This window comes from Zingiber officinale, chromosome 9B, assembly GCF_018446385.1.
Source record: "Zingiber officinale cultivar Zhangliang chromosome 9B, Zo_v1.1, whole genome shotgun sequence".
NCBI lineage: Eukaryota > Viridiplantae > Streptophyta > Magnoliopsida > Zingiberales > Zingiberaceae > Zingiber > Zingiber officinale.
The window spans coordinates 47,125,106-47,197,194 of record NC_056003.1 but is presented as its reverse complement, the minus strand read 5'-3'; the positions used below and the strand labels follow the sequence as shown (position 1 = coordinate 47,197,194).

Here is a 72,089-nt window from a genome sequence, read left to right as displayed (position 1 = left end):
TTTGACGTCATGGTTATCTACAACAGAAAAATGCAGAAAAATAAATAAATATCATATTCTATTAATCATTTAATTAGGTCTTTTAATTAAATGATGCTCCCACTGAATTCTATAATTCATGTGGGACAAGATCCACATCATACTACGCCTTGAGTTAGTTTTGGCTAAATCGCCCAAGACTTAGCTGTTGGTTGCCACTCGGAAAACCTAATGGTTCCACTGTACAAAAATTTTGTACAAAGGTCTGAACCTTTTCCTAGCTACCATGTGTTCTTTTAAATTAAACTTGGATCGCCTGCGGAATTTAACACGTTTGATCCAAAGTTTAATCTATTTTTTCTTTTAGGTTTTGACTTGGATCTCCTGCGGAACTTAACACGTTCGATCCAAATCACCTAAGTTATTAATTTCATTAAATATTAATTTCCATAATTGGTTCCCAGTACTGACGTGGCGAGGCACATGGCCTTCTTGGATATGGGAGCAACCACCACCGACTAGACAAAACCTTTTAAGGAAAGCTAATATTTAATTTCCTAAAATAACTTTAGGTCAACCGAAAAGAACAATCAAATCACAAGGAAAAGAACAAACAAAAGAACACTACATCGAAAGCAAATTCGAAACACTAAAATCGTATGCCTCTTGTATTTGATATTATTTCCTAAAATAACTAGTATGATGCGGAAAAGAAAAATACTAGTTATACCTTTTAGAAAAACCTCTTGATCTTCTACCGTATTCCTCTTCTAACCTCGGACGTTTTGTGGGCAACGATCTTCCGAGATGAGAAACCACCAAAGCACCTTCTTCTCCTCCTTGTAAGATTCGGCCAACTCAAGTGCACCTCCAAGGATGAAGAGAAAACACCACCAATGCTCCAAGGGATATAAGCTTTCTCTCCTTCTTCTCCAAGCTTGTATCCGGCCACAACTTGATCTCAAAAAGGAAGAAGAGGTTCGGCCACAACAAGGAGAAGAGAAAGCTTGAAGGGGTCGGCCACACCAAGGAAGAAAAGAGAGAGAAGAATAATAGAAGTTGTGTCTTGTGAAGGCACCCCAACCCCCTCTTTTATATTCCTTAGCTTTGGCAAATAAGGAAATTTAATTATAATAAAATTTCCTTAACTTTCCTTGACATGAATTAATTGGGAAGAATTAAATAAAACTTCCTCTTTATCCATACAATGGTCGGCCACAATCAAAAGGACAAATTAGGAGAGTTTCAATCAACAAAATAAAACTTCCTAATTTGTTTCCGGAAATTTTAAAAAATAAAATTTCTCTTCAAAAATCCCTTCATGGTTAATAAAAAGAAATTTCTATAATTTTAATTTTTTAACATGTGAATAATTTTCAGAGAAAAAATAAAATATCTTTCCTATCTACAAATAAGGAAAGAGATCTAATCTCTTTTCTTAATCTTTTGTAGAAGAGATATTTTAATTTTAATTCTCTCCAATAAATTATATCTTCCACATAAGAAAAATTAAAATTAAAATTCTTTTTTAATTTCATTAAGGCCGACCCCCTTTAGCTTGGGTTCAAGCTAGGGCCGGCCACCCATAAACCATGCTTAGGCCGGCCCTAGCTTGATCCCCAAGCTAGCTTGGCCGGCCCCCTTTAGGTGGGTATAGAAGGTGGGTATAGGTGGGTATAGTACTCTATAATTAAGAGGCTACGATAGGGACCGAGAGGAGGAATTGGTTTTGGTCTCCCGATAAAATTAAGCATCCCGTGTTCGCCCCGAACACACAATTTAATTTTATCAATAATAATTCATTCCACTAGAGAACTATTATTGAACTACTGCACCAATCCCAAATTACATTTTTGGACATCTTCTTATTATGAGTGTGTTAGTCTCCCTGTGTTTAAGATGTCGAATGTCCACTAATTAAGTGAGTTACTGACAACTCATTTAATTAATATCTTAATCCAAGAATAGTACCACTCAACCTTATCGTCATATCGGACTAAATCCACCTACAGGGTTTAACATGACAATCTTTATGAGCTCATCTTGGGGTCATTATCAACCTAGATTATTAGGACACAGTTTCCTTCTTTAATCAACAACACACACTATAAGTAATATCATTTCCTAACTTATCGAGCTTATTGATTTATCGAACTAAATCTCACCCATTGATAAATTAAAGAAATAAATATCAAATATATGTGCTTGTTATTATATTAGGATTAAGAGTACACACTTCTATAATAACTGAGGTCTTTGTTCCTTTATAAAGTCAGTATAAAAGAAACGACCTCTAATGGTCATACTCAATACACTCTAAGTGTACTAGTGTAATTATATAGTCAAGATAAACTTATACCTAATTACACTACGACTTTCCAATGGTTTGTTCCTTTCCATTTTGGTCGTGAGCTACTATTTATAATTTATAAGGTACTGATAACATCCTCTTTTGTATGTGGCACCACATACTATGTTATCTACAATATAAATTAATTGAACAACTACAACTAAATGTAGACAATTTGACCAAATGTGATTCTTTAATCAAAATAAATGTTTACAAAAGCTTAGGCTTTCAGTATACATTCCAACAATCTCCCACTTATACTAATGACTAAGCTGCCATATCTTCTGCCATACATCTGATTCTCATTCCCTCCACATGCCGATCGAAAGCTTTCGCCGGAAGGGCCTTAGTGAAAGGACCTGCCAGGTTATCTGCTGATGCAATCTTGGCGATGACAACTTCTCCTCGCTTCATGATATCTCGTATCAGGTGGTACTTGCGCTATTTATGGGCTCGTGGTTTCTTCGAGTTTGCAACTGCACCGCTATTATCACAATAAATTGTGATGATTTTGGGCAAACCAGGAATCACATCTAAGTCCATTAGAAAGTTCCTGAGCCATACTGCTTCTTTAGCCACCTCAGAGGCTGCTACATACTTAGCTTCCATGGTTGAGTCTGAAACGCATTTCTGCTTAACACTCCTCCATGCAATGGCTCCACCTCCCAAAGTAAACGCATAGCCTGATGTAGACTTACTGTTGTCCCTATCGGATTGGAAATCTGAATCCGTGTAACCCACAGGGAGCAAATCGTCTGCTTGGTAAACTAGCATATAATCTCTAGTCCTTCTCAGGTACTTTAATATATGCTTTACCGTAGTCCAATGTCCTTGTCCAGGGTTACTCTAATATCTGCTAACCATGCCCACGGAAAAATAGATATCAGGTCTCGTACATAGCATTGCATACATTAGGCTTCCTACAGCCGAAGCATAAGGAACTGCTTTCATGTCCTCTATCTCCTTTGATGTCTTTGGAGACATCTCTTTAGATAGAGCTACTCCATGCCTAAAAGGTAAGAAACCTTTCTTGGAATCTTGCATGCTAAAACGAGCAAGGATTGTATCTATGTATGAAGCTTGGGACAGACACAACATTCTTTTCTTGCGATCCCTTATAACTTTGATCCCAAGAATGTGTGCACAATCTCCTAAGTCCTTCATATCAAATTATTTTGACAACCATACCCTTACGTCCGATAATACCTTGACATTGTTGCCAATTAACAAAATATCATCTACGTATAGTACAAGAAATACCACCACGTTTCCGTTACACTTCTTATATACACAAGACTCATCCGGACACTCAATAAATCCATATGACTGAATTACTTCATTAAACCGGATGTTTCAAGACCTTGAAGCTTGCTTTAGTCCATAAATGGACCGATTGAGCTTGCACACTAGATGCTCTTTGCCTTTTTCAATAAACTCTTCTGGTTGCTTCATATGGATGTTCTCTTCAAGACTTCCATTAAGGAAAGCTGTCTTGACATCCATTTGCCAAATCTCATAATCCATATGAGCAGCAATGGATAAGAGTATCCGGATAGACTTAAGTATGGCTACCGGTGAAAAAGTTTCCTCATAGTCGATTCCCTCTTTCTGAGTGTACCCTTTCGCAATAAGCCTAGCTTTGAAGGTTTCTACCTTCCCGTTTGTCCCTCTTTTCCTTTTGTAGATCCACTTGCATCCAACGACTTTTACACCATCAGGTGGTTCAACAAGCTCCCAGATCTTATTAGAGTACATAGACTCTATTTCAGAATTCATTGCCTTTTGCCAAGATGCTGCATCTATATCTTGGAGTGCTTCGTCATATGTTCGAAGATCAGGTTCATGTTTATCCGGGATCAAGTCCGAAGACTCTCCCAAAAATATGAATCTTTCAGGCTGCCTTACAGCCTTCCCACTACGACAAGGCACTGTCTGTAGTTGTGTATCATGTGTGACACGTGTTGCAGTCTCTTGTGGTACTTCATCTTGTACTGTTGGTACTGAAGTAGACGTATCCTCTCTAAGTTCTTCTAAAACAACTTTGCTACTGGGCTTGTGATTCATTATATAGTCTTCTTCTAAAAACTGGGCATTGGTGCTAACAATGACCTTCTGGTCTTTAGGACTATAAAATAAACCACCTTTCGTTCCTTTGGGATACCCCACAAACACGCGAACTTCTGTACGAGATTCTAACTTATCAGCATCTGGTTTCAACACATGTGCTGGACTACCCCAAATCCGAATATGTCTTAGACTGGGCTTTCTCCCATTCCACAATTCTGTGGGAGTAGAAGAAACTGATTTAGAAGGTACTAAGCTCAGAATGTACACTACTATTTCCAGAGCGTATCCCCAAAACGAATTTGGTAATTCTGAATAACTCATCATCGATCGAACCATCTCCATAAGAGTCCTATTCCTTCGTTCTGCCACACCATTCTGTTGGGGTGTACCCGGTGCAGACAGTTGGGATTAAATCCCGGCCTCTGATAAGTAATTCCTAAACTCTCCTAAGAGGTATTCGCCACCACGATCAGACCGTAGTGTCATGATACTTTTACCTAGTCGTTTTTCCACATCAGCCTTGTACTCTTTGAACTTATCAAAGCACTCGGACTTGCGGCGCATTAGGTAAATGTATCCATATCTTTAATAATCATCTATAAAAGAGACAAAATATTCAAAACCACCTCTTGCCTGGACAGACATAGGACCACACAAATCAGAATGAACCAATTCTAACACTTCTTTGGCTCTATACCCCTTGGCCTTGAAAGGCCTCTTGGTCATTTTACCTTCCAAGCAAGATTCACAAGTTGAAAATTTTTCCAACTCTAATGAACCCAAAAGTCCATCGGCTATAAGCCTCTGAATCCTACTTGAGTTAATATGACCAAGCCTTAGATGCCAAAGATATGCTTGATTCATTTCTGAAGGTTCTTTTCTCTTATTAGAGTTAGAAGATGAGTTATAAATTTCCTTGTTTTGCTTTGTGGGAGAAATTGGATTTAATGTATACAAATTGCCAACTAATGCACCAGAACAGATAATCACTTTATTTCTCTTAAAAACTACATCATTACTAAATGAAACTAAATATCCATCCAAAAACAGTTTAGAAACTGAAATTAAATTCTTTCTAAAACTGGGTACATAAAGACAATTTCTTAAAACCAAATTTCTATTTCTATTAAAAGATAAGTAGACATCTCCCACTGCAACAGCCGCCACCTTAGTAGCATTGCCCATGTAGACGGTAATCTCTCCTTCAGATAGTCGTCGGGTTTCCTGGAACCCCTGCAAGGAATTGCATACATGATCAGTGGCTCCCGTATCTACACACCAGGTGCTGGTAGATAACACCGCTAAACATGTTTCAACAACTAGAGCATGAGATATACCTTTGTTGTTCTAATTCCTACGAGGACAGTCCGCCTTCCAATGCCCTGACTGCTTGCAGATGAAGCACTTGCCCTTCGGCTTCTTCACTCCAGCTTTAGGTCCTGTACTCTGAGATTTATTCACTTTCTTTGCTGAACCAACTTGTTTCTTCTTCTTCTTTCCTTTCGGTTTAGAAGTAGAACCATTTTCAACATAGTGAATATGAGAATTGTGACGAAACAAACCTTCTGCTGCCTGAAGTTCTGTCAGTAGTTCCGCCAATGAATATACCCTTTTGTTCATATTGTAATTCAGGCGGAATTGCTCAAAACTTCTAGGTAGTGTTTGGAGGATCATATCGATCTGGGTTTCCCCATCAATTTCTCCTCCAAGGATCTGTATTTCGTTCAGATAAGCCATCATTTTTAGGATATGATCCCTCACAGGAGTACCCTCTTGCATGGTGGCTGTCATTATCTTTCTCATGGCTTCTTGTCTAGAAGCCCGATCCTAATGACCAAAGAGTTCCTTGAGATTGTTCATAATATCATAAGCTGTTGGTAAATCTTGATGCTGATGTTGCAATACATTTGACATTGAAGCCAAAATGTAACACCGCGTCATCTCATCTGCCTTTACCCATTTCCTATGATATTCAATCTCTTCTTGGGTAGATTCACCAGTGAGTGCATCAGGACAAGGCTCAGTCAGTACAAACTTATAGCTTTCAGCAGTAAGAACAATATCCAGGTTCCTTTTCCAATCTATGTAGTTAGGACCCGTAAGTCTATTCTGTTGTAGTATGATGGACAGTGGGTTGAAAGTCATCCTAAGAATCACAAATAACTTTTGGTCAGAACTCTAAATTTAGAATAATATTGATTCCTCAAACAATACTATTTTAAATTAACCAACACCTCAAAACACCGCGAATATTGTATGCCACGATAGTGTGGACGTATACAAATTCAGCATTTGTAAAAAGAAGGGTTTTAACCCATTAATTTTATTATCTTGTCAACCTAACTTTTTGATAAATAAAATTAATAGTTGGTATCCTTTGGTCACACAAATAATAGCAGTGACTCCGATGGGGAGGATACTATTAGATGTGCCTAAGTGTATACCATTACTTGACACTAAGTCCATTAATAAGATTGTGCCCCTTCCGATGGGAAAGATCACACGCTCTTAATTAATTTCCTATAGTCATCCTAAATGGAAGTTTGTTCTAGTGATCCACAAACAAGCTCATCCGATATGGAGGAAGACACTCAGAGCCAACGCGCAAGCTTGTTTGCATCACTTACAAACCAGTAATGGAGACCGTGGAATTTATTTAAAATCCCTCTCCCACTTAGTTATTTATAAATGAGGAATTTTAACTATGCTAGCCTACTAAACATGTATACTAACATACACACACAGCACAATATAAAAGCAATAAATAGAAAATCTAATTTTCAACTATTATGGCTTTTATCTATGGTTGTCCTCCGTGTGTTGTCATCCCAAGCTGCTGCCATATTTGGCCACCGCCACCGGGTCTTGCTGTCGCATCCATCTTGCTCCTTGTTCTACTGCGCCTCTGGTCCTTAAAAGGTTCCACGCCTTGCAAGATTCGATCCGCGACACAAATAGAATTTTACATTTTTCCGATCCTATATTCCTCGAAGGAATGTACATGTAAACTAGATCGAACATAAAATAAAATTTACATCCATCGATCCTATATTCCATAAAAGGAATGTACATGTAACTAGATCAAAATAAAATCCTAATAAAAACTAAATACAGCTCCTGCTGTATTTTATAATACAATTATGCACACATATATAAATGCCCTTGACATGTCCAAGGGTCCAATCACACACATAAAAAAAATATAAGCCATAATAGTTGGATCCTGCATCCACAAAGTTAGCACATCCTACTATTAACCTGCCTAAATTATGTATGTCATGTGCATAATTAAACTAATACCAAAATACACAGAGGTAAAACCCTAGCTCTGATACCAATAGTTGGTTGCTACTCGGAAAACCTAATGGTTCCACTGTACAAAAATTTTGTACAAAGGTTTGAACATTTTCCTAGCTACCAGGTGTTCTTTTAAATTAAACTTGGATCGCCTGCGGAACTTAACACATTTGATCCAAAGTTTAATCTATTTGTTCTTTTAGGTTTTGACTTGGATCTCCTGCGAAACTTAACACGTTCGATCCAAATCACCTAAGTTATTAATTTCATTAAATATTAATTTCCATAATTCGTTCCCAGTACTGACGTGGCGAGGCACGTGGCCTTCTTGGATATGGGAGCAACCACCACCGACTAGACAAAACCTTTTAAGGAAAGCTAATATTTAATTTCCTAAAATAACTTTAGGTCAACCGAAAAGAACAATCAAATCACAAGGAAAAGAACAAACAAAAGAACACTACATCGAAAGCAAATTCGAAACACTAAAATCGTATGCCTCTTGTATTTGATATTATTTCCTAAAATAACTAGTATGATGCGGAAAAGAAAATTGCTAGTTATACCTTTTATAAAAACCTCTTGATCTTCTACCGTATTCCTCTTCTAACCTCGGACGTTGTGTGGGCAACGATCTTCCGAGATGAGAACCCACCAAAGCACCTTCTTCTCCTCCTTGTAAGATTCGGCCAACTCAAGTGCACCTCCAAGGATGAAGAGAAAACACCACCAATGCTCCAAGGGATATAAGCTTTCTCTCCTTCTTCTCCAAGCTTGTATCCGGCCACAACTTGATCTCCAAAAGGAAGAAGAGGTTCGGCCACAACAAGGAGAAGAGAAAGCTTGAAGGGGCCGGCCACACCAAGGAAGAAAAGAGGGAGAAGAATAATAGAAGTTGTGTCTTGTGAATGCACCCCAACCCCCTCTTTTATATTCCTTAGCTTTGGCAAATAAGGAAATTTAATTATAATAAAATTTCCTTAACTTTCCTTGACATGAATTAATTGGGAAGAATTAAATAAAACTTCCTCTTTATCCATACAATGGCCGGCCACAATCAAAAGGACAAATTAGGAGAGTTTCAATCAACAAAATAAAACTTCCTAATTTGTTTCCGGAAATTTTAAAAAATAAAATTTCTCTTCAAAAATCCCTTCATGGTTAATAAAAAGAAATTTCTATAATTTTAATTTTTCAACATGTGAATAATTTTCAGAGAAAAAATAAAATATCTTTCCTATCTACAAATAAGGAAAGAGATCTAATCTCTTTTCTTAATCTTTTGTAGAAGAGATATTTTAATTTTAATTCTCTCCAATAAATTATATCTTCCACATAAGAAAAATAAAAATAAAAATTCTTTTTTAATTTCATTAGGGCCGGCCCCCTTTAGCTTGGGTTCAAGCTAGGGCCGGCCACCCATAAACCATGCTTAGGCCGGCCCTAGCTTGATCCCCAAGCTAGCTTGGCCGGCCCCCTTTAGGTGGGTATAGAAGGTGGGTATAGGTGGGTATAGTACTCTATAATTAAGAGGCTACGATAGGGACCGAGAGGAGGAATTGGTTTTGGTCTCCCGATAAAATTAAGCATCCCGTGTTCGCCCCGAACACACAACTTAATTTTATCAATAATAATTCATTCCACTAGAGAACTATTATTGAACTACCGCACCAATCCCAAATTACATTTTTGGACTCCTTCTTATTATGAATGTGTTAGTCTCCCTGTGTTTAAGATGTCGAATGTCCACTAATTAAGTGAGTTACTGACAACTCATTTAATTAATATCTTAATCCAAGAATAGTACCACTCAACCTTATCGTCATGTCGGACTAAGTCCACCTGCAGGGTTTAACATGACAATCTTTATGAGCTCATCTTGGGGGCATTATCAACCTAGATTACTAGGACACAGTTTCCTTCTATAATCAACAACACACACTATAAGTAATATCATTTCCCAACTTATCGAGCTTATTGATTTATCGAACTAAATCTCACCCATTGATAAATTAAAGAAATAAATATCAAATATATGTGCTTGTTATTATATTAGGATTAAGAGTACACACTTCCATAATAACTGAGGTCTTTGTTCCTTTATAAAGTCAGTATAAAAGAAACGACCTCTAATGGTCCTACTCAATACACTCTAAGTGTACTAGTGTAATTATATAGTCAAGATAAACTTATACCTAATTACACTACAACCTTCCAATGGTTTGTTCCTTTCCATTTTGGTCGTGAGCTACTGTTTATAATTTATAAGGTACTGATAACATCCTCTTCTGTATGTGGCACCACATACTATGTTATCTACAATATAAATTAATTGAACAACTACAACTAAATGTAAACAATTTGACCAAATGTGATTCTTTATTCAAAATAAATGTTTACAAAAGCTTAGGCTTTCAGTATACATTCCAACATTAGCATGATCGGTAGGTAACTAATTACCAATTACATCTCTATGCAACTCTTGTTTATAGGATCAAGATCCGCATTTATATTAAAACTCGAGTTAGCTTTGGCTAATACGCCCAAGAGTTAATATAAACGTGATTTTGACCTATCTACCAACCATTGGAAAATGCCTATAGTTAAACTCGATCCAATTGAGTTAACTAGTTACTCAATCTAATTGAGTTATACTCACCCATGCGTTGATAGGCGGGACCAAAATTGTCCCTCCGTACCCTACCAAGATAATATGTGTTGCTCTGCTTTGGCAGATTCAACAACAACATGTGATCGAGGTAGTGATAGGTATCCCGGCATGGTAGGCATTACGAGTTGACGCGATTGAGATCTAATCTAATCGACGAGGTGTATCATATACACGATTTAGATCTAATCTAATCGTTAGGACGCATCATGTATGCGATTTAGATCTAATCTAATCGTTAAGGCGCTAATTAATTACTATTCTAGCATGCATCACATATACACACACAAGCAATTAATTAAATATTTTGTGATTATTCATGGTCCTACTACGATCTTCTCAAGCCAATGAGAAGATCGGATGATCAACCTAAGGTCAACAGTTTCTCAAGCTCCTTCCTTTGACCACCTTGTGTTGCTCGCGCCCTCCTCGTAACTCCGTCTCGAGTGGACCTTCCACCGCTCCAATTTTGTACATTACAATTTTGAAACTCGAGTTACATTCGAGTCTAAAAACTATTTTACAATAGGAATATAAAATAGAGGAAGGCACGATGCGCGGGTCGCGAATCAAGTACAACACGCACAAACACATGGCGGCACACAGGCCGTATTATGAATTAGAACATAATTTTTCCAATCTAATTGGGTCTTTTGGGCCATGACCATCACAAAATAATACATAATTCTAAATTATATAATTTCTATAAATTTCTATAATTTTTTATACAATTTTTACAATTTTTATGAGAAAAAATTCCCGGCGGTTCCGTTTAGCGATTTTCAGGCGCAATCGCGGAACGAAGGCCTTTGCGGGGTCAGGGGCAGCACGCCTACCCGCGATATAACCATCGCGAGTGTTCCTACGCGATCCTACAGCGCCTTAGTCTGCTGTCCCAAAATGATTTGGGGCGAAACCTTTCGTTTCGGAAATATTTTCTCGGTAGTCGAAGCCTACAAGTGTCTAAACACTTTGCTTCGCTTCTACGAGAAAAATACCCATAAAAACTATAAAAATCATAAAAATACAGAAACTTACAGATCTGTAGAATTTCATAAAATTCAAAATAAAACACGTACGCGCTTCGCACGTGACTCTGATACCACTGTTGGATTTTTTGGGCCGCAAAAACCGCTTTTTGCGTTGCGGAAACCTCGAAATTCCCATGCCACGGATCCGTGGGAAGAATAAAATTTTGTAAAACTTTCACGTACGAGTTTCTAATCAAGATCTAAACTAGATCTACAAAGAAGAAGAGTGTTACCCTTGATGTGAAGCCCTTCGCGTAATCCCGCTTGTCCAAGGTTCGCCGGATCTCGAGAGTATCAAAGTAGATACTCCTCTATGTGTATCCACACAAGCAAGAGATGGAGAAGAAACCTTAGAGTGTGCTAGCACTCATGCAAGGTCTCGGCAATGGAGAGGAGAGGGAGAGAAGAAAAACCTTGAGAGGAAGAAGAAGAAATGAATTCACTTGAATGAAAAAATGAATTCATTCCACAATAAAAGTGGCCGGCCACTTCATGAGGTTTGTAACCTCCATGGGATATCAAGAGTCACAACTCTTGGTAACTCCCATGAGGTGGCATCCCACTTAAGCAAACATGATGATGTGGAGCATCATCATTGGCCCACTCTTTGCCAACTCACCAATGAGGTGGCAAATGGTTAAGTCAAACTTGACCCTTCATCTTCCTCTCAAGTCAAGTCAAACTTGACCACTTCTTGCCCTTGGTTGATCTAATCTAACCATTGGTTCAAGTCAATTTTTAATTTAATGAATCTCTATTCATTGAATTAAATTAATTACATGAGTCTAAGTCCAAATTAGACTCACTTAACACATGAACCAAATTGAGTCCAACTCAATTAGCTCAATTTGGATTACTCTTAATCCAATTTGGTTCATCACATGAACCTAATCCATTAGGTTCATCAAATGAACCTAATCTCCATCTAATTGCCCTTTATGTGTGACCCTATAGGTTCTTGTAACGTTGGCAATGCTCCTAAACCTATTTAGAAGCATAAGTAATGAGCGGTATCTAGCAACACATCATTACTACCCAAGTTACAAGAATGTTGAGATCCAACATCACCTTGTGACTACTAATTGTGACTCCTCACAATATATGACATTGTCCTTCTATCCTAGACATCTAGATTGATCAATATGAGGCATAGACCATGTCATCCTCTAATCAATCTAAATCTTGAACTCCAAGTAGACTCACTCAATCAATTGAGCTCAATATCTCATATTGACTCACTTGGGCATGGCCATGCACTTAGTGGTCTCACTCTATCAAGAATATCAATGTCACTCCCGTCATATAGGAGGGATAGATCCCATCTACATTACTCACATCCCTCCACATAATTTGTTACATACCCAGTAATCGCCTTTATAGTCCATCCAGTTACGGGTGACGTTTGACGAAGCCAAAGTACGTAACTCCTTATGTAGGGAACCATGGTGACTTCAGGTCCAAGGACTAGTAGTCATACTAATAGCCACATGAGAAAGTATATGACACTCATATAACGATCCATGATACTTTCTCATGGCGGGTCATTCAGTATACATTCTCCAATGCATACCCATGTGTCAACTTGATATCTCTATATCCATGACTTGTGAGATCAAGTCATCGAGTTGACCTACATGCTAGTCTCGTCGCATTAACATTGTCCCTGAATGTTAATACTCGACTAGGAATGATTAAGAGTAGTGTTCCCTATATCATCTCACTATCGATTCAACCAATAGATTGATATAGGTAAGAACCTTCTACTCAAGGACGCTATTATACTTAGTTATTTGGCACCAATACAAGTAAGTATAATAACCAAAAATAAATATCTTTATTTATATACAAGAATATGATACAACGAGTCCATACAATAATCATCAAATGATTGGCTCTAGGGCTCTAACTAACAGACAAAACATTTGAAATATTTAGTATTTTTTTTAAACAAGTTAAAAATTAAAAAGACTCAAAAATCAAAAGAATTAGGAGTGACAATAGTGGGGAATTTAAGAATCATAGGGTTACAGAATTCTGCCTAGAAAATGGGTACCATCAAGAATTCTCATGTCCTTATACACCTCAACAAAATGGAATAGTAGAAAGAAAAAATAGAACCCTTCAAGAAACCATTAGAACAATGCTTAATGAATATCAATTACCAAAATATTTTTGGGCAAAAGCTGTTAGTACAGCCTGCTATGTCCAAAATAGAACAACAATAAATAAAAAATATAATAAAACTCCATTCAAAATCTACTATAGTAAATTACCTAGCATTAAATACTTTAAGTTATTTGGATGTCCTATATACATACTAAACACAAGAGAACATTTAGAAAAATTTACATCAAAAGTAGAAAATGAAATCTTTGTAGGGAACTCCCTAAACAGTAGAGGATACAGAGTTTATAATAAAACTACCCTAAGAATTGAGAAAATAACCAATATAAAATTTGACAAAATTATTAAAGAAACTAACTCAACTCAACCGCAATACCAACCCATTGATTTCACTAGAGCTAGCATTGATCTAGGGGGAGCAAGAGAAAATCCAATTGATGAATATGAAATTGAACAAAATATACCACAAGAAAATGAACAAACACAAATTGAGGCTAGAACAATAAGAAATAGCTTAGATCACCCAGTTGAACAAATTATAGGTGACCCAGACCTAAAAGTTCATACTAGATCATCTTTTAGAAATCTAAGTCAAATATCATTAATTTCTAAAATCAAACCAAAACAATAGAAGAATCCCTACTCGACCCAGACTGGATCATAGGCATGTAGGAAGAACTGGCCTAATTTGAGAGAAATGAAGTCTGGGACTTAGTACCACTACTTGATAATAAAAAAGTAATAGAAACAAAATAGGTATTTAGAAATAAACTAAGTGAAAATGGGGAAATTCTTAGAAACAAGGCTAAACTAGTAGCCAAAGTGTTTAGTCAAGTAGAGGGACTTGATTATGATGAAACATATGCTCTAGTGGCTAGACTTGAGTCTATCAAAATGCTACTGAGTTATGCAACCCATAAAGGTTTTAAGCTTTATCAAATGAATGTTAAATCTACCTTCCTAAATGGGATAATAAAAGAAGAAGTTTATGTAGGTCAACCACCTGGGTTTGAAAATATAGATCATCCTAGCCATGTCTTTAAACGCAAGAAAGCATTGTATGGTCTTAAATAAGCATCTAGGGCCTAGTATGAAAGCTGACCTCCTACCTAATCTCTAAAGGGTTCAACCAAGGTCAAATTGATCCAACTTTATTTGTAAAATCAGTTAAATAAGATATATTTATAGCCCAAGTATATGTAGACGACATAATCTTTGGCTCAACTAACTCAAAATTTTTACAAGAATTTATAACTTTAATGGAACAAGAATTTGAAATGAGCCTTGTAGGTAAACTAACTTACTTTTTAGGATTACAGATTAAACAAGCTAATGAAAGAAATTATGTTAACCAACAAAAATACATTAAAAATTACTTTAAAAGTTTGGAATAGAAAATACCAAAGAATTTAAAACACCAAAGGAAACTAACACAACCTTAGATAGTGACCCAAATGGAAAACCCGTAGACCTAAAATACTATAAGAGTGTCATAGGCAACCTTTTATACCTAACTGCAAGCCGACATGATATTTTATTTACAGTTAGTATGTGTGCTAGATACTAAACCTGTGCTAAGGAATCTCACTAAACTAATGTAAAAAGAATATTTAGATATTTAACAGGTACAATAAATGTAGGAATATGGTACCCTAGAACATTCAATTTTGAACTAATCGGTTACTCTAACTCCGAATATGTTGGCAGTAAACTAGATCGTAAAAGTAAAAGTGGTGGATGTCAATTACATGAACCATCACTTGTCAGCTGGTTTAGTAGAAAATAACACTTTGTTGTTTTATCTACTACTGAAGCCAAATACATAGCAATGGGTGAGTGTGTAACACAATTGTTATGGATGATGTATGTTAATATTAGCCCTACTACCAATTATGAGATGATTGTAAAGGGATCCTTTTGTATCATATTTCATTATTAATAAAGGCAAAGTTAGTTATTATATTTAATTCAATTTAGTGTCAAATGAATAAGTATAATAATGTCCTTGAGTAGGAGGTTCTAATATATAATATATTAATTGGTTGAATTGATAGTGAGATGATGTGTGTAGATTATATACCTTTGTTTAGCATGTTTTGACGCACATTCACATACTTTGTACATGCTTTATTTATGTATTTTCATACTTCCAGCTTTCCTTTTAGCATATTTACTCTTTTTGTTTAGAGATCTGCTTTTGTGCATTTTATGTACACATGAGTCAAATTTGGTGAAGGTTTTATGTTTAAAGGCCAAATCTGCAAGCGAAGCAAAGGAGGAAGGCATCATTCCTGAACCTCACACGGCCCAGCCATGGAGAGTTGCCCAGGCCGTGTGGAGATCTTGGTCGTGTAGCTGCAACAGGAAAGGGAGATGGCTTGGCCGTGTGAACCTCACATGGTCGTGCCAAGATTTGAAGCCAAATGGAGCCAGGTCGTGTACACCACATAGCCATGTAAGATTTTCAGAGACCAGGGAAGCCCTGGTCATGTACATCACATGGTCGTGCAGGGTAATTTCCAGTAAGCAAGAGGGCTTGGTCATGTACACCACACAGCTGTGCCAGGTTTCCAGAGGCAGAAGCAGTCCAGGCCGTGTAGATCTACACGGCCATGCAAGGGGGGTCATGGAAGATGCATGTCACGGCCGTGTACCACACATGGCCATGTAAGATTGGCAGAGAAGGGAATGGCTTTGGCCGTGTGAACCTCACACGGTCGTGCCTCGGGGTCGTGTGGCACCCAAACCTTACCTCTATATAAAGCCTCCTTCATGATTTGAGAGGGGATCTTTCCCCTTTTGGGGGGAAACAAGATTTGGGGTGTTCCTTACCATTCTTGGAGGGATTTCCAGCGATCTAAGGGCAGATCTTCACCAAATCAACTCCGGGAAGGCAAGGATTGGATCTGCAGACATTCTTCTTTGTAGATAAGTTTTCTTTCTCTCTTTTCTTGGATTTGAGGGGATTAAGAATGCTTGTAATCTTCTTTTCTTTGGGTTTCTTTCCTTGTTTTATGGAGTAGATTTCTTGTTCTATGATGCAGGGAGTAATTGTAAGGATGATTTGATGTAAAACTCTTGTGGATTTGCCAATTTCCTATTTCTATGATTTTGCCCTATTTTGTATCTATTTGATCTTGTGTGGATTGTTGTGTTTGGACCTAATTACCATGCTTGATTGAATGTTTGGATATCTTATGGATTTTGTAGAGATTATACCTCATTCGATTTTCCGAGGGACATTCATGACAGGAACATGCCCATGTAAGGACGTTTGAGGGATGATCTTGAGGGAGAAATAGGGTTATTCAAGGGGATAGGATAGATTGTATGTGTTTGTATATTATATCTTGATGCGGTTGAGGAGAGATGAACTCTATGTTGATTATCCGAGGGACGCACGTGACAGGCAAGCCCGTGTAAGGACAACATAGGTTCACTCCTAATTGATTACATTTAGGTATAGATTTCAATCCTAGGCTGGTTGTCTATTGCAAGAGAGAACCGGCAACCTTCTACAAATGATGGACAATTGAGGAATATGATTTGGTAGATCATTTACATGGAACAATTCTTATAAAGAAACCAAAACTCCTAGAACACTCCCTTTATCGACACCCTTATTCTTGTTTCTTATTCTTTCATTTTCTATCTTACTTTTCATAGCTTTACTGTACACTTGTCAACTCATTGATTAGTTGTTTAGCTAACTCGCATTGAGACATCTTCAGTGTTTATTCCAGTCCCTGTGGATATGATATCTTTTATTATTACTTACGACATTTCCGTACACTTGCGGAGGTCAACATGTTTTTGCCTCCATTGTCGGGGACTACGTTATAACATTAGAGATTATCAATTGAGTTAGACTAAACATAACTTTTCTTTTCTTTTCATTTGCATAGTTAAATCTAACTTTTAGAATTCTAATTTCATAACTTTTTCTTGTATTCCTTTCTGCTTCTTACTTGTAGCAAATCTAATTCTGCACTTTTGATTTTCTAACATTCTAATCTAATTCTTTCTCTATTTTTTCTTGTCTTTGATTCAGCTTCTTTCTTTTTCTTTTAAGCATAACCTGTTATCTTGTTCTTGTGTATGCGAAGATCTAACTTTGCAAGAGAACTTCTTCCTCTAGACCCTGAGATAGACAGAACATTTCATAGAAGAAAAATTCTGCAAAGACAACAAGAAGAACAAGAACATTCTATCATGGCTAATAGACCACTAAAGGATTATGCAGCACCTTACGCTAGGGGTTTTTGATCTAGCATTTCAAGGCCTTCAGTTGAAGCAAACAATTTTGAGATCAAATCTGCAATTATATCTATGGTGCAGCAAAATCAGTTTGGTGGAGGACCGCATGAAGACCCAAATCAACACTTTGAGGTCTTCTACGAGATATGCGACACAATGAAGATGAATGGTATTCCTTCTGAGGCAGTGCGCTTATTACTATTTGGGTTTTCTTTGAGAGATAGAGATAAACAATGGTTAAACTCTTTGGCTCCAAATAGCATCACCACATGGGAGCAATGTGAGCAACAATTTCTTGACAAATTCTATCCTCCAAGTAAAACGGCTCATATGAGGAATCTTATTGCAAGTTTCAAACAAGCCGACTCATAATCTTTATTTGAAGCTTGGGATAGATACAATAGTATGCTCAGATAATGCCCACACCATGGTTTGGAAAGGTGGTTAGTGCTACATACATTTTATAATGGCATCAATTATCATACAAAGGTGTCCCTTGATTCAGCTGCTGGAGGGGCACTTATGAACAAGAGTTGGGATGAAGTCGAAGAAATAATTGAAAGCGTAGCACAAAATCATCATCAATGGGCTAATGAAAGAAGTGGAGGCTATTCTTGTGTGAACCCAACAACAAAAGCATCAGGGAAATTTGATGTTGATGCAGTGACTTTATTGGCTGTAAAACTGGATGCTCTTACAAAGAGATTTGAAAGCATGGGAGCTACTTCAAGTACGGTCAATGTCATTGTTTCTTCTTGTGAAGTATGTGGAAGTTCTAAACATTCTAATGACTCATGCCCATTGGGGGCTATCACTACACAAATTAATCAATTGGAACAATGTGATGTAATCATGGGTTTTAATCAAAGGCAGAACAACTCATACTCAAATACCTACAACCCTGGGTGAAAAAGTCATCCTAATTTTTCTTATAGAAATAATCAAGATCAAGGACCATCCATGGGGGCAAGACCTAATTTTCAGCCTGGGCAACAAAATTTTCAGCAACAATCTTCTCAAGGCTTCCCTATATCTAAAATTGAAAAGATGTTTGAAGAAATTATCTCTAATCAGAATGAAATGAAACAGGATATATTGAAGCTTACTCAGAGAATGGATAATTCTGAAAGACATCAAAAGATTCAGGATAGCCAGATTGCCCAATTAGCTTCCTCATCTTCTGGAGCACCAGGACAACTACCTGGTAAACCTGATGTTAATCCTATGGAGCACTGCAATAGAATTGAGCTTAAGAACGGACGGACCTTGGGCGACCCCCAAATGACTGCTCCAAAAGGGATGCAAATTGAAGAAGAGCTCTCTCCTCCAAAGTCAAATCAGATTCAAGATGATGAGGAGAGTACCACTAAGGTTGAAGAGGCTCTTCCACTTATCCAACAAAGTAGAGTTGTCCCTTTTCCACAAAGACTTGTAATGCTCAAGAAGGATGAAGAGTTTGGCAAATTCTTGGAGAAAGTTAAAGAGATTTGTGTTGAAGTGCCACTTATTGATGCAATTCTTCAAATGCCCAAGTTTGCCAAATTCTTGAAGGACATCATGTCGAACAAAAGAAGGAAAGGGGGCATAGAGACCATTGCACTTACAGAGGAATGCAATGCTCTTTTGGAAAAGAACACTTCCCCAAAGTTGAAAGATCTTGGAAGTTTCTATATTCCTTGCAATATATGAACTGAATTTATTGAGAAAGCTTTTTGTGATTTGGGGGCAAGTGTTAGCCTCATTCCTTACTCTATTTGTAATAAATTACGTCTTAAAAACTTTAAACTTACTACTATAGCACTGCAACTCACTGATTACTCCTGCAGGTACCCTATGGGTATTGTTGAAGATGTGCCGGTAGAAGTAGGTGGGAGTATAATTCCCACAAATTTTTTGTGTTAAACATGGAGGAGGACCCAAAAATCCCTATCATATTGGGAAGACCATTCCTTGCTACAGCTGGAGCTATTATAGATGTTAAAAATCATAAACTTTCTTTGGTAATTGGTAAGGAACGGTTGGAATATGATTTATCTAATGCCTCTAACCATGTCTCTTCTCTTTTGAATGCTTGTAGCAGGACAAGAATTTACAAACTTGAGGAATGGAATTTCCATCCTCATGGGAGGCCACCAAATGAAGAAAATATTGTGGTGGAAGACGTTGGATGAAGACCTCCCAACAAAAATGACAAATATGTCTGCCCTCCGAAGGCAAGGAAAAGAGAAGAGTGATTAATATTGGTCGAGCTAAAGACCCTAAACAAGCGCTTCTTGGGAGGCACCCCAAGGGTTTTTTTAGTCAGTGCATTTTATGTTTCTATTTTTCATTATAGTGTCTTTACTTTGTTTTTGCTTTTGGTGTTCAGGTTGAAATTTCACTTCCATAAGTTGGCCATGATCATTTCATGGGCATGGAAGTATTGGAGAAGTAAGAAAGGAGAAAAATCATCTTTTGGAGCAAAACAGAGCATGGTCGTGTGCTGTACACGGCCAGGCATATGCTGCAGAAAAGGGAGATGCTTAGGTCGTGTCTACATGACACGGCCGTGTAGAGTCTCCAGAGAAGAAAAGGTGCTCGACCGTGTCTCACACACGGCCATGTGAAGAATCCAGAGAAGAAAAGGTGTTCGGTCGTGTGAAGAGACAAGTATAGAAGCATGCACTGGTCGTGTAACAGACATGGCCGTGTGATGATTCCAATAAAGGAGAATGGTGAGGCCGTGTCCCAGACACGGCCGTGCAAGGATAGCCTAGGAGAAGAAGGTTATGGCCGTACCAATTGGCAAGTCCGTGTGAGCCAACCCGAGAGGGAGAAGGGAGGGGTCATGTAGATCTACACGGTCCGTGTGGAGAAAACTATTCAGGTCGTGTCTCCTATACACGGCCAGATTCAAGTCGTGCCCACCATACACCCCCTCATCTCAACACCCTCTTCTCTCCAAAACTCCTTTCTTCTTCAACCTTTTCTCCAAATCTTCTCAGATCTTGGTCTAAAACCCTTTCTTTTCCACAAACTTCATCTAGATCTAGATTCCTAGACTCAAGATCTCCACTTTTATAACCCTAAGATCTATTTCTTCAAGATCTAGCTTCTCCAATCACATACAGTACCCTTCCCCACTCAAACTTGACAATATGTCCAACCTTCTGAAGAGACTTCACAAGGGAGGTGGTGGATCTAGTGGAGACAAAGGGAAGGAGCCAACCAAAGACAAAGGGAAACAACTGGTGAAAGGCAAAGGAAAGAGGACCTCACGTGACAAAGGTAATGACAACGAATTCAATATCATGTTTAGAAATGATGATCAAATAACTAGATTTACAATTCTTGTCAATAGAAGGATCGTGTGTACTAGGTATATGGACCCAACTGTTTTAAATATGATGGGAATTAGAGATGATATCGATTGGATGATTGGGTTCTTGGATTGGAGTGATATTTTGTACACACATCTACCTACTTATCCTCACCTTGTTTTGGAGTTTCTAAGTTCACTAGATGTCCATTTTGCCAATGAGGATGATTATGTTGGCAAGATAACTTTTAGATTAATGAATCAAGAATTTCAATGGACATTTAGTGACTTCAACACTTGTTTTGGATTATCTTCCGGTAGCTCTCGGAGGTTTGATTCTAGGTTTAATTGGAACAATATTTGGAATTCGATCACCGAATTAGATCATCCCTATAAGCCCTCTAGAGCCAAGGCTTCTCACATGCAAAACCCTATTTTTAGATACCTACATCGAGTCATGAGCAAAACTATTTTTGGTATAGGGGCAAGTGATGGAGTCGTCAAGAAAGTAGAACTTTATTCTCTATGGGCTATGTTACATAAGGTTGATTTTGATTCTGGTTTTCATTTTTTGCAAACCTTAGTGAGAACTGCGAGGGCATCCTCGAGATCAATAGTGCTTGATGGTTTGATTACTCAAATAGTCATTAACTTAGAACTTGATTTAGATGGGTTGGAAGTTATTCATGGCAATGATATGATCAACATGGATGCATGTCTTGCTATGAAAATAATCTATCGGGATGAAAATGGTTTTGCATTTCCAAGGTCGAATGATTTTCCTTTACCTCTTCCTTGTCCTGATCGAACTTCAGTTCGCAACCCAGCTAATTGGGTAATCACTGATTTAGGCCCCGAGAATGTTCCTTCCATATCCGGAGATACAAAGTCACACATTGAGCCCTCGACATCTGGACACCTGCAGCCCTCCGGACATCCAGATCCTGCTAGGCATTCTTTTGCCTATGGTACGGGTCCCTCCAGATTTGACTTCTCAGATTTTCGTGCATCTCTAGAATCACTTCATGAGAAGCAAAATGCCCAACGAGAAATATTGGAAGGTCTCTTCTCTTTATCAAATGACCAGTTTAGAGAAGTACAAAATCACTTTCAGTTCACAAGGAATTTTCAAGGTCAAGTGGCTGAATTTGTCCAGGATTATGATACGGATCAAGCTAGAATGAGAGATTTTATGCAGAGCATGAGTGTCACTAGCCAACAAGTTGATGCTTTGTTTGAGTATCATATAATCCTGAGCGAAACTCCAGGTTTTCCTAGTTTTCCCATTGGCCAACCACGTCGTAGGCCTCCTTTCCCTCATCCTCCTCCACCTCCTCCACCATATTGATTTCATCGGGATGATGAAAAGTTTAAGTCTGGGGGGTGTCGAACCTGATTTTCCTTTTTACATTCTAGTTTTCAGTTTTTGCTTGTTTTCTGCATGCTTAGTTTTCGTTCTTGCTTTGATTGCTTGATATTTTGATAATCACTTGACTATCTTTTGAAAATCTTGTGGCATATATCTTGAGAACATCAAAACTTCACTTATATGCTTTCTTGTCTTCAAATTTAAATGTTAGCACGTTCATTATCTAGATTCATGATGTTTTAAATGATGCTAGTAGTATGCTTAATGAACCTCTTTTCTCTATCTTGGGTAGCATGACATAAGCTAAGTATCTTATGGAGATGAGATTTAGTTTTGGCTTGACCTTAAGGATCTTACCTTCACTTCACTATACTTGAGCTTGAATGGTTGACATCATTGAAATAGTCATGATTCATCTTGTTTGTTTAGTACTTGGTTTCCATGGTGATTTCTCAAACTTCATTTTGGTTACTGGATGAGGCTCAAATCATGTAAGCTCATTTGGAAAAATCAAGATATCCCAACATTTGTGCTAAAAGTACATTTGTAAATAAATTTTGCACAATGCAAATACTTATGAAAAAAAAGTGAAAAAAAATAGAAAAAAGTGAATAAGGGATATAAAAAAATAGTTGTCGTGAGTGGAATCTAGCAAGTTACCCCTTTGAGACCGAGTTAGGTTACTGGGGAAATGACTGCTTAGCTTCTCTTGAGATTGACCATGCCTTTGAGACCTTAGGTTAATTTATAAATATGAACCAAGTGTGTGTCAAGTAAGTGTATATCACTGGTTACTTGTCTATCACTGGAAACATTAGGAATTCAAACTTGATGACGACTTGACTAGGACATAAATTGAAACTTGAAGAGTTTTGAGTTACTTTGCACTGTGCACAAGAGACTTATGCTTGAGCCATATGTTGACCTCCGCAAGTGTACGGAAATATCGCAAGTAATATAAAAGATTATCGTATCCACAGGGACTGGAATAAGCACTAAGAATGTCTCAAAGCGAATTAGCTAGACAACAAATCAATGGATTGACAAAGTCTAAGTGTAACTTGTTGGAGCAATCCCAATGGTCCGTGGGACCATATGTTTTGGTGTTTGGGCAAAGGGTTTAAGTTAGGTTTACCCTTGTTATTTGATATGTGTACTTGAGTTGTGCAGGACTGCAGGATACACATGTGACTCAGGTTGATGGCTTCGGGTCCGGTGAAGGATGGAGCATCCGAGGGACCGTGGACAAGGCAGCAAGGACAAGGGCCGAGGGAAGCACCTTCGAGGCATACCGAAGGATGGCATTGAGGACGAGCTGGGGGCTTGAATGCATCCGAGGGACGAGAGCCAAAGGAAGTAAGCTTGAAGGCAAGAGGTCAAGGCTGCAAAGAAGAGTCAAAAGAGTCGCGAGGGTACGAGTGCATGAGAGATTGTACTCGGAGTAGGGTTTTACTGTAGCGGCACTGTAGCAGTACTGTAGCGCACTGTAGCAGTTACTGTAGCAGTCGACTGGTGTATGGACCAGTCGACTGATGCACTGTAGCAAATAGCCGTTGAGAGAGTCGTTGGGCTGGCATCAGTCGACTGGTGCAAGGACCAGTCGACTGGTAACGGGCAAATCAGGTTCTGATTTGTTTCAAGCTCTATAAGAAGGAGCTTGGTATGGCCGGCCAAGGAGACGAAATTAGACTTGGTTAAAGCCTAATTAGTAGTCACTAAGTGCTCAAAGGTTCCCTTGTGTCCAAGTGTTTTTGGTGAGTGTTGTGGTGAGGTTTCTCCACCCACAAGGAGGTTGAGCTAGCCGGAGTTTGCCAGGGACTAATCCACCGACGGATTGAGGGATCGTCCACCTTATGGACACACCGTGGAGTAGGAGCAAGTTATCTCCGAACCACGTAAATGAACGTGTTAGCGGTTTGTATTTCCATTCTTGTATTTGGTATTTAGCTTTCGTATTTGTGTTGTATTATTTGTATTCCGCTGCGCAACTAACAAATACGTAGAAAGCGATTGATTTGGGGGGTGCCGTCTATGCAACCCCCCTTCAAGCCGGCCGCAAGATCCTCCAACATAACTATGAAAAGTAACAAAGAAATAAAAGAATAGGAAACAAGGAATAGGGCAATGATAAGGGATGTTCTAGGAGTTTTGGTTTCTTTGTAAGGTTCTTCAATGTAAATGATCTACCAAATCTTATTTCTCAATTGTCCACCATTTGTAGAAGGTTGTCGGTTCTCTCTTACAATAAACAACCGGCCTAGGACTGAAATCTATATCTAAATGTGATCAATTAGATATGAGCCTATGTTGTCCTTACATGGGCATGTTCCTGTCACGAAGATCCCTCGGAAAATCAACATAGAAATCATTACCTCTCAACCCATAAGATATAAAGATTAATGCATAAATCTATCCTACCCTCTTGAATTATCCTATTTCCCCCCTAAAGCTCATCCCTCAAAAGTCCTTACACGGGCTTGCACCTTTCGCGTGCTTCCCTCGGAAAATCGAGTGAGAGATAATCTCTACAATATCCACAAGGCATTCAAACAATCAATCAAGAATGTGAATTAGGTCCAAATCACAACAATACATCCAAGATTTAATTGATACAAACAGGGCAAAATCATAGAAGTAGGGAATTGGCAAATCCATAAAAGTTTACATCAAAAATTCTTACAAATACTCCATCCATCCTAGAATGAAAAGATCTACTCCATGAATCATAGAGAAAAACCCGAAGAAATACAAATCACAAGCATTCTTGATCCCCCAATACAAGAAGAGGAAAGAAGAAAACTTATCTACAAAGAAGACGGTCTTCGGATCCAATCCACGCTTCCGAAGTCGAATCGGTGAAGATCTTCCCTTAGATCGCCCAGAAATCCACCCAAGAATGGAAGGAATCGTCCAAATCTTCCTTTCTCCCAAAGGGGAGAAGACCCCTTTCAAATCAAGGAGGAAGGCTTATATAGAGGTGAGGTTTGGGCGCCACACGGCCCCGAGGCACGACCATGTGAGGTTCACACGGCCTGCCTCACTCCACTCTCTGCACAACTCACACGGCCGTGTGTGAGACACGGCCGTGGCACACCCTGCATTTGCTACCTTCGCATGGCCGTGTAGATCTACACGGCCTGGGCAGTCTCTGGCACTGGAGATCTCACAGGGTCGTGTAGTGTACACGGTCAGGCCCTTCATGGTCTCTTGAAACCTCACACGGTCATGTAGATCTACACGACCATATAAGTCTTCAACACTGGAATGCTAGTATGACCGTGTACTGCACACGGCCTGCTCGTGCTAGCTCCATATCTTGACACGGTCGTGTGACGTTCACACGGCCGTGGAAACTTCCTTCTCTGTTTCAGCCACATGACCAGAAATCTCCACACGGCCAGGGCAACCCCCCATGGCAGGGCCATGTGAGGTTCAGGAATGATGCCTTTCTCCTTTGCTCTGCTTGCAGATTTGGCCTTGAACATGAAATCTTCACCAAATTCGACTCCTGTGTACAAAAAAATGCACAAAAGTAGATCTCCGACCAAAAAGAGTAAATATGCTAAAAGGAAAGCTGGAAGTATGAAAATACGTAAACAAAGCATGTACAACGTATGTGAATGTGCGTCAAAACATGCTAACAAGTGTATACAATCTACGCACATCACACCCCCAGACTTAAACCTTTGCTTGTCTTCAAGCAAAATGTTGCAATCTAAATTCATATGCTCTACAATGTTCTCATATCCCTAATGCATTCTCCTAACTCTATCAAAAGGTTTCATAGTAAGCATGATCATGAAAACAAGTTAAGTATGGCTCAAGCATAAGTACCCTGTGCACAGTGCGAAAACAACTCAAAACTCTTCAAGTTTCAATCTATGTCCTAGTCAAGTCATCATCAAATTTGAATTTCTAATGTTTCCAATGATAAACAAGTAACCAGTGATAGGTGTTGGAACCCCAAGGTGTTTTGATGTGATCAAACAAGCTAAGTTAGGTCCTGCGTTGTCTAACCCTAGTGTCTAACTGTGCAGGAGCTTAGGAACACAGGAAGTCGAGCGGAAGACGCGGCTAGCGAGAAGGACGGCACGGGAGAGAGCTGACGGGCTCGGTACGTCCGAGGGACGAGGTGACCGTGGAAGAGTACACTGGTGGACGAGAAGAACGTGCGGGGCGTTCGAGGGATGAGAAACCGGGAAGGAAGACTGCTCGAGGAGAAGGCCGGAACTTAGGATCGGGTGAGCCCTATTTCGGATGGCCGAGATCACCCAAGCTAGCGGAGCTAGAGCGAAAGACCCGGACCGAGACGAGCTGAACCGGAGCAGAGGTCCCGGACCGAAAAAAGTCAACTCTGTTGACTTTCCTAGTCCGGACGCCTGGAACCATTCCGGCCGCCCGGACCCGGATTTTGACCAGGATCGCGTCAAACGTGATCTGATCATTGGGGGATAAAATTTTATCCCCCCAGGGCGTCCCGACCAGTGCTATAAATATAGCACTGATCTGCACAATTAAATCATCTCACTTGTAATCAGTTTTCTCTGTGCTTTCATTTCTGTTTCTTTTATTTGTGCTGTAAACGCTGTAAAGAGGCTACTCCACCCGAAGGAGATCATCAGATAGTGCGCTTACTTTCCTTGGATTAGCAATCCCCTGATTGCAAACCAAGTAAATCTCTTGTGTCTGCTCTTTTCTTTTAGTCTCTTAGTTTTATTATTACAAGTGTTTGTTAAATTAGTTGAATATCCGAGAAAGGTTTTTGGTTTAATTTTTGTAGGGCAATTCACCCCTCCCCTCTTGCCGGCCTTCAAAGGGACCAATAAGTGGTATCAGAGCCGGGCGCTTCAGGAGGACTAACCGCCAATCGAAGCAATGAGATGGCCAGACCAAGCATCGTTCCACCAAAATTCGAGGGGAACTTCGCAGACTGGAAGCGACGTATGGAGGTATTTCTAAGAACTAATTTCGAAATTCGGTTTATTATGAAATATGGTTTTGTAGCTCCGATGAATCAAGATGGAGAAGAAAAAGAAGAGAGTCATTGGACAAAGAAGGAGCAGAATGAGTCTGTAGCGAACAGCCGTGTAGAATATCACCTACTGAGCATGTTGTCACCTCAAGAGGTCAACCGCATCGGAAGCTATTCATCTGCTAAAGAACTCTGGGAGAAGTTCCTGGAACTCTACGAAGGCACGTCCGAAGCGAAGCTCGCTAGAAGAGACATCCTCCGGAACAAGCTGATGAACATCCGACTGGAAAAAGGTGAGAAGGTAGCCAGTCTACACGCAAAGGTAAAAGAACTGATTACTGGTCTCGAGAACCTCGGAGAAATAGTATCAAATCGGGACACAATATGTTACGCACTCAACGCGTTTCCAAAACTTTAGAGTGGACATCAATTGTCGACACCTACTATATTTCGAAAGACCTGAAGGTAAGTACTTTAGAAGAACTATTCTCCACTCTTGAATTGCATGAAACCAGGTGTGCCGGGACAACAAAGGAAGCAAGCCAGATGATTACACTAAACGCAACCAAGAAGGATGAACCCGAGTCAGATTCACAAGACGATCGGGAAGCATACATGGTAAGAAACTTTAAAAAGTTTTTTAGATCTAATAAATTCAAAGAAATGAAGAATAAAAAGAATCCAAGAAATAGAAGAAGGATGCGTTGCTACCAGTGTCAAAAGGAATGACACCTAAAATAGGATTGCCCAGAACTAAAGAAGGACAAAGGCAAAATTCCCAAGAAGCGCAAGAACCTAAAAGCTACTTGGGACGACACTTCATCATCTGAGTCCGAGATTCAAGAATATGCCGGGCTAGCGCTGATGGAAAGCTACGAAGGGCAAATCACATCAGAACCTAGTATCGATGAAGGGGGAGCGACCTCAGATGAAAGCAGCGAAGCAGGAGGAGATTCAGGCTTCAAGTCTGATATGGTAAGTGAGGTATGCCTCTTACCCCCTGATCAACTTTACTTTGGTATTAAGGCAATGGCTAAATCCATGTATAAATTAGAAAATAAAAATACCAAATTAGAAAATGAAATTTTAGAAACAAAAAGAATTTTGGCAAAATCATGTCTTATAGAGGATTTAGATAAATTAAAAATTGAAAATGAAAAACTAAAAGAAGAAATAGAAAGATTGAAAAAGTCTAATGGTTCAAATATTTCTACTTTTAGAAATTATAGAGGACTAAACTGGTATTATAGATTTCACCAAAATCAAATTAGAAAAATATCAAAGGCCTATGTACCTAGAAAATATTTAATTAACCATGTAGGAAGGAACCTCTATTGGGTTCCAAAAACCTGTTTAATTTAAAATTAAAATTAGACTTAGCATTTTCAGCAAGGAAACTAAACAATTAATTTATTTATGAGACTTTGTCTAAGGAAGTGGTTGTTGCTCCAATAACCAAGAAGGCCTAGTGTCTCGCCACGACCTAGAAGCCAAGTATCGAAATGAAAAGTTTAATTGACTAACTGAAAAAGTATTAATTTAATTTACTTAATGTTTTAAAAGAGTTATTCAATTTGTGTTAGAAAATATTTAAAATTGATTTAGAAACTTTTTTTCCTTAGAAATTTTTTTATGAAAATTACCTTAGAATTTTTTTTTATGAAAATTGACTTAGAAACTTTTTATAAAAATTACCTTAGATTTTTTAAAAAAAAAAATTGCCTTAAAATTTTTTTTAAATTTGACTAAGAATTTTTTTATGGTAATTGCCTTCGAAATTTTTTTATGAAAATTGACTTAGAATTTTTTTAAAATTGTTTTTAAGATTCGCCATAGAAATTTTTTTTACCTTAGACTTGTTTAAGAACCCCTATTTTTCATGTGATCAAAGGGGGAGAAGGATGTTAAGTCTAGGGGGAGGTAATATATTTTTTAATTGAAATATCTTTAGACTTATTTGCAAATTAATTACAAATTAACTGTTTTTATTGTATATATTTTTCCTAACTTAACTTGGGTTGCTCACATCAAAAAGGGGGAGATTGTTGGAACCCCAAGGTATTTTGATGTGATCAAACAAGCTAAGTTAGGTCCTGCGTTGTCTAACCCTTGTGTCTAAGTGTGCAGGAGCTTAGGAACACAGGAAGTGGAGCGGAAGACGCGGCTAGCGAGAAGGATGGCACGGGAGAGAGCTGACGGGCTCGGTGCATCCGAGGGACAAGGTGACCACGGAAGAGTACACCGATGGACGAGAAGAACGTGCGCGGCGTTTGAGGGACGAGAAACCGGGAAGGAAGGCTGCTCGAGGAGAATGTCGGAACTTGGGTTCGGGTGAGCCCTATTCCGGATGGCCAAGATCACCCAAGCTAGCGGAGCTAGAGCGAAAGACCCGGACCGAGACGAGATGAATCGGAGCAGAGGTCCCAGACCGAGAAAAGTCAACTATGTTGACTTTCCTAGTCCGGGCGCCCGGACCCGGATTTTAATCAGGATCGCGTCAAACGTGATCTGATCATTGGGGGATAAAATTTTATCCCCCCTAGGGCGCCCCAACCAGTGCTATAAATATAGCACTGATCTGCACAGTTAAATCATCTCACTTGTAATCAGTTTTCTCTGTACTTTCATTTATGTTTCTTTTATTTGTGTTGTAAATGCTGTAAAGAGGCTACTCCGCCCGAAGGAGATCATCAGATAGTGCGCTTACTTTCCTTGGATTAGCAATCCCCTGATTGCAAACCAAGTAAATCTCTTGTGTCTGCTCTTTCCTTTTAGTCTCTTAGTTTTATTATTACAAGTGTCTGTTAAATTAGTTGAATATCCGAGAAAGGTTTTTGGTTTAATTTTTGTAGGGCAATTCACCCCTCCCCTCTTGCCAGCCTTCAAAGGGACCAACAATAGGCACTTACTTGCCAAACACTTGGTTCATATTTCTCAATCAACCCATGGTCTCAAAGGCATGCTCAATCTCAAGAGAAGCTAAGTAGTCATTTCCCCAGTAACCTAGCTCGGTCTCAAAGGGGTGACTTGCTAGATTCTACTCACGACAACTGTTTTTTATATCCCTTATTCACTTTTTTCCTTCTCTTTTTTTCCACATTTTTTTTTGATAAATATTTGCATTGTGCAAATCTTATTTCACAAGTGTACTTTTAGCACAAATGTTGGGATATTTTGATTTTTCCCAATGAGCTTACATGATTTGAGCCTCATCTAGTAACCAAAATGAAGTTTGAGAAATCACCATGAAACCAAGTACTAAACAAACAAGATGAATCATGACTATTTTAATGATATCAACCATTCAAGCATCAAGTCAAAGTGTAGTGAAAATAAGATCCTTAAGGTCAAGCCAAGACTAAAACTCATCTCCATAAGATACTTAGCTTACATCATGCTACTCAAGATAGAGAAAAGAGGTACACTAGGCATACTACTAACATCATTTGAACATCATGAATCTAGATAATGAACGTGCTAACATTTAATCTTGAAGACAAGAAAGCATATAAGTGAAGTTTGATGTTCTCAAGATGTATGCCACAAGATTTCAAAGCAAAATGCAAGACATAAGCAAAAAAAAAAAATTAAAAAAAAAACAAACAAAGCAATTCAAAATTCAAATATCTAATGCATCCCCCCCAGACTTAAACTTTTCATTGTCCCAATGAAAACTAAAAACAATGTGGAGGAGATTAAAAGTAAGAGAAGTTACCAAATGATGCATGTCAAATGGCCATGTCATTAACTTCTCCATCATGTAGTTACACTCCTAATCTTTGAGTCCTATAAAAGAAGATTGACAACAAAAATTAAGTAGAGGATACATGTTTATTATAAAGAATGAAATGAAAGTAGAAAGAACTAAAGACAAATGAAAACAAAGAAAATGAACTTGGGTTGCCTCCCAAGAAGCGCTTGTTTAAGGTCATTAGCCCGACCACCTCATTAGATTTATCGAAATCTCACTCTTGGAGGGGTAAGATATTTCAACACCCTTCTACCAAGGGCTCTTATTATGGAGGGAGATTTCAACATTGGTATTAAAAAGTGAAGTAACGCTTTCTCCATCTTCGTCTTCTTTGAAGTTCTTTCGGGTGGTCGAAGACGGTTCAGTGTGAGCTTCCAATTAATAGCACAAGTGAAATCTGCACATGCAAAGAAAATACAAATCTCCCACAAACATATTAGATAAGATAGAGTCATAACCATTTTAAGATAAGTAGAATAAGAACTAAAAACTGAATCACATCCAACAAAGTCAATAATAGGTATCTCAATAAAATTATCCAAAAGATCACAAGAAATACTAACCTTACTTTGCTGAGAAATACCTGATATTTCTAAACATGTGGATGTGATTCCCTCTGAATCAAATGTGTTAGAGTCTATACTAAAAGCCTAGCTTTTGTATAAACATTTATTTAGAAATAAAGAATCACAATGGTTAAATATCTACATTTATTTGTTAAATGTAATTTATTCAATTAATTTATATAGTAGACAACATGGTGTGTGGTGTCACACATAGAAGATTATGTTGTCGGTTCTTTATAAATTATAAATAGTTGCTCGCGACTAAGATGGAAAGGAACAAACCGTTGAAGTAGTCGTAGTGTAATTAAGTATTAGTTTATCTTAACTAATAAATTACATTGATACACTCCAAGTGTATTGAGTAGGATCATTTTAGGTAAGTTATTTTTGTACTAACTTTATAAAAGAACTAGACCTTAGTTATTATGGAAATGTGTGCTCTTAATCCTAATATAATAACAAACACATATATTTAGTATTTATTTCTTTGACTTATCAATGGGTGAGATTTAACTTGATAAGTCAATCAGCACGATAAGTTGGGAAATGATATTACTTATAGTGTGTGTTGTTGATTATAGAAGGAGTCTGTGTCCTAGTTATCTAGGTTGAGAATGTTCCCAAGAGGAGCTCATAAGGATTGTCATGTTAAACCCTGCAGGTGGACTTAGTCCGACATGACAACGAAGTTGAGTGGTACTACTCTTGGAGCTAGATATTAATTAAGTGAGTTGTCAGTAACTTACTTAATTAGTGGACATTCGTTATCTTAAACACAGGGAGACTAATACACTCATGATAAGAAGGAGCCCATAATGTAATTTGGGATTGGTGTGGTAGTGCGATAATAACTCTCTAGTGGAATGAGTTATTATCGATGAACTTGAGTTGTGTGTTCGGGGCGAACACGGGATACTCAAGCTCATCGGAAGGCCAAAACTAATTTCTCCTCTAGGTCCCTATCGTAGCCTCATTAAAGCCTCAAGTCCATCCAAAGAAAGACTCATCTTGGTGTCCAAGAAGGGGGCCGGTCCATTGCTTGGTGACCAAGCAATGGTCGGCCATCATATCCTCTTAAGGGGGTCGGCCCCTTGCTTGGTGCCCAAGCAAGAGGGGGTCGGCCACAATAATTCAAACAAGGAGGGGTGTTTTTGAATTTTTAAAATCTTCTCTTTGTAGAAAACTACAAGTTTTAAAAGAGAGATTTTAAATTTAAAAACTTTCCTTATTTGAATTAGGCCACATGTTTTAAAAGAAAGTTTAAAAGTTTTAAAACTTTCCTTTTTTAACCATCCTCATGGTTTAGGAAAAAAAGAAGAGAAGTTTTAAAATTTAAATTTTCTATCACCATGCTAAAAAAGAAAATTTTATAAGAGAAGTTTTAAATTTTAAAACATGGTTTTAATTTTTAAAACTTTCCTTTTTTTTAACTTCTACTTTAGGAAATTGAAAGAGAGCTTGTAAAATTTTATAAGAGGATTTCTTCTTGTAAAATTTTATAAAAAATATATATATTTCCTTCCTTATAGGGGTCGGTCACCCTTGCTTGGTGCCCAAGCAAGGGGCTGACCAATAGGAGTAAATCATTATCCAATCAAATATATGATTGGTGATTGATTCAATCAAGAGGAAAGAAAAGGAAAAATTAAAAGGGAAAAGGAAAAACATGAGGAAAATTTAAATTTTTTGTAAAAAGTTTTTCCTTATTTGCCTTGGACAAGTATTATAAAAGAAGGAGAGGAGAGACTTCATGAATTAATGTTTTTTCTCTCTCTTCTCTCTAGTCTCCTCCTTAGGGTCGGCCCCTAGCTCTTTATCATGCTAGGGTCGGCCACATATTGCTTGTGGTTCCTTTAAGTGGTCGGATACAAGAAGGAGGAGAAGGAGAAGAAGAAAAAGAAGAAGAAGAAGAAGAAGGCATCTAATTCTAGTCTCTTGCTTGTGCTCTCTCATGATGGTCGGATCTCTCCCCTTCCCTTTCCCTTGCTCTCTTTGATTCCTAAATTGGTGGTGGTGGCTGGATTTTAGAGAAGGAAGAAGAAAGCTCTTTGGGTGGTTTTCATCTTGGAGGATCGTCGCCCACACGACGTCCAAGGCGAGGTGAGGAATGTGACAGAAGATCTTGAGGTCATTAACATACAAAGAGAAGGTATAACTAGTAATTTTCTTCCGCGTCATACTAGTTATTTTTCTTTGTAAGAATTCCAAACACAAGAGGCATTAGATCTAGTTTTTCGAATTTATTTTTCGAGTTTGTGTTTTCTTTGTTTTTCGAATTTGTGATTCGATTGTTCTTTTTGGTTAACCTAGAGTTATTTAAGGAAATTAAATATTAGCTTTCCTTAAAAAGCTTTGTCTAGGCGGTGGTGGTTGCTCCCATATCCAAGAAGGTCATGTGCCTCGCCATGCAGTCCTGGAAGCCAATTTTGGAAATTAATATTTAATGAAATTAATAACATAGGTGGATTTGAATCAATAGTGTTAAGTTCCGCTTGCGATTCAAATCTAAACCATTAAGAGCAGATCAGTTAAATTTGGAATTAATGATGTTAAGTTCCGTCAGCGATTCCTAATTTAACTTCTAAAGAACACAATAGGTTATTTAAGGAAAGATTCGACACTTGTACAAAATTTTTGTACAGTGAAATCGGTACATTTTCCTAGGACTAACCAACAAAATGATGGTTTTGGCTCTGGCTCAGGTGTTGGCGATATCAAAGATGGTGATTCTTGAGACTCAACCATATCTATATGAGTCCCTACACATTGGTCCACAACATGCTCAATCCTTGCAACTCTTACAACATCTAAGGATTGTGTGGACAAAGGAGGTGATTCTTGAGATGCTGCTTCCACAACACAGCTCCCTACACATTGTTCCATATCAACATCATCAACACAAACACCAAAAAAACAAACCCACATCAATATCCTCAATAGGAGAATCAACTATAGGAGGATCAATGACGTCACTTGCAGTTTTAAATTGATCTACCACATCATCATCATCTAAAAATTTAATGTCACTACAATACCCTATAAAATTTGGAGGTAGATCTGAAAACTTATTTACCACTGCTTTATCTTCACAATCATCATCTGAAGAGTCTTCATCTTTATACAAATTCAAAAATCTGCACTCAACCTTACCAGCGTCACAGAATTTTTTAAAGTCATAGTTCTCATTGACCCCCACTAACCTTTGTGGAAAAGGAACCCTTAGTGAAGGTCTTGGGAAAGGTACTTCTAATTTCCCATATTCCCTTTTAGCTTGTGGAGGAGATTCAACTTGCTTATCTAGTGTTGGTATGATCAATCGTTGACGGAAAGGTACTTATGGCATTTGGGAATCTCCTGGAATAATGGAACTGAGTTCATGTGGTCTTCTATTGTTCTTCTCCTCAATTCTAAACATGTCCTTCTTCAGAGGTTCTTCATGATTTTTTCCAATTTTCAACCCAACATCATCACACTTTTCACTAGATCTTGTCTGCGAATGAGGGGGATCTTCTTTAAACCATTTTGAAATAATACTTTCAATCTTTGCCCCCAAATGTTTGAACTCCCCATTCTGTAACTTGTGATTTTCAAAACTCATAGATGGTTGAGTTACAATTTGTTTGACAGGCTCTATAGCATTTATAGCTTGCACTTCTTGAATGTTTGAGGGAGATTTCATCCAACTTATGTTCGACCATTCATGGAGATTCAATGTCACTTGATCAATTAATGTATATGCTTCATCTACACTTTTATCCATAAAAGAACCTCCAGCTGATAAATCCAATATACTCTTGTCTGAAAAAGAAATTCCCCCATAGAATATGTACAGAATCAACCATTTTTCAAAACCATGATGAGGGCACTGTCTTTGAAGACTCTTGAATCTATCCCATGCTTCAAACAATGATTCTCCATATGCCTGAGCAAAATTTGTTATGTAATTCCTCATATACACAGTTCTGCTAGGAGGGAAAAAATGATTTAGAAATTGCTTCTCCAATTGTTCCCAACTTGTGATGCTTTGAGGATGAAGAGAATATAACCAAGTCCTTGCTTTATCCTTGATACTGAAAGGAAATGCAATCAATCGAACTGCATCTGCTGACACTCCTTCACATTTCACCATATTGCAAATCTCTAAAAATGTTTCAAGATGAAGATAAGGACTTTCTGATACTTCTCCTCCAAATTTGTGACCTTGTATCATAAAAATTAACTCTGGGTCTAGTTGGAAACTTTCTGCTTCAATTTGAGGTTGCACAATGGGAGATAAAGATCTTGCAGAAAAGGGTATAGAAAAATTTCTCATGGACCTGCTTGAGATGTAAGTGCTCATGGATATTCAAGAAAAAATTATAAAATGAAGAATCAAAGACAAGAAATAAAATGCAATATGAAAAGCAAGAAAGAAAATGCAGAATTTAAATTGCAAGAAAGAAAGTGCGTAATGAAAACAAGAAAGAAAAGACAAAAGGAAAAATAAAAATGTCTAGAATAATTTATATGCTAATCAACTAACAAGATATGTTTACAAAAGAAAAGAAGAGAAAAATTTAAAGAAAAAGAAGAAAAGAGAAAAGCTAGACTAGAATGCTAGAAATCAATAATGCAGAATTAGAATAGCAACAAGAAAAAAAATTACAAAAAGTAGAAAAGAATACAAGAAAAATAGAATTCTAAAGATTAGTTACAATTATACTAATGATAAAGAAGGAAAAGTTATGTTTAGTCTAACTCAATTGATAATCTCCAATGCTATAACGCAGTCCCCGGCAACGGCGCCAAAAACTTGTCACGTTCCGCAAGTGTACGGAAATGTCGCAAGTCATATAAAAGATTATCGTATCCACAAGGACTGGAATAAGCACTAGAAATATCTCAAAGCGAATTAGCTAAACAACTAATCAATTGGTTTCAAATGCTAAGGATGAAAAACAAATCTAAAATGAAATATTAACAAACAAGAGTTTGGGGTTTGAGTTATGATAAAGGGAGGTTCTAGGAGTTTTGGTTTCTTTGTAAGATCTCTTGAATGTATATGGTTTACCAATTCTTATTTCTCAATTGTCTAATATTTGTAGAAGGTTGCCGGTTCTCTCTTGCAATAGATAACCGGCTTAGGACTGAAAAATGTACCTAAATGTGATCAATTAGATATGAACATACGTTGTCCTTACACAAGATTGCACCTATTACTATGCTTCCCTCGGATATCAACATAGAAGTTCATAGCTTCTTAACCCATAAAGATACAAGGATTGAATCATAAAATCTATCCTACCCTCTTGAATATTCTCATTTCCCCTTCAAGGTTATCTCTCAAACATCCTTACACGGGCTTACACCTGTCACGTGGATCCCTCAGAAAATTGAGTGAGGGTTAATCTTTACAAGTCTACAAGATATCCAAACAATCAATCAAGAATGAGAATTAAGCCCTAATCACAATTAATCATTCAAGATCCAATCGATACAAACTAGGCAACATCATAGAAACAAAGAAATAGCAAATCCACAAGAGTTTACATCAATTTATCTCACAAATACTCCCTCCATCCTAGAACAACAAGATCTACTCCATAAAACGAAGAAAGAAAACCAAAGATAAGAAGATTACAAGTATTTCTTCCATCCCAATCCAAGAAGAGGAGAGAAAGAAAACTTATCTACAATATAGCTCCATCTTCGGATCCAATCCTCGCTCCCGGAGTCGAATTCACCAAGATCTCCCTTTAGATCACCCAAAAATCCTCCCAAGAATGGGAGGAATCCACCAAATCTTGCTTTCTCCCAAAGGGGGAGAAGATCCCTTTCAAATCTTCAAAGAGGCTTTAAATAGAGGGGGGTTTTCGGGCGCCACACGGCCCTGAGGCATGGCCATGTGAGGTTCACACGGCCAGAGCCTTTCCCCTCTCTGCCATCCATACAAGGTCGTGTGGTGTACACGGCCATGGACAACTCCCATCAAAACCTCCAAGCACGGCCGTGTAGATCCACACGGCCTGGACTGCCCCAGCTTCTGGAACCTGGCACGGCTGTGTGGTGCACACGGCCAGAACACTTTTAAGCACTGGGAACCCTGCACGGTCGTGTGGTGCACACGGCCAGGGCCTTCTTGGTCTCTGAAAACCTTACACGGCCATGTAGATCCACACAGCCATGTAAGGATTGGACTCTGATTTGCTTCAAAACTTCGCACGACCGTGTGAGGTTCACACGGCCAGGACAAGTTCCTTTGTTGTTGCTGCCACATGGCCTCTGAACTCCACACGGCCAGAGCTCCCTATCAATGCAGGGTCGTGTCTGGTACACAGCCAGGTGCCTTCTCGCTTGCTTTGCTCATAAGTTTTGTCCAAGAATGTAGAATCTTCACCAAATTCGACTCCTGTGTACAAAAAATGCACAAAAAGCATATCTCCGAACAAAAAGATTAAATATGTTAAAAGGAAAGCTGGAAGTATAAAAATGCATAGATCAAGCAAGCTCAAAGTATGTAAATGTGAGTCAAAACATGCATAAAAGTATATAAAATCTACGCACATCAGTACACCACACGACCATGTAAGATTTCCAGAGACCAGGGAAGCCCTGGCCGTGTACACCACACGATCGTGAAGGGTTTCCAGTGAGCAAGAGGGCTTTGGCCGTGTACACCACACGGTCGTGCCAGGTTTCCAGAGGCAGAAGTAGTCTAGGTCGTGTAGATCTACATGGCCATGCAAGGGGGGTCATGGAAGATGCATGTCACGGTCGTGTACCACACATGGTCGTGTAAGATTGGCAGAGAAGGGAATGGCTTTGGCCATGTGAACCTCACACGATCGTGCCTCAGGGTCATGTGGCATCCAAACCTTACCTCTATATAAACACTCCTTCATGATTTGAGAGGGGATCTTTCCCCTTTTGGGGAACAAGATTTGGGGCATTCCTTACTATTCTTGGAGGGATTTCCGACGATCTAAGGGTGGATCTTCACCGAATCAACTCCGGGAAGGCAAGGATTGGATCTGAAGATAAATTTTCTTTCTCTCTTTTCTTGGATTTGAGGGGATTAAGAATGCTTGTAATCTTTTTTTTTTCGGGTTTCTTTCCTTATTTTATGGAGTAGATTTCTTGTTCTAGGATGGAAGGAGTAATTGTAAGGATAATTTGATGTAAAACTCTTGTGGATTTGTCAATTCCTATTTCTATGATTTTGCCCTATTTTGTATCTATTTGATCTTGTGTGGATTGCTGTGTTTGGACCTAATTATCATTCTTGATTGAATGTTTGGATATCTTATGGATCTTGTAGAGATCGTACCTCATTCGATTTTTCGAGGGACGTTCATGACAGGAACATGCCCGTGTAAGAACGTTTGAGGGATGATCTTGAGGGAGAAATAGGGTTATTCAAGGGGATAGGATAGATTGTATGTGTTTGTATATTATATCTTGATGTGGTTGAGGAGAGATGAACTCTATGTTGATTATCTGAGGGACGCACGTGACAGGCAAGCCCGTGTAAGGACAATATAGGTTCATTCCTAATTGATCACATTTAGGTATAGATTTCAATCCTAGGTCAGTTGTCTATTGCAAGAGAGAATCGGCAACCTTCTATAAATGATGGACAATTGAGGAATATGATTGGGTAGATCATTTACATGGAATAATTCTTACAAAGAAACCAAAACTCCTAGAACATTCCCTTTATCGTCACCCTTATTCTTGTTTCTTATTCTTTCATTTTTCTATCTTACTTTTCATAGCTTTACTGTACACTTGTCAACCCATTGATTAGTTGTTTAGCTAACTAATGTTGAGACATCTTTAGCGCTTATTCCAGTCCCTGTGGATACGATATCTTTTATTATTACTTACGACATTTCTGTACACTTGCGGAGGTCAACATGAGATATTATAGATATACATAGAACACTAGTCTTAACTATTCCTAGTCAAGCATTAATATACAAGGATAATATTAATGCATTGAGACTAACATGTAGGTCAACGGATGACTTAATCTCATAAGTCATGGATATGAGATATCAGGTTGACACATGGGTATATATTAGAGAAGATATACTGAATGACCAGCCATGAGAATGTTTCATGGATCGTTATATGAATGTCATAAATATTCTCATGTGACTATTGGTATAAATAGTCCTTAGACCTGAAGTCACTACAGTTCCCTATATAAGGCATTGTATACTTTGGTATCTACAAACATCACCTGTAACAGGGTGGACTATAAAGTCGATCACTGGATATGCAATAACTTATGTGAAGGAATGTGAGTGATGTAGATAGGATTTATCCTTCCATATGACGGAAGTGATATCTGTGGGCCCCTTGATTAGTAGGACACAAGAAAGCATGGTCATGCTTAAATGAGTTAATATGAGATATTGAGCTTATTTGATTGAGTGTGTCTACTTGACATTAAGAAACATAAAGATTGATAAAAAAAGATGACATGATCTATGCCTCATTGATCAATCTACATATCAATGATAGAAGAACCAAATCATACAAAATAATAGTCATGGAAAGGTTAAGTCGGATCTTGACATTCTCATCACTTGGGTAGCAATGATGCCTTGCTAGATGCCACTCATTATTTATATATCTAAAATATTGATTTGTATACATTGTCAATGTTACAAGAACCTATTGGGTCACACACAAAGAACAAGTTGATTTGGAGATGGATTCATATGATGGATCATTGGATTAAATCTAATCTAAATTAGACTCGTTGAGTTAAACTCAATTGGATCCAATTATTGGATTGAGTCTAATTCAAATTAGATTCATGGACTCAATTTAGATTGATGATGTTTAATGAGTTAGACTCATTGGGTGAACTTGAAGTCACCATGGAAGATGAAAGGTCAATTTCAAAAATTACCATTGACTCATGAAAAATTCAAATGTTGATTTGAATTCTAGAAGGAAGACCAAAAGACTTTTCATGAAAGATGATTAAGATTAATTCATGAAGGAAAATCAAAAGACACATACCTTTGGTATTCCTTAGATGGATATAAATATGATTTATGTATGGAGTATTCATTAGATGAAAACTTGTTGTGCCCATTGAGATTCCTCCTCCTCATCTTCTTCCTCACTATCTTGGCTGAAACATCCTAGGTGGTTGCTAGCACAACCAAAGGCTATTTCTTTCTCCACTTCATGAGTTTGTGAGACAAATAAAGGTTTGTTCGTGTGGATACCATAGAGGCATGGACATGTGATCGTGATGAGATCCTAACTGTCGGGAGATCGAGTGCACGCATCAAAAGTATAACCCTCTAATCAAACTTAGTATATGATAGTTTTTCCTTCACATGGATCTTCTGGAGAGGATCTAGTAAATTTTTCGCTGTGCTTTTTGTATTTTTAGCGCACTAGATCCCTACAATACACACATTAAAAGACTTTAACTTGGAATATAAAAATATAAAAATCCATATTGATAACATCAGCTCAATTAACTTAACCAAAAATCCAATGCATCATTCAAAAACCAAACATATTGAAATAAAACATCACTTTATTAGAGATCACGTCGCCAAAAGAGATATTGAACTCAACTATATTGAGTCCAAGTCAAATTTAACTGATATTTTCACCAAACCACTACCTAAATCTGAATTCAGTAGTTTACGAAAACAATTGGGAGTGTGCATGATAGACTAGGATTTTCTTTGGATAATTTTCTAATATTTTGCAAATTATAGGAAAATCATTTGCTTATGTTTTCAAAAATGTTTCATTTCTCTAGTGTTGAAAATTTATTTTGGCCTTAGTCTAGATCAAACTCATAAAAAGCATGAACCTATAGATCTAAGAAATGAGCATCTCACAAATACACTAGGTCTACCTTAATTATGTATTCATAAGTATAGAATGGTGTGAGATGCATCAGTCACTTGCCTAGACTTCAGATGCTTATATTAGTGCATCAACATAAGTCTAGGCGTAAAATAGAAAAATACAGTGATCAAGTTAAGCAATCCTTCTTAGTAAACAATGAGTTGGATCAAATCTTACTTAACTTGACTAACTAAGTAAACACTGTTATCCTTTGTATAGCTAGTCAGTAACTAACGGTTAGACATATTGAAAATTGAATGATTACTTTCTTAAATGTTATCAAATTAAGGGGAAGAAATTGTTTAGATAATTTAAACAAAAAAAATTTTAACAAACTTACTTTGATTCAAATGTTTTAAAAAATCTCTTTGAAAAATATTTTTAGAATATTTTGAAAAGTTATTCTATGTACAAATTACTCTTAAAATATTAGAAAAATTAATTTGAAGAATTTCTTTATTATCTTTTACCTTAAAATTCTTTGCAATTAAAAATTACTTTTAAAAGTTTTAAAATTACTTTGAAATTGCTACTTAGAACATTTTGTTAAACATTGTTTTGCCAAAGTTATTTTAAACTTAAAGAGGTTTTTCAAAGCTTTACTTCAAAAATGCTCTTAAAAATAACTCCTTAGAAGTTTGCTCAAAACTACCCTTAAAAATATTACTGAGAAATTTCCCTTTAAATTTTTTTCTTAAATCTTATTTAGAGAATTTTTACTTAAATTATTTCTTAACTTCTCTGTCCGAGTTCTTTAAAAAATCCTACTTAAAAAATTTAAATCTTTAGAAATTAATTTGAAAAAATTTTCCTCTTGAAAAATTTACTTGCAAAATTTCTTTAATCTTTACTCCTCCCTCAAATAGAGCTATGTTTTTATTTAAAACCATCACTTTCTTTTAAGTAATTGGTTTTTCAAAACCTTATTTTTTTGTCAAAATTTCTTGTCATATGTGTTTGAGGCTTGCTTGAAAAACTAAGATTGCAAAATTCATTTGCTCAAATTGTTACTTAGTTATTTATGCTTTATGCATGTATTTTTTTATGTATGACAAAGGGAGAGGATAATGGGTTAGGTTAGAAAAATCTACTCACTTTAAATATTTTATACTTTATTGCAATTTTTTTTCTTTATTGCAATGTTTTTCTAACTTTAACTCGGGTTGTCATTACATCAAAAAAGGAGAAATTGTTGGTATTGGTGCAGGTTGAACTAATAATCTGATTTTGATGTATGCCAAATAGGTTAAAGTTAGATGTATTATTTGTCTAACCTTTTCTATCAAGTATACAGGAGTTGACTAATCTGAGAGACCTGACACCAGGCTAAAATCCAGCTAGGTCTACGGGTCTGATAGCTAGTGGGAAGTTCATATATGTCCACGGGGCCTGATATATGGCAGGAAGTTCGGTTGCGTCCACAGGACCTGACAACCGATCAAAGTCCAGTTGGGTCAGCGGACCTAACAACTGGTAGAAAGACCTGGTGGGTCAGAGGCAAGTCAAGTGGCTGCAAGTAGTAAGTGAAGGTAAGCAACTGGAGGAGAGTTCCGGTGAGGACGTGTTCCCTATTGAGGGAACTGTAGGCGTCGATCCAACTTAGGTCCATTTGGGAAACTTAAGTTGAGATCTTGACTAGGTCCTAGTCTCATGGAGACAAGATCTAATTAATACTCATATTTTATCATGTTGTGCTAACTCTGTTTTGCAGTGTAAAATCTATTTTTTGATTGTCTGGACTAACCTTTTCTTGCAAGTGTAAGTTGCTAAAGAAAGGGGTCCGGGCACCCAGAGCAGGCGCGCCCAGTGGGTGCTGAGGGCGCCAAGGCGATCCGAGCGCCCGGACTCGGTCCAGGCGCCCGGAACCGAAAAATCATCCACAAGATGATGTGGAGCATGTCGATTGACCAGGCCACGTAGTCTAGGCGCCCGGAGGGGTTCCCGACGCTCGAAATGGACCTATTTAAAGGCCTTCGACCTGGAGCTTCAGAATAATAACTACAACAACTTTCTCTTCTGCTTGGTGCTTCAAAAAAGCTCCTGCAATGCTGTGAAACTCCACTAACAACAGGCGATCAAGATTCTTTTCTTTTTGTCATCGGTAACACTGTTTTATAGTTCTTGTACTTGCAATTTGTAACCATTTTGAACTATTAGTGGATTACCCAATGAAAGCACTCGATGAGTGTAGGCCTTGGAGTAGGAGTCGTCGAAGGCTCCAAACCAAGTAAAAATCTGGTCGTGTTAGCATTGCTTCTTATTCTTCCGTTGTGTATCTAATTTTAATCGAATTTTCGATGATCGCTATTCACCCCCCCCCCCCCTCCCCTCTAGCGTTCTTTCCGATCCTACAACTAGTGCAATTTTTCTTGGGTCAAAGTTGACCAGGTTGACTAAGCATGAGCTGGCTCAAGCTTGAGTCTTAATGTTTGAGTTTTGATGTTTAACAATATATGGAAATTACAGGTGCAATTGCCTATAAGGAGATTAATGGTCAAAGTTAGACAAGAAGTCAAGTAGGTCAATGTTGACTTGATACTTAACTAGGAAGTCCTAACTGGAGGTTAGAGAAGGGCAAGTCCAACGGAAAGGTTGGTAGAAGATGAAAATCTAAGTGGATCACTGTTGACCGAACACTTTGTGTGGAAAGTCCCGATGAGTGAAGTCGGACAATGAGAAAGTCCTAGTTACTGAAGCCAAGCAGTTTAGAAAATCCTAGTGAGTGAAGCTAGGTGAAGAGAAATCCTAGTGAGTGAAGTCAGGTGGAAAAAATCCTAGTGAGTGAAACTAGGCAGTGGGAAAAGTCCTAGTAAGTGAAGGCAGATGAAAAGCCCTAGTGAGTGAATATAGGCAGAGGGAAATCCTGGTGAATGAAGCCAGGTGGTGAAAAGCTGTAACGGCCCGCCTCCTACTGACTAAGCTGTAAGGTCGGGGGTTACATTGTGCTAAACTGAACTATAAGGTGCAGAAAGCTGTACTAATTAAAAACTCACTCTGCTAATGACTAGTAAAATCTATAACTTGTGTTCAAAATACCTTGTCATTGTTGTACAAACACTAAAGAATGGGATCTAAACTTTCCATATGGTCAAGAGACTGAAATCGGATGTTCCCAGCCGAAATCAGGCTTCTCCAATCGATTGAGGTCGGAACTCAATCGATTGGAGCATATCGATCGATCCACTGATCGATTCAACGTGCTACTGTACACGGGAGAACTTTCTGAATCGATCGGCCGATCGATCCAGTCTGACCAATCGATCCAATGATTGATTCAACAGCTCTCTGTTCGCGGGAATTACTTTCCGATCGATCGGCTGATCGATCCATGGTCAATCGATCAGCTGATCGATTCATTAACTCACTATACGCGGAAGTCGCGTCCCAATCGATCGACTGATCGATTGAGGGCTCCTCAATCGACCAGCTGATCGACTCAATAGCGTTCTGTACGCGGGGATTTCTTCCAATCGATCGGCTGATCGATTGAGGACTCCTCAATCAATCGACTGATCGATCGGGTTCTGATTTTTCAGAAATTCCACCTGAATTCATACAGAACTTTCAGAAAACTCACTAAAAGCTTAAACAGTACTACTAGGCATAACATCACTCACATTTTACTATCTATTATCAAGACAATTAGCAATCTAAGCATAATATAGTGCCTACCTTCACAATCCATGATACTTAACATCCTAAAAGTACAGAAAGGTAACAAGATTAGAAATACTAAGTCTTTAGATAGGCTAATCCCCAAGAGTCTTTATTCCAAGTTCCTTCCCACCCACACATCTTGTCGCATTGCCCTCCAACCTCCGCTAATCCATCTTCCCTTTACCTTTATCTGCAGTATAAGGAAAATGAAACTATAAGCTTGGGAGCTTAGTAAGAACCATCTACCTTATAAAACATGCATTCGAAGAAATCATGCTTTCAAAGGATGCTATTTGAAATACATGCTGGTAATCATGCTGAAAGTGCTAAAACATGGCATATGGACATACAAGACATGGCAATCAAAGACTGAACATAAAGCTATTTATTATATCCATAAGAAAACTAAACTGAAGCTGAGCTGTAGTCACATATCTGGTTTGTGAAGTTTGAAAACTATTTTCATAAATAGATAAAAATACTAATCATGCTGCTGATGGGTCCGGCAAGTGTACTTGCTATGAGTGCATCCCTAATAGACCCGAGGTAGCTAGTCCCGAATCTAGTAGGGTTTACTAGGTTATCTAAACCTAGGGACGACTATGGGAGCCCAACCCAAGGACAACTGAGAGTCCAGTACAGTGCCACTGATAAAGTAAAATATTGATTCATAAGCTAATTTATCTTATCTTGCTCTTACTAGGTTATCTGAACCTAGAGCTAGGTTATCTGAACCTAGAGGCGACTATGGGAGCCCACCCATTGGACCGTAGTCACATATAAACTGGAGCAAGACTAAACATACTATTTAAAATTCTTCTATGGCATTTAACTGAACTATTAAAATGCCTACTGTAGCCTTTAACTGTACTAGTCATTTTATCGAGCACTTGATGTGCTCTAACTCTCCTAAAAATAATAATCATGCATATGGCTGCACCAAAAGCATAAAAAAAATACACGATTAACTACTTATACTGCAAGTGAGGGGTTACTTACATCCTGCGCTAGATTTCTTACGATTCTGATCGCTAGGTTTCCGGAGAAGAAGATCTCTTCGGCGATCTTCTTACGTCTACGTGTTCTTCTCGCGGAGAGGAGCGTCCTCATATCGGAGACGTCGTCGGAAGGTGCTCCAATGACCCTAGGGATGGAACCCTAGGTTTTCTTGGGCTTGTGCGCCGAGAGGATGAGGAAGAGGGAGGTTCGGCGGTGAGGGTTTGAGGGAGAAGAGAAGTTGTCGATCAAAATAATAAACTCCCACTTAAATCCCCTATTTATATTAAGTGATTAATACAACCCAACTCAACCATAAATATAATTTCTCTCCTCTTCTTTCAGCACACCTCTGCTGGGGCCCCTTGGTTACTAAAGTCGCTCTATAAGTCATAGGGTCCAATAGGTCTCGGGTTCAATTCCCGCTTAGGCTATTTTATGTTTTTACTTTAATTTTGCTACTTCTGCTACTCCAAAAATTCTATAAAAATATTCTAAAATTCCAGAAAAATAATAGAATATTTCTAAAATTGATTTGAGAATTTTCGGGCGTTACAAAAGCCCTGGTAAGTGAAGTTGAGCATGTAGAAATCTAGGTGGGTCAAGAATTACCAGACATCTAGTGTTTAGTAATCCAACTGGGTCAAGATTGACCAGACATTTGGTACGAGGAGGAAAGTTCAAGTGACTCAAAGGATTGATCGGACACTTGGTGATGAAATCTCAGCAGGTCAAGGTTAACCAGATGTTAGGCATGTGAAAGTCTCAACAGGTCACTGTTGATCAGATGTTGAGATTGAGAACCCCAGACTTGAGTTAAGTAAGTTTGGGTTGGTCAATCGATCATGTGATCGATTGAACCAAGTCCCAATCAATCAACTGATCGATTGGGCAGTGTTTTTGATGTGAGGAGCTTAATCGATTAGCCAATCTATTGAGAGGAAATCATGAGAGCACGGTGTGCTCCTTAATCGATCAGCCGATCGATTAGGCTACTCCAATCGATCGATTGATTGATCGGGTCTGGGTTTCTCGTGATGACGTGAGGCAACTGGAATTGATTGGTCAATCAATTATGGAGTCTTCTATGAGAGCACAAAAGGCTTCTGATTGATTAGTCAATCAATCCAACTTCCCAATCGATCAATTGATCAATTGGGTTTCAACCATTGCGCAAGTTGAGAAGTTAGGACCGTTGGGATTGATCAGATCTGGCATGTCAATTGATTGGGAGGATTGCTAATCGATTGGGAACCCTAAAAGTGTAGAGATAAATCCATTGGCGAGTTTAAACGTCGCATCTGTTCTCCGCAACTACTCACCAAGCTCACAGATCCTCACCGCTAGTTCTTGGAAGTTTAGGGTTGAAGTGTTGCTACACTTCCAAGTTTACAAGATGCATTCAAGCAACAAGAGATCAAGCAAGAAGATGTTTTGAATTGTATTCTTACATTTACTTCTTGTTTAGAGTTGTATTCTTGTTCTTGTGTTGTACAAGGTTTCTCCACCTCCAGATTGTTCTATGAAGGAGTGTATTTCTTAGTGGATAGTGTGCTTATGTGTGGATCCTTGGATTAATCACCTCTTCTTAAGGTGGATACCAAGTAAATCCTTGTGTTAACATTGGAGGAGTTCGCTTTGAGTTTTTTGCTACAAATCATCTTCAAGGAAGTGAGACGAAATATTCACCCTCCCCCCCCCCTCCCTCTAGCTCAGAAGTGTCCCAACATCTTGCCTCTTGATCCAACCGACCTACTAGGATTTCCTGTCCCTCAGTCCAACTGACTTACTAGGTCTTCGTTGTCTAGCCACAACTAGTATTTCTCTATCTAGTATCTAGTCGTCTTAATCCAAAAATGGGAGCTTCCACTTCCTTCATTAGAGGTTAATATTCCACCCATATGGGTCGATTGGACCATAGTTATTGTGCGCAGTCGGTGGTTAGTTCTTCTGGCAGCCTGGGCTCTGATACTATTTGTTATAACCAAAAGAATTTTAGATATCTCTACAATAATATGATATTGTCCACTTTAGGCCTATGCCCTCGTGGTTTTATTTTTGGGCTCTATCCAAAATGTCTCATACCAATGGAGATATTTTTTCCTTATAAATTCATGATCCTTTCCATGTGTTTTCAATGTGGAACTTTGTTTATAATCATTGTAACCCAACATTCTTAACTAACAATCATGAATGTTTACCCAGCATTAACATGTCTTCAGCTGATACCATCATCATCTACAGTGATAAGAACTCATAGAATGACTTGCGTTCCTTCCAAAAGAAACCATGGAGTCACCAAATGATCAGGTACTTGTTATGCATCTTTATTCATCCTTTATGGTAGAACAAAAGCTATTGATGTTAGCAAAATAGCATACAGCAGACTAGCAGAATCAAACACGATCTAATCGAGTCCCTAGGCACGGCCATGTTCCCTATTATTCCATTGCAAAGGAGCCTTCTCCATACTCTATTGACAGCAGAGAAGCTAATGATGCATCAGAGAAGCTTGGCATTATCATTGGTCCACTAGTTACACCACCTAGTATGAAGAAGATTGCAAATTCGAAGTGGATAGTGTACTATCTTGGGTTTTCCCACAAACATCGAGGAACTTTTATTCTAACATATGTTCGGCATGCACATCCACATCAGGAGCTTATTGAGTTATATCCTAAGGAATTCAAGTTATGAGGCAAGGAAGTTAGTCCCTTTGAAGCTCAATAAAATTCTGTGCTTACACTGCAGCTGGAAAGTTATCGTGGGTTTGCTGGTTTTGACCAACTAAAACCCTTGCGGTTGTTGTTACCAACATTGTCGTCATTCTTTGAAAGCAAGATATTTCATGTGGATGATGAACACACACATGTACAAAGTTATACAACTTTGTATTCAACAAGTAATGTTTCACCTCATCTTCTTCAGTTTGCTATCTGAATTACTGTCAAGACTGTGCAGCAGTTTAATATGACTTTAAAAAGATTTTGTTCAGTATTCTCAGCAATTACCACAGGTTCAGTGATAGACACAAGATCCCATAGAAGTTCATAGTCGAGAGGGCTAGGAACTCTATTAATTACTCTAAAAACTACTGCTGAAACTACTGATGATGCAACCAAGGACGGTAACATCTTTGATAGATTGGGTTTGAGCAAACAAATGAATGATCAGATTGGAACGGAAGCTCTAAGTTGTTTGAGAAGAGCTTTCTTATGCTTCAATCCTTCTAAACAAGATTCCTTTCTATACTTGAGTATTGATCTAGGTATTGAAACAAAGTTGGAGTCACGAACAAGCCTATTGAGTTATTCGGAGATGGTATTTCGGATTTAGAAATTTCTCTACAGATCTTTTTCATGCTCACGGTACAGTAATAAGGCCCCCAACACTTTTATGGTTTCTGCTGAAAATAGTGTGCTTTGTACAATTATACTTTTGATTGTTGTTTGGAGTCAACTTGAAAATGTATTTGTTTTCAACGGTGATATAACTGTGTAGAATATTTTTGATCAGGTTACGGTGATAATAGAGTTTCTTATGGTTGGTTGCATAATCGAAAGGCATTCCTTAGTTTAGAAAAGGGCTCACTTCATTATGTTATCAATGGATATACTTAAAGCACAACCTTTTCAGTGTATTTATGGGATTGTCGTCCTCCCTTAGCAATATAAATGGATTGTATCATTTTTTTGGATCAATTATAAAGCACGTAAGTCCTTATGCTGTGGGTCGGATATACCCACCCTAAACTCGAGGATGAGTTCTCTTCAACTCTAAGCGACTGATGCAAAAGGAGATCCAAACAAGACAAGGCATGACAACAAGGCTTAATCGAACCCAAAATGCTTGGTCATGTGGGAAAACATGACATGGGCTCAGGGAGATTTGGATCTGCATCTTTGGGGTTTACTTAATTGGTTATCTATTTTTATTAAGTTTTGTTAATTTTCCCTTAATTATAGATAGCCTTGTCCTTAACCCTAGCCAACCCTTTAAACAGACTTTTTCTGTTTAAGTCCCTTAATCTTAGGGGAGCAAATTCTCATTGGTTAATTTCCCATTTAGTATTTTTTTTTTATTGGTTAATTTGTCCTTAATCTTAGGGAACTAAGTTTCGTTGGTTAATTTTCTGTTTAAATTTTTTTGAGTATTTTGAGTGCTATATAAACTTATGCTTTTAAGACAAATTATTTTAATATTGAATCAATTGGTTTCGTTTATACCACATTATGGTTACATCTCTTTTCCTTTGCATTCTTGATTTCATAATAAGTTTAAGCCTAATTTTGATTATTACTTGTTTTTTGTATTACTTCTCTCTTGTTTTCATATTAATACCTTTGCAACTTTACACCCCAAAATAATATACATATTATACTCGGTGTCACGGACCCTGCAACGCATTCCTTATAGGGAATAATTTAGCACTAGTACAATAATTTAATAGATTCATTTATTGAATATTTATCATAATTTAACACTGATTGAAAACCTAATATAATTTTTCTCTTCTATTCGAGTTTGAAATCGGCCATAATTGATTTTATGACAGAATTTAAAAATTAAATTGATTATTTTAAAATTTATTTTATAAAGATATCTATCCTATTAATTGATTATTTTAAAATTTATTTTAAATTAAATTGATTATTACTTTTTTTTTGTATTACTTCTATGTTGTTTTCTTATTAATACCTCTGTAACTTTACTTCCCAAAATAATATACATATTCTACTCGGCGTCACGGACCCTGCAACACATTTTTTATAGGGAACAACTTAGCACTAGTATAATAATTTAATAGATTCATTTATTGAATATATCTGAATTTGGAATCGGCCATAATTGATTTTATGACGGAATTTAAAAATTAAATTGATTATTTTAAAATCTATTTATAAAGATATCTATCCTATTATGTTTTTCCTACCCTTTTTAAAAATATAATAGCATGTTTTTTTGACAGTCTTTTAAAGTTTAAAAGGAAATTTTATAAAATAATAATTACAGTGACTGTATTCTATTTTGTATGAAGCAGGCACTTGAATAAAAGATAAAAAAATCATAAAAATAAAAATATTAAGGTAAATTGTAAACATAAGAAAATGAGCAAAACAAAAAAAAAATATTGAGGAGAAAACTGAATTTTACATATGACAAAAAATTTGAGAGATACATAGGATTGTCCTGGGCGCCTCTTGCTACTGGTATTCAAAGATTAGAATCGTCAAATTAACACCATCTATCTTGACACACTGCTCTTTAACTACTAGCATCAGCACCAAATGGAGCTGATTTTGAAAATCAATATAGTTTCAACAAATCAGTATCATTTGGTGCTGATTTGTAAGTACCAAGATGGATAGTACTAGTTTACTAGTACCAGCAATAAGATGGTATTAATTTGTAGAAATTAACATCACCTTAATATTAATTTATAAAAATCAATATTAAAATGGATGATATTAGTTTGATATCAATATTATCTTTCATACCATGAAAAGAACGTGAAGAGAGTTATTATATACAGATGAAAAATATTAAAATAAATAAATTTTCACCATGTTAAATCGTCCACATTATATGTCACCTCCAATTACTAGGGATGCCTCCCATACAATGAGACAACCACGCGTCGCACACGTGCATCTCCAAACTATATAGATCGAGGATTTAGATCCAATGTTGTTTACCAGTTTATGTAACCGAGAAAAAGGAATAAAAGAATCGTCCTTTAGATTCTCTTCCAGCTTATTGTACTTCCTCATCTCCCATAGATCGTTTTGCTTGTTTTAATTTTTTATATATATAAATATATAGAGAGAGAGAGGCTTGTTGCTTGTTTCCATAACATGAGAAACTGCCCTTCATTATTTACTAATTTTTTTGCTTGGTTTATCTAATCATTTATTATGTAAATCCTGTAGCCAAAAATGTATTTTTTTTTCCAACTTAATTTTCAAGATTAACTGCTTTAAAAAAAAATGTTCAATAATTTTGAAAGCATACTATTCATGAATCATGACAATGTATTTAACTGTCATAAAAAACAGTATAAAAGAAAATCAATGCAATGATCCACACCAATAGGAACAATTAAGAGAATCATAATTTAAGATTGACTTCAAATATGGCTTTAAAGGAGCTAAGTTTTATAGTGTTTAATTTTATTTGATAAAATAATCAAGTTAAAATAAGTTGAATTTAAAATAAATTAAATGGTTAAAATAAATTTTTTTATAAGTTGAGATGTTATCAAATTTTCAATTCAAATTTATTTGATTATTTAAAAATTTTATCTTTTTAAGCTAACTTGATTAATTATTGAACTTCATAATATAAATTTGTTTATTAACTTTAAAAAAATATTTATTTATCATGTTAATAAAAATTTATTGATGAATATAATTCATAAATTTTATTTATAAATTTTATTCATTAACAGTTCACCAACTCTATTTATGAATATTAAAATTGAATAGGTATATGTTAAAATTTATTCATTTAGTTTAATAAATTATTAATATTTACTCATTTGATCGACAAAAATTCATCAAAGGATATACTTAAAGTTACAAAATTTTCAAAAAAAAACACACCTAATTTTTAGATTTCTCAAATGACATATTTGTTTCCCTTTTTACCCCTTCTCAACCATTGTGGTATTATTATATTCAAAGAACATCACTATAATATTAGATTTGAAAGAATAATACTGTATTTTAAAAATCAACATTATATTTTGAAAACTAGCATCATAGTGGTGTTTATTTTAAAATTTATGTAACCCCAAAATGATAATAATTTTTTAAAACCAATATCACAATGATAGTATTCTAAATCCAATACCATATTGGTCTTATTTTTTAAATGCATACAACAATAATTTATAGAATGGATAAAATAAATAAATGTGACTTTTAAAAATTTCACAACTTGCAATGCATTTGATTCACTACTATTTAATTGATCTCGTATGAATTATATAACCTCCCACCATCTAATTTGACGGTTAACTATAAATTCATATTATAATTTATTTTTCTTTATATAATAAATTAATATTATAATTTATCTTTCTTTATATAATGGATGAAAACACTGAAAAATGTAATCAGACAATAGTATGAATTACACAAATATAAATAAATTCTTATTGGATTGCCCTGCTCAATATTGTGTTCTGAATTTCCATATCTATTATATTAAAAAAAAAAAACTCATACTGTGAGTAGACGACAGGAAGGACAAAGTGGGAGATATGTGATGCAGTGCAGCTGTCATCTTCCTCCTCTTCTCTTACCTCTCAATCGCAATCTTGACTTTCATCTCACATTTCTGATACATCTATGAGCACGTAGAACCTGCGTGCATGCCGATGGCTTCGCCGCCGCTGCCGACGATGTCAGGAGGCCCGCATTACCGGTCGCGGTTCGGAGACACGACGTGGACCAAGGTCTTCGTCGGCGGCTTGGCATGGGAGACGCCCAGCGAGGAGCTCCGCCGCCACTTCGAGCAGTTCGGCGACATCCTCGAGGCCGTCGTCATCACCGACAAGGCCACCGGCCGATCCAAAGGCTACGGTTTCGTATGACCCGACTACCTCTCCACCTCCCATTCTTTAATGATTCCTCTTTCTTCGTTTTTCCTCATCGCCTCCGATGGGTCGATGAAGCAGGTAACGTTTCACGACGCGGAGGCTGCACGGCGGGCGGTGGTCAATCCGAATCCAGTGATCGACGGCCGGCGAGCGAACTGCAGCATCGCCGCTTTGGCAGTGCCCAGAAACCCCCGAAGAGAACAAGGTGTGCTCTTGATCTCAATATTGATGAGGAAATAGGGGATTTTTGTTAGATCAGATCAAATTACGAGGTCAGAATTATGTTTAAGGATCAACTAACAAAATCTAGATTACACATAAATTAAGTAACACCTAAATATAGGATTTTTGCTTGAACCACTTGTGGTGCTTGACCATCTGCTCATCTGTACTTTCCAAATTTATTTGATGGTTGATAGAAAATTTCCATAGAACCAAGCTGATCAACTTCATGTGGATGGAAGGATAAAAATACCTAGACATCTAAGCTACTTATCTTTGGACCACTTATCTATAAACAAGCTAGTTAAATTTTATGGTAGTCTAAACTTACGTAATAACTAAATCAAATCAAGCTAAGTCTAAAATAAATCAAATAGTTGAAATGATGATTTAAACTTGTCTTGATTTCTTTTTTACTAACTTGAGTTTCATTCATTTAAATATTATCAAACTCTATTTGATTGTTAATATTTTTATAAGTTTAATTATAAAACTTAATAATATAAATTTATTTTCATTTTATATATATATATATATATATATATATATATATATATATATATATATATATATGTTGATTATGTTGATACAAATTTTATTAATAAATATGTTTCATAAATTTTATTCGTCACAATCCTTATTTAAGGACATTAACGAGTTAAACAAAATATATTCAAACTTATTCAATTAATTTAACAAAATATTCAAACTTATTCATTAAATTAATTTTATGTGCAGTGAATAAACATAAACAAACTGTTGAACATCAAACTTATGAACATTTAGTTCATTTATAATCCTATCTAAATATTTCTAGAGCTAAGTAATTTACTCTAAATTTAAAATAATGACCTAGAAATGATCAATTTAAATATTTCCCAAGTTGAATATAGTATAACTACATAAATTTTAAATTAAAAATAAATCAATTTTAATCTTCTCCAAGTCGAATAGAGTAATTTGCTGTCTTGCTCTGTTTTGTGTAGGGAGGATTCAGAGGCTGGGCCAAGAGGGGAGCATGCAACAGGGGGCGGGACCAGGGACGGCCTATGGCAGAGTGCCAGCTCAGGTGGGACCTCAAGGAATCCACTCTACACCATATGGGTGAGTCCCACGCTCGAGCACTCAGAGTGGGGCCCTTGCCCAGAGCATTCCTCCAGCCACAATGTCCCCGGCTCATCAATGCCCTCTGCCAAAAATCTAACTCCTCTCTGTTTGTTCCAGGTGTAATCAATGGCTGACCACATTGATGCACTTCTGAAACATTATTCTCAAAAATAGAAAATAATAATAACAATAATAATTGTATCTCAAATTCTTAAGGAACAATTGTTTCATTGCAGGTTTATGGCTTACCCTTCTGAGTATGGATACCAACAAGTTAGTGCCTCCTCTCTTTGCTCTCTTCTATATCTTCTAAATCTTTTAGGTGCTCACAAAAAAACCACTTTCCATACAATTTCAGGAACATGTAGCTAGCTAACTAATGATGATTCTTGTTTATAAACGTACCTTACAGGCTGCTGCAGTGTACAGCCCTCAAATGGGGTCTTATTACTATCAGCAAATATATGGACCAACAAGCTCATCAGCAAGTGTTGGCCCTCCACCAATGGGGTACCCTATACAGATGCATTCTACAAGGGTAGGTTTTTCTTCTCTAGGAGCTTTCATGCAGTACCCTAGATCCCACATGGAAGGGGCTCACTTGCATTCCTCTTCTGACCATTACTGCCCTTTCCAACTCCAAGCCCCATTTCAAGCAAGACAACAGCTCAATCCAACACTAGGTAACTCTACTAATTTCATTGCTTAATTTCCAAACAAAACTTACATTTCATGAAAGACAATTAGAAACAAGCATTCTTGGAGAATTACATGGAGAGGTCTATACCTGAGTTGTTTTTCTACTATTTTATCATAAATACCTATTGGTATATTGACGGCACTCTCCTTTCAGATTCACAAGCTCCTCAGGAAAACGAGAATAACCGAGAAGATTGAAGGTGGCAAGTAATTTAACATCTTTGAAGCAAAGCATGATTTGTACTCATCGACCAACTTCATTGACCACAGAGAAAATAAGCTGCAAAAAAGCTCAGCGGTTTGACTAAATTTACTGATGAAACCTACTGAGGACTCCCCTATATGATGAGCAGTAATTGATGCTGAATTCTTCTCAGATTTATTTCTTTATTCTCATTATTATTCATATAAGACATCATGTTCAGTGCATTTCATTCTATCGAATATTAAAAAAGTTTTGACTAGGTAGGATTAACTAAGTTGTTTGAGGAAATAACATTCAAAGTAATCTCAATATGAAAAATTGCAGCAAGTACTAAGACTAATATTGAAGAACAGATATATTGTTGAGGCAGATATCTGACCTTGAAAATGTAAATGAAATTGATTCTGGGAAAAGAGAAACTGATACAAGGTAATAATATGTGGGGCTTCCTTGTGCTTCACTGTTATGTTCAGGCGTGATAAGTTTGAAATAATCTTCTTGGTGAATCAAAAGTAAGCTGGACCTTTCTCGAGTGAACATTAAGAGCAAAGGATCCATCGATATGTTAGCTACTATCACAGATCAAACAAAATAAATTGGATAGCCCCTTGACAAATTTTGCTACTTGTTTCTTCTCCATCGGTCAGGTGAAACCACAAACACAAATTAGTACATATCCAGCACTCTGACAAGATCAGAATTATCTACTATCCAACATTCAACAATTTGAGAAAACTACCCATTCCTGAAGTCTACTTAGAAAAGATTTCCATATCAGTGTGCCACTAATAACAATACGTCAAAGCTTCTCAGTTAATCTTGTCATAAACAAATGCAGAATCCCTGTATCCAAAAGTATCCAAGAAGAATCAAACAAATCATGAGAAATTTCAGCACCAATTTCAAGAGCTGATGTCCTGAACGCAAATCCAAACGAGTTGCCTTGAATGGCTCCAAGACGGGGTTTGCCATGGATGCCAACAATCAAAACCTTATTGGTTTCTTTTGCAGCGCATGCACAGACTAGTGGTTTCACCTTTGCCCCTCTTTCCTTCAGTGCATCCATCAAGAAATAGCAGAACTTGGTAAGTGCCTGGGGATGGCCTAACCTATGAGTGTCAACTTGATCATCAAGCCTCAACCAGCGAAATTTTCTTCCGCTTCTAATAACCCCACTTTTGGTAATTGCACAGCTTCCTTGCCTGAGAATAGCCCTCTGTACTTCAATTGCACTCTGCATTCCCTTTCTGAGTTGATCAATGTTTTTGAGTGACAATGCAGATAAAGCATCCCCAAAGTAATCAGAAGATGAGGAATCTTTTTCCACTGTACATGACTCAAGCAATGCTGTGACTCCATACACAACATCAGCAGCTGAAACCTTTTTGCAATAGCCATGCACTATCAAGAAGCTACGGTAGTAGAAATCAGTTAGCCCATACTCTGGCAAAAAACTGTCAAACTCTTCTTTCATCTTTAGTTTCACTTCATTGCTCATATATTGAAACTTCTTTTGACAATCAACGATGGGGAACCCCATTCTGGCTAACAATAGCTTCAACTTTTTCAAACCATTGTCACTCCAAGTCTTAAGTTTGGTTGCTATATAGGAAGAGCACAACATTGAATCAAACAGATTCCATTCCCGCAAAAGCATGAGTCTTGGTTCATCTTCATAGACTATTCGAAAACTCTCAGGAGTCTGTATCTTCGTACCATCTTTGAGTGTAACTGAGGTTACAGCATCCATATTTTCTGAGCTGTTTATATGTTGCTCGAGTTCCATAACTCCAGCTTGATACCGCTCATTGGTTAGCCTTTCATGTACAAATTGATCTGTGAGTGAAACACAAGCCAACCACAATAGCCCATTTGTGTTCTTTCTCAGTGAATGTGCTAATTCAAACATCAAGCAACCTGATGGCCTTCCATGAAAAGTACCCAACTTGTAATACTCTGACTTGAGCTTCGTATAGAGCCTAACTGGATCAGACTCTGGATCTTGTGAGACTTTACGGCGCTTCCTGCTCCCTCCTTCGACCTCCACATCATTGTCACTAGCACTATCCTCGTCACTATCAGAGTTCATATCAATTTCATCATCACTATTCAGATCAGATGCGTTGGCCAGTGCTGAAACATCAAATTCATAAGCCAGATCAGCCTGAAGTTCATCTTCCTGACTATAAAGAACAACAACCTGCTCGTTTTGCTCATTAAGGTTGTGAAGGTGGATCGGGCGGTGGCTATCAATGACAAAAACATGAACTTCGGGCCCAAGGTTCAACAGCCTACGGAGGTCCCGGTGGCAGCCCCAATTAATGAGAAGCAATGTGAAGTGCTGATCTAACAACCTTAGGTTGCGAGTGACTATTTCATCAACTTCATTAAACGAAGTGACAGGGTATACTGAGTAAAGAATTGAATCAGATGAGAGGACATGGGTTACAATCTTCAGGGCACAGAGGGAGTCCACATCAGAAGCCGACGGGAAAATAAGCAGAGGGGAAGACGAGGATGCCAAGGCAGCATCACGAAGCCGGGCATAGAAAGGCTCAACTTTAGACTCCCTCACCATGGATCGTCAATTAGTATTTTTGTCCCAATTTTTCACATGCTAAGATGTAAAATCATCCTCCATGCTTCCCTTCTCCAAAGAATTTTCGTTCGTGCAGAAATCTTCAGACCATAACCAGCACCCAGAAGAAAAAAAATCAGTTGTAGCATAAAACAAATTGAGATCAATCTATCAAGCCATCAAAAATGCAGTAGATATCACAATCAAGCGAGACAAAAATCAAAACTGTCAACCAGAATCGTCGGAGAAAATAACAAATGGGAGATATTTAATACCTTACCGTAGTTTAAGATCAGTGAGATCGGAGGATCAGGGGCGTCGGAAGGCCTTCGCCGGTGGACAGGAAGCTGCGTCGAAAGTTGGGGAGGGAAGCAGGTCGCAACGGGAGAAGGCGAAGGGGGAAAAGGAAGGGATTTTGACAAGGCGCGGGAATTGGGCGAAAAAAAAGGGTCATATTTTGCTGCGTCGGCGGGAACGGATCGAATTTTTAATCTTTCGGATTCAAAATGCAGTCCTGATCCAAAACTACATAAATTAACAAGGTTGCAGTGCCGCCGAGTTTTTTAAAAAATTTCATAACCCTAAAAACTTATAAAAAAGCGGTTTCAAAATAACAGCAGCCCGGTGCACACGTTCTCACCAACTCTGGATTTTTTAAGAAATAGTATCTTATATTTTACAAAAGATTATTTTCATGTTTTAAATTTGTTTATGCCGAAGCTTCCCTTCAAAAACTGACTTCAAAATAAAGAAATAGTATCTTATATTTTACAAAAGATTATTTTCATGTTTTAAATTTGTTTATGCCGAAGCTTCCCTTCAAAAACTGACTTCAAAATAAACTAAAAAAAATCTAAACCCCTAATTACAACAACAATCAATCAATCAATCCTTTATCATACTAATTTTGAAATTGTTACAGTAGCTTGCTGCTAGAGTTTTCAAGTGTTTGTCTTACATTGCACTACTGCATAAGGTCGACATAAGAAGATCTGAAACTTTGAGATGGAAGAAGTTGGAAGATTTACCATTATTACGCAAACACAAGAAGATCTGGATCTGCTTGTAGAAGTACAGGCTCAGAGGGTTCTGTAGCAACAGCAAGTCAATACTGATGTACTCTTCTGCCACCATAACCCCGCTGCCTCTACTATGATGCATCATCGGGAGAGACGAATTCTAGAGGAAGATCCAGCCCGAGTTCCTCCTGCACCTCTCTCCCCCATCCCCGAGAGCGTTATTTCATACACCACTCGGACAAATGGAGCCCGAAAACTCTCATCAAGGATCTTCTGAAGAGATGTTTACTCGCAATAAACGCAAAGGGAAGGCCCTGGTAAGTGATAGCTCGCCGAAGAAAACCATTACCCCATTCTCCCAACGAATATTGGAAGATTCGTTTCCAAAACGGTATCAGAATATGAATATCGGAGAGTATTCAAACACAACTGATCCAGAAGATCATCTTCTCAAATTTGAAAATGCAATTCTACTACAACCACTAACTGATGGTGTGAAGTGTCGGATATTCCTTACAACCCTTGGTGGAGCTGCTCAAAAGTGGTTCAAGCGGCTACCAAATAATTCCATTCATCGCTTCAAAGATTTTTGTAAGGTATTCTTCCATCACTTTTCTTGTAATCGGCGATATCATAAGACTCCTTGGAGTCTCTTTTTTATTAAGCAAGGATCCAAGGAAACGTTGTGAGCCTACAACAAAGGATTCAATTAGGTGACCATAGATATTCCTACAGCCATCACAGAAACCTTGGTGAGTGTCTTTTCACAGGGGCTTACCAATAATGATTTCTTTCAAGATCTGGTTAGGAGACCTCCGAAGGACTTCAATTTGCTGCTGGATCGAGCCACTGAATTCATCAATGTCGAAGAAACACAAGTGGCTTAAAGAAAAGAGGTCCCTCCGCCTGTTCATGCTCTTGTGGTTGAAAAATTAGCACCACTAGCCCCCCCCCCCCAAAGGGACCGCGAACAGGTCCTCGATATCACTATCAGGAGACACGCCCTCAAGTTGTGCAGTATGTGGGAGTTCCTCACAGAATCCCACGAAAATTTATAAAATTTTTTATAAACAACTTGGACAGCAAGGTTAGAAAACATATCTTTCTCGATCTTTTGACTAAGATCAAATGTAGTATCTATTCTTATTAGCTTAATATCTAGCATAAAAAATTAATTTTTTTATGAGAGAGAATTCGTTACAGTAGTTTACTGCTGGAGTTTTCAAGCATCGGTCTTACGTTACATTACTGCATAAGTCTGACACACCCTTACCATATTCAATTTATGAACCTAAGTATTAATTACGTGTATTTATATATTATATTATACATGTAATACGTGTGCAAGATGACTAGTATATATATAAAATTCTAAACCATCATAGAATAAAAATCAGAAGTCATCTAAATATATGTAAAAAGAAAGATCAACAAAGTTTTACAATGACAACAAGATTGCATCTGCAAAGTTATATGATTTTCTTATCGGACAATTTTTCATGTGAGACCATTACACTGTTCTTTATGCCATTGTTTCTCAAGAAAAACATGTAATCTCATAGACAAAATGCAATAAAAAACTAACGACAATTTACCAAAGGGCGTATGTAGAGATTTAAATTTACTAAAAGGCGTACGCTACTTGAGTATTTACCAAAGAACGTACTTTTTAAAATGTATTTCCTATGTTACCCTTATGACAATTTAACTTTTTCTACCGTTTTCTTTTCTTCACTATATTTCTCTCTTTCTTCTCTTTTTTTTTATGGGCAGACCATATGAATAACATTAGTCAAATTTTTAACAACATTTTAATATATTTGAAGAAGCAAAAATAAATAATGAATAACATATTTGAACTCCTTGCAATTTCAGAAATCTATTGGAACTAAAATGAGTGTAATCGGAGCTCTTTAGGTCGATCAGTGAGTTTCGATCAAACCCACTGATGGACCTAGAGAGCTCCGATTGAACCCATTTCAATTCCTATGGATTTCTGATGTTGCAAGGAGTTCAAAAATGGTGTTCATTATTTATTTCGGTTTTTCATAGATGTTAACATGAAAAATCAAATAATCGGCAAAAACACCCACGTTGGGCCTGATATGATTTTATATCTGGCCAACGTGGATCTGATATCATTCCATATCAAGCCCAATGTGAGGTTTTTTTGCCGATTCTTTGATTTTGTATGTTAACATCTATGAAAAGCCGAAATAAATAATGGACATCATATTTGAACTCCTTGCAACATCAGAAATCTATAGGAACTTAAATGGATTCAATCAGAGTTCTCTAGGTCCATCAGTGTGTTTTGACCGAACTCCACTAATGGACCTAGGCAGCTCCGATTGTATCCATTTAAGTTCCTATGGATTTCTGATGTTGCAAGGAGTTCAAATATGGTATTCATTATTTATTTCGACTTTTCATAGATGTTAACATGCAAAAATAAAGAATCAACAAAAAGCTCCACGTTGAGCCTGATATGGACATATATATATATATTTGCAGGAGTTGGAGGAAAAAAATATAAAAATAAAATATCAAGAATCCTAATATTTTCATTAACAAGTAGATGATAGCAATATGATGAAATGTTAGAGCCATAGACAATAATCATTGTGTAAAACAAACATTTTTCACATCAAGACTTGGCTATAGAAACAAGTGTCTTGAACTGAAGGTCAAATAAACACCAAAGAATTTCATAAGCCACACATTAGGAGTAAGTATTTAGTACATGAAACATTTTTGTAGTGCCAACCCATGATATGCTGGCAAAGAGGCCAATGTCTAATGACTAGGTTAGTGGTGTTGATGAAAATTGGGCCTGATATGGAATCATATCAGGCCCACGTTGGGTCTAATATGATTCCATATCAAGCTCACGTTGGGCCTGATATGATTCCATATCAGGCCCAACGTGGAGCTTTTTGTTGATTCTTTATTTTTGCATGTTAATATTTATGAAAAGTCGAAATAAATAATGAACATCATATTTGAATTCCTTGCAATATCAGAAATCCATAGGAACTAAAATGGGTGCAATCGAAGCTCCCTAGGTCCATCAATGGGTTTCGGTCAAAACCCACTGATAGACCTAGAGAGCTCCGATTGAACTCATTTCAGTTCCTATGGATTTATGATATTTCAAGAAGTTCAAATATGGTGTCCATTATTTATTTCAACTTTTCATAGATGTTAATATGTAAAATCAAAAAATCGGTAAAAAAACCTCATGTTGGGCCTGATATTGACTCATATCAGGCCCAACGTGGGCCTGATACAAAGCCAATATTCTTCCATCACATATTCCTCTAAATTTCTTTACCTAATTCAATAATTCCATGAGGATACGCTGAACTTCCCTGTCAGCTTCAGTTTGTGCATCAAAGCGTGCAGTAGCAATAACATCAACCTCATCAATAAATATGATTGCCGGTGCATTTTCTTTAGCAAGACGAAAAACATCCCACACCATCCTTGGTCCCTGAGGCAAATAATGTCTTAAAATATGAATTTGCATATATATATTTGCAGGAGTTGGAGAAAAAAAATAAAAAAATAAAAAATCAAGAATCCTGATATTTTCATTAAACAAGTAGATGACATCAATATGATGAAATGTCAGAGCCATAGACAATAATCATTGTGTAAAACAAATATTTTTCACATCAAGGCTTGGCTATAGAAATAAGTGTCTTGAACTGAAGGTCAAATAAACACCAAAGAATTTTATAAGCCACACATTAGGAGTAAGTATTCAGTACATGGAGCATTTTTGCAGTGTCAACCCATGAGATGCTGGCAAAGAGGCCAATGCCTAATGACTAGGTTAGTGGTGTTGATGAAAATTGGGCCCGATATGGAATCATATCAGCCCCATGTTGGGCCTGATATGAGTCCATATCAGGCCCAACGTGGAGCTTTTTGTTGATTCTCTATTTTTGCATGTTAACATCATATTTGAACTCCTTGCAACATCAGAAATCCATAGGAACTGAAATTGATGCAATCAGAGCTCCCTAGGTCCATAATGTTGGTTGCTACTCGGAAAACCTAGAGGTTCCACTGTACAAAAATTTTGTACAAAGGTCTGAACCTTTTCCTAGCTACCATGTGTTCTTTTAAATTAAATTTTGGATCGCCTGCGGAACTTAACACGTTTGATCCAAAACTTAATCTATTTGTTCTTTTAGGTTTAGACTTGGATCTCCTGCGGAACTTAACACGTTCGACCCAAATCACCTTAAGTTATTAATTCCATTAAATATTAATTTCCATAATTGGTTCCCAGTACTGACGTGGCGAGGCACATGACCTTCTTGGATATGGGAGCAACCACCACCGACTAGACAAAACCTTTTATGGAAAGCTAATATTTAATATCCTAAAATAACTTTAGCTTAACCGAAAAGAACAATCAAATCACAAGGAAAAGAAAAACAAAAGAACACTATATCGAAAACAAATTCGAAATACTAGAATCGTATGCCTCTTGTATTTAGTATTATTTCCAAAAATAACTAGTATGATGCGGAAAGAAAAATACTAGTTATACCTTTTAGAAAAACCTCTTGATCTTCTACCGTATTTCTCTTCTAACCTCGGATGTTGTGTGGGCAACGATCTTCCGAGATGAGAACCACCAAGCACCTTCTTCTTCCTTGTAAGTTTCGGCCATCAAAACTTCTTCTAGGATGAAGAGGTTCGGCCACCACCACCATGCTCCAAGGGATGCTAGAAAAGAGGCTTCTTTTCTCTCCTTCTTCTCCTTCTTAGATCCGGCCACCAAAGCTATCTCCACCATGAGAGAGTTTCGGCCACACAAAGGAGAGGAGAGAAAAGAAAAGGGCCGGCCATACCCAAAGAAGAAGAGAGGGAGAAAAATAATAGAGACATCCACCATGAAGCCTCCTCTACCCCCTCTTTTATAATCTTTGGTCTTGGCAAATAAGGAAAATTTAATAAAAACTTCATTAATTCTTTTGCCATTGAAAAGGAAAATTTATTTAATTAAAAATAATTTTCTTTTCATCATGTTAATGGCCGGCCACCTTAATCCCTTTAATCAAGGAAATTTTAATTCACACAAAAATTAAAACTTCCTAATTTACTTCCGGAAATTAATAAAAAATTCTCAAATAATTTTTCCCTTCATGGTGGTTAATAAAAAAGGAAATTTTATAAATTAAAATATTTCTTTTAAACATGTGGATAAAAAGAAAGTTATCTCTAAAAAATTAAAATCTCTTTTAATCTACAAATAAGGAAAGATATCAAATCTTTTCTTAATCTTTTGTAGAAACTTATAAAAGAGAATATTTAATTTTAAACTCTCTTTTAAATCATGAACATGATTAAAATTGAAAGTTTTCTTAAAATTTAAAATCCTCCTTTAATCAACAAATAAGGAAAGATTTCAAATTTTAAACTCTCTTTTAAATATGTAGATGATTTACAAATAAGGAAAGTTTTTACCAAAAATTAAAACCATCCTTTTAAACTACAAATAAGGAAAGAGATTAATCTCTTCTCTTAATCTTTTGTAGAAAGTTATAAAAGGAAAATTTTAATTTTTAAACTCTCTTTAAAATCATGATATCCACATAAGAAATAATTTTAATAAAATCCTTTTAATATTCTAGTGGTCGGCCACCTAAGCTTGGGACCCAGGCCAGCCACCACATGACTCATCCACTTGGTCTTGGCGGCCCTAGCTTGGGTTCCAAGCTAGCTTGGCCGGCCCCATTGGATGGGTAAGAAGGTGGGTATGCGGTGGGTATAAATCTCTATATACTAGAGGCTACGATAGGGACCGAGAGGAGGAATTGGTTTTGGTCTCCCGATGAAATTAAGCATCCCGTGTTCGCCCCGAACACACAACTTAATTTCATCAATAATAATTTATTCCACTAAAGAACTATTATTGAACTACCGCACCAATCCCAAATTACATTTTGGGCTCCTTCTTATTATGAGTGTATTAGTCTCCCTGTGTTTAAGATAACAAATGTCCACTAATTAAGTAAGTTACTGATAACTCACTTAATTAATATCTAGCTCCAAGAGTAGTACCACTCAACTTCATCGTCATGTCGGACTAAGTCCACCTGCAGGGTTTAACATAACAATCCTTATGAGCTCCTCTTGGGGACATTCTCAACCTAGATCACTAAGACACAGTTTCCTTCTATAATCAACAACACACACTATAAGTGATATCATTTCTCAACTTATCGGGCTTATTGATTCATCGAACTAAATCTCACCCATTGATAAATTAAAGAAATAAATATCAAATATATGTGCTTGTTATTATATTAGAATTAAGAGCACACACTTCCATAATAACTGAGGTCTTTTTTCTTTATAAAGTCATTATAAAAGAAACGACCTCTAATGGTCCTACTCAATACACTCTAAGTGTACTAGTGTAATTATATAGTTAAGATAAACTAATACCTAATTACACTACGACCTTCCAATGGTTTGTTCCTTTCCATTATGGTCGTGAGCTACTGTTTATAATTTATAAGGTACTGATAACATGATCCTCTGTGTGTGACACCACACACCATGTTATCTACAATATAAATTAATTGAACAACTTCATTTATCATAAATGTAGACATTTGACCAATGTGATTCTTATTTCTAGATAAATGTTTATACCAAAAGCTAGGCTTTTAGTATACACTCTAACAATCTCCCACTTATACTAAAAGACTAAGCTGCCATATTCATCGCCATACATCCGATTCCCAACCCTTCAACATATCCATCAAAAGCTCTCGCCTTAAGGACCTTAGTGAAAAGATCTATAGGTCATCATCTGATGCATTCTAGGCAGCAACAACTTCTCCTCGTTTATATGATTTCTCGTATTGGGTGGTACTTGCGCTCTATTGTGTTTACTTACCTTTATAGACTTATGGTTTCTTCGAGTTTGCTACTGCACCAATATTATTACAATAAATTGTAATAATCTTTGGACAAACCATCATATCTAAGTCTATCTTGAGGTTATTGAGTCATTCAACTTTTATGGCTACCTTCGAGGCTTGCCATATACTAAACTTCTATGGTGGAGTCCAGAAAACACCTATGCTTATCACTCTTCCATAGTTATGACTTTACCTCCTAAAGTAAACACAAAACCCGAGGTTGACTTATTATTGTCCCTATCCGATTGGAAGTCAAAATCCATGCAACCCACAAGGACCAAATTAATGCCTTGTAAGCTAGCATATATTCTCTAGTGCCTCTAAGGTACTTAATATATGCTTTATCGCAATCCACCGTCCTTGTCCAGGTTACTTTGATATCTGCTAACTATGCCTTGGCAAAACAGATTTCGATCTCGTGCATAGCATACATTAGGCTTATGGCATAAAGAAGCGCCTTTATTTCCTTTATCTCCTTTGATGTCTCTGAGACATATCTTTAGATAAAGTTACTCCATCCGAAAGTTAAGAAACCTTTCTTGGAGATTTGCATGCTTAAAACGAGCAAGGATTTTTCTGATATATGAAGCTTGGGATAAGTAAAATATTCTTTTCTTGCGATCACTTATTACTTTGATCTCAAGAATATATACATTCTCCCAAGTCCTTTATATCGAATTATTTGGCCAACCATACCCTTACTTCTGACAACATTTTGATATTGTTTCCAACTACCAAAAATGTTATCTCCGTATAGTACAAGAAATACCACCACGCTTCCATCACACCTTTTGTATACACAAGACTTATCCGGTTACTAAATCCATAGACTTTGATAAACCGGATGTTCTAAGACCTTGAAGATTTGCCTCAGTCCATAGACTGATTGAGCTTGCACACAAGATGCTCTTAGCCATTTGCAATGAACCCTTCTGGTTGCTTTATATGGATACTTTCTTCAAAACTTCCATTAAGGAATGTTGTCTTGACATCCACTTGCCAAATAGATAAAAGAATCCAGATAGACTTAAGCATGGCTACCAGTGAAAAAGTTTCCTTTTTCATCAAGCCTTGCTTTGAAAGTTACTACCTTCCTATCTATCCCTCTTTCCCTATTATAGACCTTTTTACACCCAACGGCTTTTACACCATTTGGTGATTCTACAAGCTTCCAGATTTTATTAGAATACATATATTCTAATTCTGTTATTCATTACTTTTTGCCAAGATGCTGCATCTTTATCTTGGAGTGCTTCATTATATGACCGGAGATCAGGTTCATGTCCTCCAGGGATCGAGTCCAAAAACTCTCCCAAAACATGAACCTATTTAGGTTGCCTAACAACCCTCCCACTACAACAAGACACTTTCTGTAATTGTGTATCATTTGTGATACGTGTTACAGTTTCCTTGTGGTATCTCATCTTGTACAGTTGGTACTAAATTAGACATATCTTTTATTATTTCCTTAAGAACAAATTTTCTTATGGGCACATAGTTTATTACATAGTCCTTTTCTAAAAAAACGGTCATTGATGCTAACAATGACCTTCGATTTAAGACTATAAACCTACTTTCATTTCTCTAGGATAACCCACAAACAAGTGAATTCTGTCCAACTTATCATTGTCTCTCTTCCGCATGTGTTGGACTACACGAATCCGAATATGCTTCAAATAGGCTTACGCCTATTCAGCAATTCTATATGAGTAGAGAGTTACGTCTTTGGAAGGTACTATATTCACTTCTTCCAGAGTATATCCTTAAAATGATTTTGGTAATATTCTAAATAACTCATCAATCTACTTATTTCCATAAGAGTCCTATACCTTCCTTTTTCTATACCATTCTGTTGGGGTGTACCAGGTGCAGTTAGTTGGGATTGAATCCCTACTTTTGATAAGTGACTCCTAAATTCTCCCAAGAGGTACTTGCCACTACGATATTACCATAGTGACTTTTACTTTAACATTTCTCCGCATCAGCCTTGTACTCTTTGAACTAATCAAAGTACTTAGTCTTGCGGTACATTAAGTAAATTTATTTGTATCTTGAATAGTTGTCTATAAAATAGACAAAATATTCAATACTACCTCTTGTCTGGATAGTCATAGGATCACACAAATCAGAATGAACCGATTTCCAAATATCTTTGACTCCATATCCCTTGGACTTAAAAGCTTCTTGGTTATTTTCCTTCCAAGTAAGACTCGCAGGTTGGAAAGATTTCCACTACCAATGAACCCAAAAGTTCATCAGCTACCAATAAATCCTACTCAAGTATAACTTAGCTTTAGATGCCAAAGATATAATTGGTTCATTTCCGAAGGTTGCTTTCTCTTAAAATTAGAAGATGTGTTACTAATTTCCATTTGTTGCATCGTGGGAGTTATTGGATTATAAATTGTCAACCATCATACCAGAATAGATAACTTTCCTATTTTTCTTGATAACAACTTTGTTATCAAAATAGACATAATATCTATAATAGTTTAGAAACTGAAATCAGGTTCTTTCTAAACTTGGTACGTAAAGACAATTACTTAAAATCCATATTTTATTCTTATCAAAGGATAAACATCTCCCACTGCAACAGTTACCACTTTTACAGTAGTGCCCATGTGGACGGTGATTTACCTTTCATTTAGTTGTGGGGTTTTTCCTGGAACCCTGCAATGAATTGCAGACATGATTAATGGCATCTTGTATCTACACTCCAGGTTCTGGTAGATAACACCACTAGACATGTTTCAACTAATGAATTAAATACACCTAAATTGTTCTTAGTTCTAAGAAGACAGTCTACCTTAATGTCCAAGTCCTATTTCCAATCATTACAATTGGGACTACTAAGTCTTTTTCTATAGTATGACTACTAGGGATTGACAAACATCCTAAGAATCACAAAAATATTTGGTCAAGATCAACTCCTTAAAATCTCCATGAATTTTGTGTATACAAAATCGAAGAGGAGATTTTATTCATTAATTTTATTATCTCGTCAACTTTACTTTATGACGAATAAAATTAATAGTTGATCTGTCTTTGATCAAATATTTGGTCAAAACTCGTTGAATTTAAAATAACATTGATTCCTCAAACAATATTATTTAAATTCACCAACACCTCAAACACCGTGAATTTTGCATGCCACGTTAGTGTGGACGTATACAAATTCATCATTTATAAGAGGAGGGTTTTACCCATTGACTATTTTGTCAATATAACTTTTTTTGACAAATAAAATTACCTCAAACATCATGAATCTTGTATGCCACGTTAGTGTGGATGTATACAAATTCAAACATTTGTAAGAGGGTTTTATTAATTTTATTATGTTGCCAATCTAGTTTTATGACAAATCAATAGTTGGTTTCCCTTTGGTCACACAAGTGATAGTAGTGACTCCGTTGGGGAGGATACTATTAAATGTGTCTAAGTGTATACCATTACTTGACACTAAGTCCATTAATAAGATTATGTCCCTTTCGTTGGGGAAGATCACACGCTCTTAATTAACTTCCTATAGTCATCCAAAAATGGAAGTCTGTTCTAGTGATCCACAAACAAGCTCATCCGTTATGGAGGAAGGCACTCAGAGCCAACGCGCAAGCTTGTTTGCATCACTTACAAATCAGTAATGGAGACCATGGGATTTACTTAAAAATCACTCTCACACTTAGTTATTTATAAATGAGGAATTTTAACTATGCTAGCCTACTAAATATGTAAACCAACATGCACACACAGCACAATATAAAAGCAATAAATAGAAAATCTAATTTTCAACTATTATGGCTTTTATCTCTAGTTGTCCTCCGTGTGTTACCAACCCTAGCTGCTGCCATCTTTGGCCACCGTCACTGGGTCTAGTTGTCGCATTCATCTTGCTCCTTGTTCCGCTGCGCCTCTGGTCCTCAAAAGGTTCCACGTCTTGCAAGACTCGATCCGCGACATAAATAGAATTTTACATTTTTCGATCCTATATTCCTCGAAGGAATGTACATGTATCTAGATCAAAAAATAAAATCCTAATAAAACTAAATACAACTCCTGCTGTATTTTATAATACAATCATACACACACAATAAAATGCCCTTGACATGTCCAAGGGTCCAATCACACACATAATAACTATAAGCCATAATAGTTGGATCCTACATCCACAAACTTAGCACATCCTACTATTAACCTGCCTAAATTATGTATGACATGTGCATAATTAAACTAATACCAAATACACAGAGGCAATACCCTAGCTCTGATACCAATTGTTGGTTGCTACTCGGAAAACCTAGAGGTTCCACTGTACAAAAATTTTGTACAAAGGTCTGAACCTTTTCCTAGCTACCATGTGTTCTTTTAAATTAAATTTTGGATCGCCTGCGGAACTTAACACGTTTGATCCAAAACTTAATCTATTTGTTCTTTTAGGTTTAGACTTGGATCTCCTGCGGAACTTAACACGTTCGACCCAAATCACCTTAAGTTATTAATTCCATTAAATATTAATTTCCATAATTGGTTCCCAGTACTGACGTGGCGAGGCACATGACCTTCTTGGATATGGGAGCAACCACCACCGACTAGACAAAACCTTTTATGGAAAGCTAATATTTAATATCCTAAAATAACTTTAGCTTAACCGAAAAGAACAATCAAATCACAAGGAAAAGAAAAACAAAAGAACACTATATCGAAAACAAATTCGAAATACTAGAATCGTATGCCTCTTGTATTTAGTATTATTTCCAAAAATAACTAGTATGATGCGGAAAGAAAAATACTAGTTATACCTTTTAGAAAAACCTCTTGATCTTCTACCGTATTCCTCTTCTAATCTCGGACGTTGTGTGGGCAACGATCTTCCAAGATGAGAACCACCAAGCACCTTCTTCTTCCTTGTAAGTTTCGGCCATCAAAACTTCTTCTAGGATGAAGAGGTTCGGCCACCACCACCATGCTCCAAGGGATGCTAGAAAAGAGACTTCTTTTCTCTCCTTCTTCTCCTTCTTAGATCCGGCCACCAAAGCTATCTCCACCATGAGAGAGTTTCGGCCACACAAAGGAGAGGAGAGAAAAGAAAAGGGCCGGCCATACCCAAAGAAGAAGAGAGGGAGAAAAATAATAGAGACATCCACCATGAAGCCTCCTCTACCCCTCTTTTATAATCTTTGGTCTTGGCAAATAAGGAAAATTTAATAAAAACTTCATTAATTCTTTTGCCATTGAAAAGGAAAATTTATTTAATTAAAAATAATTTTCTTTTCATCATGTTAATGGCCGGCCACCTTAATCCCTTTAATCAAGGAAATTTTAATTCACACAAAATTAAAACTTCCTAATTTACTTCCGAAATTAATAAAAAATTCTCAAATAATTTTTCCTTCATGGTGGTTAATAAAAAGGAAATTTTATAAATTAAAATATTTCTTTTAAACATGTGGATAAAAA

At 37.1% G+C, this 72,089-nt stretch overlaps 2 protein-coding genes, 1 non-coding gene and 1 pseudogene across 4 annotated transcripts; 3 read left to right on the top strand and 1 right to left on the bottom strand.

Annotated features, from left to right (window-relative positions):
- The first annotated feature begins 35,577 nt into the window (after positions 1–35,577).
- Positions 35,578–35,683, top strand: LOC122025819. The gene has a single exon (XR_006123845.1). It is a non-coding gene; the product is annotated as a small nucleolar RNA R71 (small nucleolar RNA).
- Positions 35,684–53,588: 17,905 nt separating this feature from the next.
- LOC122022990 (probable RNA-binding protein ARP1) lies at positions 53,589–55,441 on the top strand. The gene is made up of 4 exons (XM_042581095.1): positions 53,589–53,843; positions 53,934–54,060; positions 55,064–55,146; positions 55,421–55,441. The coding sequence occupies exons 1-4, from the start codon at positions 53,628–53,630 to the stop codon at positions 55,439–55,441; spliced, it is 447 nt and encodes a 148-aa protein (XP_042437029.1). The 5' UTR covers positions 53,589–53,627.
- Positions 55,442–55,839: 398 nt separating this feature from the next.
- Positions 55,840–59,085, bottom strand: LOC122022546 (cell division control protein 45 homolog). 2 transcript variants are annotated; one of them, XR_006123009.1, is made up of 3 exons: positions 58,947–59,085; positions 56,468–58,767; positions 55,840–56,163 (listed from the first exon to the last, which is right to left on the bottom strand). XR_006123009.1 is itself a non-coding variant. In XM_042580577.1 (2 exons), exon 2 carries the CDS (start codon positions 58,664–58,666, stop codon positions 56,888–56,890), a length of 1,779 nt encoding a protein of 592 aa, XP_042436511.1. In that variant the 5' UTR covers positions 58,667–58,767; positions 58,947–59,085; the 3' UTR covers positions 56,426–56,887. The 2 variants fall into 2 exon arrangements, 1 of the variants encoding a protein (XP_042436511.1); XM_042580577.1 differs by lacking the exon at positions 55,840–56,163 and having other exon boundaries at positions 56,426–58,767.
- A 1,697-nt stretch (positions 59,086–60,782) lies between these two features.
- LOC122025915 lies at positions 60,783–60,957 on the top strand (annotated as a pseudogene).
- Positions 60,958–72,089: the final 11,132 nt, after the last annotated feature.

Coding starts and splice junctions, on each gene's coding strand:
- LOC122022990 (XM_042581095.1), top strand. CDS start 53,628: ATGCCGATGGCTTCGCCGCCGCTGCCGACGATGTCAGGAGGCCCGCAT. Junction 53,844..53,933: donor GATCCAAAGGCTACGGTTTC/GTATGACCCGAC, acceptor TCGATGAAGCAG/GTAACGTTTCACGACGCGGA. Junction 54,061..55,063: donor AAACCCCCGAAGAGAACAAG/GTGTGCTCTTGA, acceptor TGTTTTGTGTAG/GGAGGATTCAGAGGCTGGGC.
- LOC122022546 (XM_042580577.1), bottom strand. CDS start 58,666: ATGGTGAGGGAGTCTAAAGTTGAGCCTTTCTATGCCCGGCTTCGTGAT.